The sequence below is a fragment of the Lathyrus oleraceus genome, chromosome 1, assembly GCF_024323335.1.
Source record: "Lathyrus oleraceus cultivar Zhongwan6 chromosome 1, CAAS_Psat_ZW6_1.0, whole genome shotgun sequence".
NCBI lineage: Eukaryota > Viridiplantae > Streptophyta > Magnoliopsida > Fabales > Fabaceae > Lathyrus > Lathyrus oleraceus.
This window is the reverse complement of record NC_066579.1, coordinates 316,137,470-316,209,558: the sequence shown is the minus strand read 5'-3', so window position 1 is coordinate 316,209,558 and position 72,089 is coordinate 316,137,470. Positions and strand designations below refer to the sequence as shown.

Below are 72,089 nucleotides of genomic sequence, written 5' to 3'. Positions count from 1 at the left end.
ATTTGTCTTAAAACCCTTTGAACCTGGCCCATCAATTGAAACATGTCTTCCAAATTTCTTCATTTATCTTTTTCTCTAAGTTTTTTGTTGTTAATATTGATAAGACTTTAGTTTTATGTAATATGTAGTGTTAACATGAAAATAAGTTTATCCTAAATTCTCCATTCTTCTCTTTTCTATCAATTTTTGTTATTAATATATATACATTCTGGTTTCTATAGTTGTCTTTAAAAAGTTTAGAAGATTCATTTATTAAGAGTTTTAGACATGTTCTTAATAGTGGATTACATGATCCCATATAGGCTATAATATTTTTGGGGTTAGGATTTCATTATGGGCAATAAAAGTGATCCTGCCATATTCAATGAGTGAATTTAGACCTCAAGTTTTTGGATTAGATGAAACCTACAATTATGAGCAATTGAATAAACTTCACATGCATGCGTATGGATGGACAGATAAAATAGGCATAAAATTGAAAGGTTAAATTGTGGATGGTTGGTGCACAAGGTTGAAGATAAAGATAGAGAGAGATGAGAGAGAAAAATAGATCTAATTAACTTTGAAGGAGAGAGAAACTTTATTCACATTGCATTATAAAATTAGGTTACACATCTTGTTTATATACACAAACAAAATTGTCACGTAAACTAAATTACTAACCTACGCTAGTTGAGCAGTGCACATTCTAAAACTTAAAACCAACTATAACTCAGAAGCTAAACACCGCTTCTGAAACAGTAACCTCAGAAACTTCTGCTTCTGAATATGAATTACTTCTAACACCATCCCTTAATTCATATTCAGCTAACTGAACTCTACAACACCAATTCCATGCCTCCGATGGATAAAGTGTTCAGTCTTTACAACTTTAATCAGCACATCTGTAAGTTGCTTATGAGTACTATAGTGCATAACTTCAAGCACTCCATTTTGAATCTGGTTCCTTAGAGAATGAAATTTCGTGTCAATATGCTTGCTTCTTCCATGCAACACTGGATTCTTGGCAAGACTTATGGCTGATTTGTTGTCATTCATCAGCTTCACAAACTTGTTCACTTTGATCTTTAGATCCTGCAATGTACTTAGCTTCACAAACAGACAAAGCACCTGCAATATACTTAACTTCATAAATTGACAATGCAACAGTTGCTTTCTTCTTGGAGCACCAAGAGATATGACTTCTCAGATACTTGAAAAAATATTCAGAAGTACTTCTTTTGTCAACTATGTCTCCACACCAATCCGAATCTGAATAGCACATCAATTTTGAGTCACACTGTACAACCCCAATTTTAATCCTAAGATCCCTCGTGCTATCTCATCATATGCTTTGGCTTTGGGATCACACCTTAGCATCCTCCTTATCCCTCATTACTTGGGTTTGCATTAGGAGAGATCACCAAGCACATTTGATTGTATCATAATTTTTTTTCTTTGTTTACTAACCAAAATACAAAAACATGTCCATGTATAACTTTGTTTCTTTTGTAGGTAGTATGTGCATCCACCAATACCTCATCAAGCTCACAACTAGGGTTTGAGGCCCTTAGGGCAAGGAGATAAATCAAGAGATGATTCACATTGGTTCTAGATATCATGTATGTATCCTCATGTTCTTCATTTATCATTTGGATCAAGAAATCATCAAGAGTTTGAAGCTTGTTTTCCTTGGAAAACCTAGTTCATCTGGGTATCTTGTGTGACTTCATCAACAAGTTTCTTCAACAATTGGTCCAATGTATCAAGGGATACTTCATTTCATATCATCTTATACATATATGATCCTCCATGATCCCAAAAGATCAATAGAACTTCAAGTTTGCAAGTAGGTTCAAGGTGGTTAACCAGAGAAAGTCAACTGGTCAAAACTGGGGTTCCCTAGACCTTATCTCATACATATTTTGTCATATGAAAATGATTCCAAGATAAAAGTTACTTTTTATGACATTCCAAACAACTTTCATGTTTAGATCAAGATCTAGTTTTTCTTGGAAAGTCAATTTTTATGGTGAAAGATTATAGGTCATTTTGTCTGTACCCTAGTTAGGAGGTCAACTTCCAAGGACCATAACTTGCTAAATTTTTATGAGATGAAGTCCATCTAAGTTTCATGATCAATTTCAAGATGTCCTACCCAAATTTTATTCTTTGATAAATTTCAAATTCAACTTGCAAGGGCATGTGCCAAGAGGAAATATTATATGTCATTTTGGGTCATTACCATTGAACAAGCAATTTTCCTCAACTTTTAAAATGCATAACTCCTTCATGAAAAATCTAAATAAGGTTAAATTTGTGATCAAATTTAAGAGGATTGAAATATATACAACTTTGATGAAGAAACTGTTTCCATTTGAATCTCATAGCAAAAGTTATTCAAGGGGGAAGAAGTGGATATTTGGCTTGGTACTTAGAAAATTTTCAATTATGTTTGATTTCTCAAACTTCCACCCCCAAATTCATCATGATCCAAGCTTAAAATGGAAAAGTGTTCAACATTAGAGTTGTTCCCCTTAGTGTCACCTTTCCAAAAAGTCCAAAATCACTTCATTTGGACAAGGTTTATATGACTTGCACATGGTTACTCTTCATGGTTCCATTGGGATGAATCTCATGATCACGTCTCAATTATCAATGCATGGCCTCATGTTAGACTTTCAACATCATTCATGATCATTTTTGGACCTGATTACATCATCTCATGGGCCTATCTCACGCCCATGCAACCATGCACTTCACCTTTCTAATTTTGGCCAATTTTTGAAGTGTGTGAAAAGCAATGAGCATGACTATAAATACATGATCCTGGTGATCAGAATGAAGATCCTCTGGCCCAAGCTTCGACCCTCTTCTTCCCCAAACACCATTTAAAAGATAATCTTGAAGATTTCTTGAGAAATCTAGTTTCAATTCTCATTCTGTTTTGGAATTGAAACTGCAAGAGTCCAAGCTTTTTAATCATCAATATTATCTCTTACAAGCTTCTAGAGTCAAGCCAAGCCAAATTTGAAGCAAGATCAAGCTGATTTGAAGCTCTCCGAAGGTGAGATTTCAGAAGCTTCTCTTATTCTATTTTCCCTCATTTTTCATCCATTTTGATTGATTGTTGGTTTGCTGAAGTCCTACCAATGTAGGTAACAAGATTGAGTTGCTTTGAGGTCAAATCGAAGCAACTCAGTTCATGATCCTCAAAATTCAAATCCATGTATCTTTTAATATACTTTGAATTGGACAAAATTGAGGTCAGATTCGAGCTCCTACGTTATTTTTTTCTTTAAAACCATGTCCTTGTTTTTCATTTTGGTGAAGGTTTCTGGTGGACCAGTCCGATGAGGTCCACCGGAGAAGATGACCGGAGCCCTAGCTCCGGTGGTGCATTGGCACTCTCTCAACCTTTTGATCCATTTGAAATGATCTAATCTTGGCCCTTGCTTTTGATTACCATGTGTGTGGCGCAGTTGACTGAGGTGTTTGTGGAACACGCACGCTTGGCCATCAGATATGCCACCTCAATTAATGAGGGAGATCTGATGGCCCCTGATTTTCCATATTTTCTGATTTTTCATTTAATTGAGTTATTTTGTTTAATTCATAATAAATCCACTTTTAATCCAAAAAATATGGGACTTTCACCAAAAAAATATAAATATTTTTCTCTTCCATATTCTGAATTAAAATTATTTTTTGGATTGATTTTGGTATTTTTCATGAATTAAATGTTTTTGTGCATATTTTTAATTGTTTAAAAATGCTTATGACCTTTTAAAAATCATGATTTTTTTTGTCTAAGGTCCTTTGACCTTGTTTGACCTAGGATAAATCCCTTGGCCATTTATTTGGTGTTTTGAAGGGATTTAAGATTTTGACTAAATTAAAATGTGTTTTAATTCATTTTTAAATTGATTAAATGTTTGAAAATTATGTTGAACCATTTTTATGGCCTTGTGATGTTTGACTTTCTGTTTGGGCCTTGGTCATGGTTGATTTGACTTTTGTTGGATCAAAACCATTGGATTTAGGGGATTGATGAAATGTACATTTCATCTCCCAAAATGAATGGATGATTTTGATCAAATGAAATTCCTCTCATGATCAATTTGTGTTTCTATTTCCTCTTCCCTCTTCATCTTTATCCCTATTCTTCCCCATTTCCTCATTTGACCAATAAAATCTCTAATGTCTAAAGGCTAATTGATTCATCAATGACCTTGTGTCAGATGAATCAATACAAGTATGACTGAGATACGTCCTTTTCCCCCATTTTTTAGTGCATGGTATGTTTTAGGAGTTTGGTTCTTTGTACCAAATCTCTAACATGCATTAACACATGTATTTTTATTGCCCGACCTTAGATAGTTGTGACTTCTACATAAGTCCAATTACGATTGCTTAACATAGAGCTAAATTTGACCCTTAAAGCATAACATTCTAGTTAGTGAGATTGTAAGTCTCCCATTCTTCATGGCATTGTGTGGAGACTTGACCTTTTTTCCTTTCATGAGAGCTAGTGGCATACTTGTTGAATTATCCAAGTTTGAGCCCTTCTCATGGATGATGTCTTAGTTCAAGGATCCATACTTGTGAATGAATGGTTAAGTGTGTAAGTTGTAAATGCGCCTAAGAGGGGGGGTGAATTAGGTGGTAAAAAAATTCTTCGATCTAGTTTCCTGTTTTTGGTTATTTTTGTTTAAGTGCGGAAAATTAAAATGCGGAAAGAAAACGACACCGGAAATTATAGTGGTTCCCTTCACAATCCGAAGGTACATCCACTCCCCTTTCACACGAAAGAGAATTCACTATAGTTAGAATATGGTACAGCCTATTCACACAAACGGTGATGCCTACTATCTAACCTATAGACAAACAAGTGTATGAAGAACAATCCTCTTCAACACCAACCCTTGTGTCCAACAATCCTGGATCAAAAGTCAAACAGAAATAATTCTATGAATGATTTTAACAAAGATGTAGTGTTATCAATCTTCTCTTGATTGATCTTCTCCTTAGACAAATAAGTCACTCAAAAGATAATATGCAAGTGTTCAACAAAAGAATAAGATGAAATTTTTTATTATGAACACTTTCAAAAAATTATTAAAGGAAAAATATGAGAGAGTGATTTATTTGAAGTTTGTATGAAAATTCTTGGAGGTGAAAATTCATTTGAAAATTTAAGAATTTATATTGCCAAAATACCTTTTCAAAGAGGTATCATTTCTCTCATGAACTTTGATGAAAAGATATAATTTTTCAAAAACATTTTTGCTGTAACGAACAGTGTTAACCGGTTAACCAAATAGGTTAACGGGTTAACGCAGTGTTAACAGGTTAACCAAATAGGTTAACGGGTTAACGCATATTAACGTTAACACAGGATTTTGAAAAACTGGGCCGTTAACCGGTTAACCCATATGGTTAACCGGTTAACACTGTTGAAATGCAGAAAAATACTTTAAGAAAATTGTGTTTTGCATTTCAATGTGTTAACAAATGGTTATGTTGAAAGATGCAAATGCATATCATGATTGTTGAACACTTGTATACTAGTCTAAGAGTGAGTTAGATATACCTAAGAAGTGAATCAACAATCTTGCAAACGGTTGACTTGAAAAATGAAGCTTGATCAAATGGTTCCTCATGCGTATGTGGCTTGATCACTTTGATGCTTGAAATATCTTTGAAGCTCTTCTCTTTGATCAATCCAAGATAAATCTTCAAGACTTTAAATAATATGAAATCTTGTTCTCGCTTCAATGTCTTGATCCATTTCCTTTTTGAGCATGCATAACATCTTGAATGAATAATGTTGTCTTCATCAAAACCATTTAGAGGCTTGCCTTCACATTCTCCCCCTTTTTGATGATGACAACCCAATATTGAAAGTTTGCTCTACTTTTGTTTCTCTAACACACAAGGCTCCCCCTTGATCAACGCTCCCCCTAAATTCATGATTTTTGGAGAGTCTTTTCTAGCTGCATTTTGTTAGAGAAAAACAAACACACAAACACATATTTCTTCTCCCCCTTTGTCATTAGCAAAAAAGGAAGAAACTTAAAAAAGAAAAGCAGACAAGCATACACACATTATGTGATCATTAGATAAGCATTCAAGCACATGCACTAACCATAAACACATATACCAAAAATATTAAAAATTCTGGATTTTTAAAGCTAATGCAGAAGTGCTGTTTTGGAGGCGTTAACCTGTTAACCGATTCCGTTAACCTGTTAACGGGCTAAAATTTTCAAAAAAGAAAAATTAAAAAACAGCAGCTCTGTTTGAAACAATGGGAAAAGATTTTTACAAAAAAATTTCACAGAGTATTAGCACTTATCAATACGCAACTTTCGATCAAAAAAATATTTTAAAACGGATAATTTTTGGATATGCGAAAGTAAGAAAAACTAAAAACGGCGAAACAGAAGTGCTAGCATTGCATAACATAAAAATTGAAAATCAACATATTTTAAGATACTATACCACATAACACGCAATTTGAAGAAATGTTAGATGTCACCTTCATTGAAAATACCAAGTTCTCGCCGAATCTTGAAGAATTGCTCTTTAGCCAATGGTTTAGTGAATATTAGTGCTTCAACTTTGCCAATGCCAAGAATTTTTCCTTTAAGGTATTCCCCATATGTGAAATAACCCTTGGACTTTGGAACTAGATTTGAAAGTTAGTTTATTTCCTCTCATCAAAAACTTAGAACAACCACTTTATCAAAGGCAGAGATTTTGAAGTGGTCTCCAAGTAAACCTACAAAACAATTAAGTTTTATTTGGTACCCAAAATGCTTTGGGTCCTTGGTAGTTAGTACCCTTTTTAACCCACACATAATGCCCTTTTGGAACGCTAAAGTTTCTCACATAACAAGCATTAGGTGTGTGGCCTTTGATTCCACAGTAAAAACAGGTAGGTTGAAAATCACTTCTATATCTAGAAATATAATTCTTCTTCTTAACAATCATTTTCTTTTTATGACTTTGATGCACACTTTTAGAATTGTTTCCTTTTTCTTTATCAACTTGTTCACTTGCTTTAACAAAAATGGTCTTATTTGTGCTTGGTTTCGAAAACTTAGAATATCCTAATCCACTTTTATCATTAGAATATCTTTGATGCTTAAGAATTTCCTCCAAGCCAATTTGACCTTTTTCATATCTTTCTAAAACTCTTTTAAGTTGAACAATTTGAAAAGATAAAGATTCACAATTCTTACATACAAGACTTTGTTTTTCATCCATCAATTTTTGTTTTCCACTTTCAATATATTTTTCCAAAGCAATATTTTTTTCTTCTAAGGATGAAATTTGTTTCCTTTGGGATGAAATACTTTTATACAAGGTCTTGCATTCTTTTAAGAGTTCATCTATAACATCTTGTGTGTCATTGTCATAAACTGAAAAATTGCTACTAACCTCATCGATTTCTTTATCGGAGTGATGTGAAGCCATAAGAGCCATGTTCGCACAATCATCGCTTTCCGATTCCGAGGATGAACTGATCTCATTATCGTCCCAAGCGACGTAAGCCTTTTTGTTTTTGAATTCCTTGTTTCCTTTGAGTCCTCCTTTCTTTGCAAGTTTTGGGCAATCCGGCTTTATGTGACCTTGCTGCCCACATTCATAACACGTGACGTCTTGCATTGATGTGGATGCTTCCTTTTTCCTGAAATGTTTATTCTTTTTAGGATAAGAGGAATTTTTATTTTTATTAAAAAACTTACCAAGCTTCTTCACAAGAAGCCTAAAGTTCTCATCTTCGGACGTCTCATCGTCTTTGTCATTTCTTGAATCAACTTTCAAGGCAATGCTCTTGAATTTCTTTTCTAGACCTTCGTGCTTCTCGAGCCTTCCAAGTTCCAATTCGTGTTCTTGAAGTTTGCCAAATAGAGACGCGGATGTCATCGTTGAAAGACTTTTCTTTTCCGAAATAGCGGTCACTTTCGGTTGTCATTCTCTTGTCAAAGATCTTAGGACTTTTAGGTTGAGATCATCATTGGTGAAAGTTTTACCGAGAACAATCAAGTGATTTGTTAGATGGACAAATCTCTTTTGTAAGGCAACTATAGATTCACCGGGCTGCATGCGGAACATCTCATATTCTTGACTTAGGGTGTTTAGCCTCGATCTCTTCACTTCGGTGGTTCCTTCATGTGTTTCAACCAAGGTGTCCCAAATCTCCTTTGCCGATTTACATTGAGATATACGGAAGAACTCGTCCATACTGAGAGCGCTTTGGAGTATGTTGATTGCCTTTTTCTCATTCAGAATCTTTTTCCTATCATCTTCGTCATAAGTGTTTTTCAACTTTGCGGTACCAACTCCATTCACCACATTCACCGGTTTGTGTGGACCTTCTTCAACTGCTTCCTATATACCTTCCCCTTGGGCTTCAAGATGTGCCTTCATTCTGATTTTCCAGAAATCGAAATATTCTCCGGAGAAGAGTGGGGGCTTGTTGCTACTTCCACCGTCTTTGAAAATCGGATTTATGCTTGCGGAAGCCATGCTGGATCTCTAGGAACAAGTTACCTATAACTTGCTCTGATGCCAATTGTAAGTTGTAAATGCGCCTAAGAGGGGGGGTGAATTAGGTGGTAAAAAAATTCTTCGATCTAGTTTCCTGTTTTTGGTTATTTTTGTTTAAGTGCGGAAAATTAAAATGCGGAAAGAAAACGACACCGGAAATTATAGTGGTTCCCTTCACAATCCGAAGGTACATCCACTCCCCTTTCACACGAAAGAGAATTCACTATAGTTAGAATATGGTACAGCCTATTCACACAAACGGTGATGCCTACTATCTAACCTATAGACAAACAAGTGTATGAAGAACAATCCTTTTCAACACCAACCCTTGTGTCCAACAATCCTGGATCACAAGTCAAACAGAAATAATTCTATGAATGATTTTAACAAAGATGTAGTGTTATCAATCTTCTCTTGATTGATCTTCTCCTTAGACAAATAAGTCACTCAAAAGATAATATGCAAGTGTTCAACAAAAGAATAAGATGAAATTTTTTATTATGAACACTTTCAAAAAATTATTAAAGGAAAAATATGAGAGAGTGATTTATTTGAAGTTTGTATGAAAATTCTTGGAGGTGAAAATTCATTTGAAAATTTAAGAATTTATATTGCCAAAATACCTTTTCAAAGAGGTATCATTTCTCTCATGAACTTTGATGAAAAGATATAATTTTTCAAAAACATTTTTGCTGTAACGAACAGTGTTAACCGGTTAACCAAATAGGTTAACGGGTTAACGCAGTGTTAACAGGTTAACCAAATAGGTTAACGGGTTAACGCATATTAACGTTAACACAGGATTTTGAAAAACTGGGCCGTTAACCGGTTAACCCATATGGTTAACCGGTTAACACTGTTGAAATGCAGAAAAATACTTTAAGAAAATTGTGTTTTGCATTTCAATGTGTTAACAAATGGTTATGTTGAAAGATGCAAATGCATATCATGATTGTTGAACACTTGTATACTAGTCTAAGAGTGAGTTAGATATACCTAAGAAGTGAATCAACAATCTTGCAAACGGTTGACTTGAAAAATGAAGCTTGATCAAATGGTTCCTCATGCGTATGTGGCTTGATCACTTTGATGCTTGAAATATCTTTGAAGCTCTTCTCTTTGATCAATCCAAGATAAATCTTCAAGACTTTAAATAATATGAAATCTTGTTCTCGCTTCAATGTCTTGATCCATTTCCTTTTTGAGCATGCATAACATCTTGAATGAATAATGTTGTCTTCATCAAAACCATTTGGAGGCTTGCCTTCACAAAGTGTTCTCCAAAGAATGACTTAATCAATTTAAACTCAACACCAACCTTTGACTAACCATTGACTAATCTTTATTCATTATGCTCTTACTTTCAATTCATTTACTTTATGCAATTATAATTTCTAGTCATTTATCATTCATTGCCATTTGCATTTCATGTAGCTTGTTTATGTTCAAGTCCTTTTTTTTCACTTTGCTCACTTGAGCCATATCTTGTGATTGTATATATTTGTTTGTGTGTTTTGATATTGTTTATGGTCTTAGGACCTTAAAACACCTAATAACAACAAAAATCCTAAAAAACATTTGGTGGACTGTTGGAATTTGATCTGATATGTGGACTTAGAATTAGGCAGATTTCCCTATGCTAAAGGATTTGGCCAATGCCAACATCTGAGACTGAGCTATTCTTGACAAGTAACTTTCATCTGATGCAAGACTTCGAATCTCTCTGGTTCATCTGCTATCCTGTCTCTATGCTTAATTTTTACTTTGTTATGGTCTTTGCCTGATGTTTTATTCTGAGTTGATCAAGGGATATTTCATCTAATACATGGGAAGACAATGAAGACCACTAGCTATTTGAATGCTTGCTTGGATGTGACCATATTTATTTGATGCCTTGATCTTTATGATATCTGGATATTACTCATTGCTTATTGCTTATTGCTTGATCAAAGTCCAAAGGAAAATGGGTTTCTATATGACATTCTTGTCTGTTGGATTGCATCTCATTGGTAAGATATTTTCAACCCTTAACTTTTAAATTTTTGCTTAGGGTAGTCTCTTCCTCTCCTCCCACTTCTTAAATTTCAAAATCTCTCCCTCCTTTCAAAAAAACATTCTTTGCTTCTAACTTTAAACTTAGACCAGTTTTAATAATTAGAAACTTTGGCCTTATGCCAATGAATTTTAAAAATCTTTTCTTAATCAAACTTGTGAATAAACTTAACCATATTGACTTAAAATTTAAAAAGACAAAAAGAACTAATAACTCCATTAAAAACTTTGGCCTTTGTGTGCCTTTTTTTTACTTAAAGTTTTGTTAAAATCAACTAGGCAACTTCTTTGAAATTTTTACCATGAACTACGAGGTTTTGATCCCTCATTTTTATGTTGGTACGTAGGCACAAGACCGAAGGTCTTGTTAAACACTAAAATATAATCAATGAATTATTTTCTCATCCCCACACTCTATATTTTATCAAACATCATTTATACCCAAAAACATATGCACACAAAAAGGGCTCCCTAAGAGTACCTAGGACACTTTGGGTGCTAAGTGTAGCGGTAAATTCATGACCTTTAAGCTACGGATAAACTTAACGTCAACAAAACCATAGTCGCCACCGCGCTTTTATTGTTTCCAAAGGAAAAAGGAAAAAGTACGAACAAAACCCAAAGATAAGAACTTTTCAAATCAAAACTAATAAAATGCCAGAGATTACAGGTAAGGGGGTTGGTTACACATAGGGAAGGTGTTATCACCCAAAGTGTCCTAGGTACTCCTAGGGAGCCCTTTCTTATGTGTGTATGTGTTTTGGTATAAAAGATGTTTGCAATAAATAAAGTGTGGGGATGAGAAGAGAATTCATTAATTATATTTTTGTGTTTGTCAAGTATGGTTAAATTCATTTACAAGTTTGATTTAAGAAAAGAGTGTAAAATGCAATGGCATAAGGCCAAAGTTTCTAATTTTCAATGAAGTTTAAGTTTAAAAAAATCACAAGCAAAAAAGAGGGATAGATTTGAAATTTAAGAAGTGGGAGGAGATGAAGAGACTAATCCTGAGTAAAAATTTAAAAGTTAAGAGTTGAAAAGATCTGACCAATGGGATGTAATCCAATAGACAAGAATGTCATATAAAAACCCACTTTTCCTTTGGACTTTAAAATCAAGCAATATCAATAAGCAAGCAAGATGAAAAGCAAGACATCAAATAATGATAGCCACATCCAAGCTAGCAAATTCATAGTCTTCTTCATAATCTTCCCATGTATCAGATGTCATACTTCTTGAATGGCTCAGAATAAGGCATTAGACACAGGTTCAAAGTAACACTTGCATCAAGACCATGTAGCATATGAACTCAAGTGGATCCCAACACTTGCATCAGATGAAAGCTCACATCACAATGACTTGGTTTAAAAAATGTTGGCATTGGCCAAGTCCTTTTGCATAGGGAATGTTGCCTAATTCTAAGTCCAAAGCTCAGATCAAATCCAACAGTCCAAACAAAATTTTTTAAGGTTTTTTTTTGTTGTTTATTAGGTATTTTAAGGTCCTAAGACCACAAACACAAACAAGATACACAAACAAGTATATACAATCATAATATATGGCTCAAATGAGCAAAGTGAAAATGACATAAACATAAACAAGTCAAATGAGATGTATAATGACAAATGATAAATGACTTGAATTTAAAGTGCATAAAGTAAATGACTTGAAATTAGAAAGTTAGTCAAATGTTAGTTGATTAGAAGTTAGTGGAGTTTTGCTTTTCAATTGTTTAAGTCATTCTTTGGAGAACACTTAACCCTCTATTCACAAGCATGAATCCTTGAACCAAGACATCTCCCAAAGGAAGGATAAAAAGGCCAAGTTTCCACATAATACCATGAAAGGGGGGAGACTTACAATCTCACTTACTAGAATGTTATGCCTTTAGTGTCAAAATGTAGTGCTATGTTAAGCAATCGAAATTGTACTTACGTAGAAGTCATAACTATCTGAGGTCGGGCAATAATTTTTTTGGTGTTAATGCATGTTAGAGATATGGTATAATGAACCATACTCCTAAAACACACACACAAAAAGAAAATGATCAAAGGATGGACCTAATCTCATCCATACTTATATTGGTTCATGAATCAATTAGCCTTAGGATATTGAGATGTCATTGGCCAATGAGAGGAATGAGATAGAAAGGGATTGAAGATGAAGAGGGAGGGGAGACGAGACAAACACAAATTGGTCATGGGAGGAGTTTTATCAAATTAAAATCATTCATTCATTTTGGGAGATGAAACGTACATTTCATTAATCCCCTAAATCCAATGATTTTAATCCAACAAAAGTCAAATCAACCTTGACCAAGGCCCAAACACATAGTCAAACTTCATAAGGCAATAAAAATGGCTCAACATAATTTATTTTCAATTAAAAAAATTAAAAATCAATTAAAAATACATTAAATTAAATTATGTTTGATCAAAAAACCTAAAACCTCTTCAAAACACCAAATGAATGGCCAAGAGATTTATCATAAGTCAAACAAGGTCAAAGGACCTTGGAGAATTTTTTTCACTATTTTGAAAAGGCAGAAGTATTTTTAAACAATTAAAAATATGCACTAAAAACAATTAAATCATGAAAAGTATCAATATTGATCCAAAAAATAATTTTAATTCAGAAAATGAAAGAGGAAAATATTTGAATTTTTTTGGTGAAAGTCCCATATTTTTTTGATCAATAATGAAATTAATATGAATTAATAAAAATAAAGCAATTAAAATGAAAATTCAGAAATTCAAAAATACGTGGACCATCTGATCTCCCTCATTAATTAAGGTGGCAAATCAGATGGTCCAAAGTGCGCGTTCTATGTGTTCCTTAGTCAAATGAGATGCACGCGTGGTAATCACTTTGGATGGTTGAGATTAGAACGTAGGACTCAAATCAAAGGACTCTGGACAAGCCAGCACACCACCGGAGCCCTAGCTTCGGTCATCTTCTCTGGTAAGGACCACCAGACTGGTCCGAGTTCAACTCAAAGAAAAATGGAAAAAAAGTACACTAGTTTGAAGGAAAAATGCTCAGGAGCTCGAATCTGACCTCAATTTTGTCTAATTCCAAGTATATGAAAAGATACAGGGAATTGAATTTTGAGGATCATGAATTGGGTTGCTTCGATTTGACCTCAAAGAAACTCAATCTTCTTGCCTACATTGGTAGGACTTCAGACGACCAAAAATTGACAAGAATAGTGGAGAATTGAGTGAGAACCGAAGAGATGAAAAATCTGAAAATTCACCTTAAATGGAGCTTCAGATTGGCACGATCTTGCTTCCAATTATGCTTGGTCTTGCTTCAGATGCTTGATGGAAGAGAAATAGACCAGAGAAAGGGATGGACTCTTGGAGTTTCAATCTCAAAACAGATGGAGAATTGAAACTCGATTTTTGTTGAAAAGTATATTTTCGGCAAATATTTTTATATCGTATCCACAGAGATTGGTTGTTATTACCGCCGTTCTATAATCCAAATTGTTATAAGTTTAAAAATTAACCAAGTTGTTTTGTTTGAAAAGTTATCTTTTGAGTAAAATGTCACTAAAACAATAAAATGGTTTTAATCAAATGTAAAAGGCTTAGCAAGATTGGAGTTCACTATTCCAATTGCTTATGATTCCTTATGACAACTATATAAATTTAAGATTATTGATGATGTTCAAGTATCCTCTCAATATCATTTATGTATAAATGATATTGTGATAATCACTATATTAATCCTTAGACGATCTCTCCACCTAACTATCAATATAGCAATCTTTAATGGTTGATACTGTAACACCCCGATAATAATATGGTCATTATTTAAATTAAGTTAATAATAGATTTATTAATTTAATTAGATAATTGGATTATTATTATTATTATTATTATTATTGGAATTATTGGAATAATTATTTATTGGAATAATATATAAGTGGAATTTAGAAAAATCCCATTTTTGGGTAAAAAGGTTATTTTCACGTGAAAAGGGAAAAGAGGCAGAAAGGGCAAAAAGCCAGAGAACGAAGGTTGAAGGAAGGAGAAGCTTGGAGCTCGGAAGCTGCCGGATTAACTCAGGTAAGGGGGGCTTATCATCGGTTAAAGGGTATTATATGATAATATGTACTGGGTAGTGATAACCATTGGTTGTACCTCTGATTAGATTGATGCATGATGAATCTGTGAAATATTGGATGAATGAAATTGAATGATAATTGAAAAGAATTCGTAGGAATAAGTAGGGATAATGTTAGGAACGGTGAAGACGAATAGGATATGATTCGTGTAGATGAGATGGACGATGATTGTGTGTAATTTGGACTGTGGAAGGTTGGATCGGATAGGTTTCGTAACAGAGAAAGCCATAGCAGATCTGAGAGTTCTGGTTTCTGGTCATACGCGTATGGCACTAGGCAATACGCGTATGAGCTGGTTGGTACGCGTATGGAGGAGGCCTTACGCGTATGGGTGCAAAAGATGATATTTTGAACGTGAAAACGTCTCTGTTGGTACGCGTATGAGAATGTGGTACGCGTAGCATACGCGTATGAGACAGGTGATACGCGTATGAGTTGAGCGAGGAAATGCGCAATACGCGTATGAGAGTGGGCAGTACGCGTATGGACTTGGTCAGGTTTGGGCAATACGCGTATGGGCATAGGCAGTACGCGTATGGGCAGACGTGTAGTTTCTCTGAACTGTTGTTGTGCAGTTTTTGGTGGTTTAGGCTGAGTGATGTACTTAGCTGAGATATGATGTTGTAGGGATCATTTCCCGTTGTTTTGAGTAGTATAGGTATTGGTAGAGTGTACTAATACTATGATTGATTATGTGGCATGACATGAGATGTTTTTGTTGATGATATGTGATGGTATACATGATGTTGTGAATGTATGCATTTGTGAATAGACTGTATTATGGCTTAGAGTGTGAGCATGTGTCTATTCTTGATTATTGTTGATGTTGCATTGCTAGGTGATTAGCATGCATATTGTGGCCTTCGGGTGGTAGCTAATTCCCATGGTGAGGAATTAGTGAGTAAATCATTTTGATTGTTGTTGTTAATGTTTGCATGCTAGGTGATTAGCGTGCATTTCATGGCCCATTTGGGGTGGTAGCTAATTCCCATGGTGAGGAATTAGTGAGTGAGTCACTATGTCTCAAGTGAGTGGGACTAGTGAGCTTCGTAGCCGTGCCTGGATTTGGACGGTGAGGTTGAACTATATGTTCACAAATAGTCGGTACCGCATGCATAGAGTCTCATTGCATAATGAATGTATGGCATATAATATGAATGGATGTATTCCAGTATTATATGTGTGTTGTGTGTTGTGTTGTTGATGTTGATTATGGTTGAGAATCTACTGTTGAGTATGATGTTTGAACGGATATTGCTGTTGCTGAATGCGTAGTAGGATTAGGGTGAATTAATGTGTTAATTACTTGGCATTACATGTTGTTCTATAATGCTTATTATATTGATTGAGGAACTCACCCTTACACCTATTTTTCAGGTAACGAGAAATGAGTTGAATAGAAGCTAATGCTTGGAGTCTAGAGTAGTTCTTATGGGTCATGCTCTGATAGATGTAACATCGGGAGGGAATGTTTTAATTAATTTGATATTGGTGGTTGAATGATTTACATGTATTGTGTTACATGTTTTACATTGATGTTGGATTTTATTCCGCTGCGAATTATGCAAAAGAACCTTATTTTGATTAAATAAATGAGCATGACAGGACATTCTGATAATTTTGTGAAATAATTGTGTGACACCCTTCGGGGCATAATTACTCTGATGAATATATTGTTATTTTAATTATAATAATTTGGGGTATTTAGAAGGGTGTTACAGATACAAAAGAAGAGTAGTGAAGAAATCTATCTCTATAACTTATTCACTACTTGAAAACATATTTTCTGTCAAGACTTAAATAATCTCTTTCAACAACTACTTAAATCTAATATTCAACTTAGGGCAAAAATATCATTCAATACATCAACAATCTTTTATCATATATAAGAGTAAAATGAAATACATAAACAAATAGGAATAGCTACTACCTCCAATGTTGACAAAATGGGGTGTAGCTCCTCATCATCATTTTTGGAAAGCACAAGGCAATGAAGAAATAAACTCCGTTTTCTCTTCTACAAAAATATCAAACTATTAATCAATTAATGAACAATTTCCATTCTGATTTCTAAAAGGGTCGACCTTTCCTAAAATGCTCATTTTCATCTAAAGCTGAAAAGCCTCCTAAAACAGATACAAAAATGGCAAAACACAGCTGGCCTTGAAAACAACACACTTGGCCAAAACAGCTTGCTGGATTCGCAACGTTCGCGGCGCGAAGGGAGTTCGCGGCGCGTACTGAAGCTACTTCAGCTTCCTTGCCTTGCAAGCTTCATCCAAATAGTCTTCCAAGTGGTATTCTTCAAAATTAGGCCTCCAAATTGCATTCAATACTTCTTCCAAATTATGATTATGCATTCCAAAGCTCTCTTGTCCAAAAATTCTACAAAACTAACAAATATGTGAAATAACTACTCAAAACAACATAAATAAAACCTAATTGCATTTATACAAAATAGTGAGAATAAAAGTGTGTAATTACATCAAAACTTGGTAAAAGGGACCAATAAAATTATATAAAAAGTAGTACTAATTGGTACCTAACAATTTTCAAAGAAAACCCTCAAGTTTATCCTTCAATGGTGAGGTTTGGGGTCTGTGAATCAAAGTTTGGGCATGAGGTCCTCAAATTTGAGCATCAGAGGTTCTATTTATAGCCATAGAGAATGATATTTGCACACTTCCAATTTTGGATTTTTTTTGAAATTCCTCTTTGCATGGTTGCATGGGCGTGCATGAGGCCCATAAAATGATAGCATCTGATCCATAAACCAGTGTCCAATGTATTGAAATCATCTTGGAAGCTTATGCAAGTGTGTATGGAAATTGGACCTTGAAAATATCCAAATGGTACTTCAACTTTCACCCATGCGCACGTGCCTCATACTTTGTCGAAATGAGATGCTTTTGGACTTTTTAGAAAGGTGAGATCAATGGGAACAACTTTCATGTTGAACACTTTTTCATTTGAAGCTTGGATCATGACGAATTTTGAGGTGGAAGTTTGGGAAATCAGACATATTTGAAAATTTTCTAAGTCCCAAGTCAAATGTTCACTTCTTCCACCTTGAATAACTTTTTCGATGGACTTAAAATGAGAAAAGTTCCTTCATAAAAGTTGTATATCTTTAAAACCTATTAAATTTTGTAACCAATTTGACCTCATTTGGATTTTGCATGAAGGAGTTATGAAATTTAGAAGTTGAGGAAAATCACTTGTTCAATGGTATTGGTCCAAAATGACCTATAATGTTTCCTCTTGGCACATGCATTTGAAAGTTGAATTTGCACTTCCTCCAAACATTAAAGTTGAAGTAGACATCTTGAATTTTATCATGAAATTTGAATGACTTTCATCTCATAAAATTTGAGCAATTTATTATCTTGGGAAGTTGACCTCCAAACTAGGGTTCACACAAAATGACCTATATTCTTTCACCATAAAAAATGACTTTCCAAGCAAAATTATATCTTGACCTCAACATGAAAGTTGTTTGGAATGTCATTTAGAGTAACTTTTATCTTGGAATCATTTTCTTATGACACAAATTGTAGAAGATAGGGTCTAGGAAACCCCATATTTGACTAGTTGGCTTTCTCTGGTCAACCATCATGAACCAACTTGCTAGCTTCACATCCTCTTGACTTTTGGGACTCATGGATGATCATATATGCATAAGATGATGTAATGTGAAGTATCCCTTGAAATATTTGACCAATTGTTGAAGAAACTTGTTGAATAAGTCACACAAGATACCCATATGAATTAGGGTTTCCCAGGCAAACCAACTCCAAACGTTTGATGATTTCTTGATCAAAATAATATGTGAAGATCACGGGGATCCATATATGATACTAGAGCCAAAGTAAACCAATTATTGATTGAGCTCCTTGCAATGAGGGTCTTAAACCCTAGATATGAGCTTGCTAGAGCATAAGTGAGCATACATATTACCTACAAAAGAAACAAACTATACATTGCCATATTTTTGGTATTTTGGTTAGTAAATAAAGAAAAATGAAGTATAATACAATCAAATGTGCTTGGTGATCTCTCCCAATGTAAACCCAATGAATGAGGGGTAAGGAGAATGCCAAGGTATGATCCCAATGTTAATGCATCTGATGAGAATATCATGAGGGATCTTAGGGTCAAAATTGGAGTCTTACAGCTGCCCCTATTTAAGGACGTTCTAGCTGAGGAGATGAAGGTTAAAATCTTCGTATCGACTCAGTAAAATGGCTTAAATAACAACAATAGAAACAAATTTTGGTCTCTAAGAGACCTCATGATGCATATGATATGAAATGTTAAAAGTAATCTCTGTGGGGAAAAGGTCGCCACAAAGGAAAAGAAACTAGAGAGACTGAAAGTCCGCAGCAGAATAATGCGTTCCATAAGAAAAACTCACTAGGGAGACAAAGACTCTGGGGGATAAAAGATATACGTAGGCCAGGATACGACTTAAAACTGCTAGGGACATAAGCGATTCCACGAAAATAAATCAGTGGAAAGACTCAGCCGGGGAATAAAAGAAACATCTACAGGGGAGATAGGTAGATCAGAACAAAGCTGAAATACTCAAACCATGCAGGAAAAGGAGATTTCACTGAGGAAATATGCACTCAAATTCAACTGGGGAAAAGATAATCTTCAACATAGGAGTAACAAAAACGTATTATCCACTAACGGTTATTGGGTATGGGAATAACAAGTTCTGGAAGAGAGGACATCCGTTATCGGTTAGGGTAAACATATCAAGGATGAATCACTGAGGGCAACATGAGGTGTATTCATTACCAGTTACTAGATAAGAATAAACTGCTGGTAAACGCCAAAATAGGGTTTACAACTACCAGTTATTGGGAAGAAGACCAAAGAAAGTGAATATCCGTCACTGGTTAAAGTGAACATATCAAGGATAGACTCAAAAGGAAGAATATCCGTCAAAAGTCAAATCAACCTTGACCAAGGCCCAAACACATAGTCAAACTTCATAAGGCAATAAAAATGGCTCAACACAATTTATTTTCAATTAAACAAATTAAAAATCGATTAAAAATACATTAAATTAAATTATGTTTGATCAAAAAACCTAAAACCTCTTCAAAACACCAAATAAATGGCCAAGAGATTTATCATAAGTCAAACAAGGTCAAAGGACCTTGGAGAATTTTTTTCACTATTTTGAAAAGTCAGAAGTATTTTTAAACAAATAAAAATATGCACAAAAAACAATTAAATCATGAAAAGTATCAATATTGATCCAAAAAATAATTTTAATTCAGAAAATGAAAGAGGAAAATATTTGATTTTTTTTTGGTGAAAATTCCATATTTTTTGGATCAATAATGAAATTAATATGAATTAATGAAATAAAGCAATTAAAATGAAAATTCAAAAATTCAAAAATTCAAAAATACGTGGACCATCTGATCTCCCTCATTAATTAAGGTGGAAAATTAGATGGTCCAAAGTGCGCGTTCTATGTGTTCCTTAGTTAAATGAGATGCACGGGTGGTAATCACTTTGGATGGTTGAGATTAGAACGTAGGACTCAGATCAAAGGATTCTGGACAAGCCATCACACCACCGAAGCCCTAGCTCCGGTCATCTTCTCTGGTAAGGACCACCAGACTGGTCTAAGTTCAACTCAAAGAAAAATGGAAAAAGAGCACACTAGTTTGAAGGAAAAATGCTCAGGAGCACGAATCTGGCCTCAATTTTGTCTAATTCCAAGTATATGAAAAGATACAGGGAATTGAATTTTGAGGATCATGAATTGGGTTGCTTCGATTTGACCTCAAAGCAACTCAATCTTCTTACCTACATTGGTAGGACTTCAGACGACCAAAAATTGACAAGAATAGTGGAGAATTGAGTGAGAACCGAAGAGATGAATAATCTGAAAATTCACCTTCAATGGAGCTTCAGATTGACACGATCTTGCTTCCAATTATGCTTGGTCTTGCTTCAGATGCTTTATGGAAGAGAAATAGATCAGAGAAAGGGATGGACTCTTGGAGTTTCAATCTCAAAATAGATGGAGAATTGAAACTTGATTTTCAAAGAAAACCCTCAATTTTATCCTTCAATGGTGAGGTTTGGGGTTTGTGAATCAAATTTTAGGCATGAGGTCCTCAAATTTGAGCATCAGAGGTTCTATTTATAGCCATAGAGAATGATATTTGCACACTTCCAATTTTGGATTTTTTTTGAAAATCCTCTTTGCATGGTTGCATGGGCGTGCATGAGGCCTATGAAATGATAGCATCTGATATATAAACCAATGTGAAATGTACTGAAATCATCTTGGAAGCTTATGCAAGTGTGTATGGAAATTGGACCTTGAAAATATCCAAATGGTACTTCAACTTTCCCCATGCGTACGTGCCTCATACTTTGTTGAAATGAGATGATTTTGGACTTTTTAGAAAGGTAAGATCAATGGAAACAACTTTCACGTTGAACACTTTTTCATTTGAAGCTTGGATCATGATGAATTTCGAGGTGGAAGTTTGGGAAATCAGGCATATTTGAAAATTTTCTAAGTCCCAAGTCAAATGTTCACTTCTTCCACCTTGAATAACTTTTTCGATGGACTTAAAATGAGAAAAGTTCCTTCATAAAAGTTGTATATCTTTAAAACCTATTAAATTTGGTAACCAATTTGACCTCATTTGGATTTTGCATGAAGGAGTTATGCAATTTAGAAGTTGAGGAAAATCACTTGTTCAATGGTATTGGTCCAAAATGATGTATAATGTTTCCTCTTGGCACATGCATTTGAAAGTTGAATTTGCACTTCCTCCAAACATAAAAGTTGAATTAGACATCTTTAATTTTATCATGAAATTTGAACGACTTTCATCTCATAAAATTTGAGCAATTTATTATCTTGGGAAGTTGACCTCCAAACTAGGGTTCAGACAAAATGACCTATATTCTTTCATCATAAAAAATGACTTTCAAAGCAAAATTATCTCTTGACCTCAACATGAAAGTTGTTTGGAATGTCATTTAGAGTAATGTTTATCTTTGAATCACTTTCATATGACAAACATTGTAGGAGATAGGGTCTAGGGAACCCCAATAATGACTAGTGGGCTTTCTCTGGTCAACCATCATGAACCAAATTGCTAGCTTCACATCCTCTTGACTTTTGGGACTCATGGAGGATCATATATGCATAAGATGATGTAATATGAAGTATCCTCTGAAATATTTGATCAATTGTTGAAGAAACTTGTTGAATAAGTCACACAAGATACCCATATGAATTAGGGTTTCCCAGGTAAACCAACTCCAAACTTTTGATGATTTCTTGATCAAAATAATATGTGAAGATCATGGGGATCCATATATGATACTAGAGCCAAAGTAAACCAATTATTAATTGAGCTCCTTGCAATGAGGGTCTTATACCCTAGATATGAGCTTGCTAGAGCATAGGTGAGCATACATACTACCTACAAAAGAAACAAACTATACATTGCCATATTTTTGGTATTTTGGTTAGTAAATAAAGAAAAATGAAGTATGATACAATCAAATGTGCTTGGTGATCTCTCCCAATGTAAACCCAATGAATGAGGGGTAAGGAGAATGCCAAGATATGATCCCAATGTTAATGCATATGATGAGAATATCATGAGGGATCTTAGGGTCAAAATTGGAGTCTTACAGCTGTCCCTATTTAAGGACGTTCTAGCTGAGGAGATGAAGATTAAAATCTTCGTATTGACTCGATAGAATGGGCTTAAATAACAACAATAGAAACAAATTTTGGTCCCTAAGAGACCTCATGATGCATATGATATGAATTTTTAAAAGTAATCTCTGTGGGGAAAAGGTCGCCATAAAGGAAAAGAAACTAGAGAGACTGAAAGTCCGTAGGAGCATAATGCGTTCCATAAGAAAAACTCACTAGGGAGACAAAGACTCTGGGGGATAAAAGATATACGTAGGCCAGGCTACAACTTGAAACTTCTGGGGGACATAAGGGATTCCACGAAAATAAATCAGTGGAAAGACTCAGCCGGGGAATAAAAGGAACATCTACAGGGGAGATAGGTAGATCAGAACAAAGCTGAAATACTCAAACCAAGCAGGAAAAGGCAATTTCACTGAGGAAATACGCACTAAAATTCAACTGGGGAAAAAATAATCTTCAACATAGGAGTAACAGAAACGTATTATCCACTACCGGTTACTGGGTATGGGAATAACAAGTTCTGGAAGAGAGGACATCCGTTACTGGTTAGGGTAAACATATCAAGGATGACTCACTGAGGGAAACATGAGGTGTATTCATTACCAGTTACTAGATAAGAATAAACTGCTGGTAAAAGCCAAAATAGGGTTTACAACTACCGGTTATTGGGCAGAAGACCAAAGAAAGTGAATATCCGTCACTGGTTAAAGTGAACATATCAAGGATAGACTCAAAAGGAAGAATATCCATCATCAGTTAAGATGAACATATCAAGGATAGACTTCCGAGGAAAAGCAGGAATTACATCTATCAATTACTGGATAGAATACCGAAAAAAGGATATCCGTCACCGGTTAGGATGAACATATCAAGGATAGACTCTGAAGGGAGAAATAGGAATTACATCTATCAGTTATTGGATAGAAAACCAAAAGAAGGAACATCCGTCGTCGGTTAAAGCGAACATATCAAGGATAGACTCCTTAAGGGGAAGCAGGATTTATAACTACTGTTTACTTGGTAGAATACCGCAAAGAGGAGGAAATCCATCATCGGTTAGGATGAACATATCAAGGATTAAACCTCTGGGAATGAAATAGGAATTACAACTACCTTTTTACTGGGTAGAATACCATAAAGAGAAATATCCGTCATTAGTTAGGATGAACATATCAAGGACAAACTCAAAGCAGGGGAAGAAAATATTCGTCATCGGTTAGGATGAACATATCAAGGATAGACTTCCTGGGGAAACGTGAAAACGCATCCGCTGGGGAGAAATGTTACTCTTTCCGGGTATTGGGCAAAAGTAAAATACTAGCAAATCGAGAAGAACATTACCAGTTACTGGGTAATAGACTCTCAAGGGGACCAAAAGTATCTATCTATGCAAGATCTAGAAAAAACGGTCAATCAAAGACTCAACCCAATGAGGACATAACTCAGGGGGAGTGGCTCCATCCAGATAATCAACTGGGGAGGAATCTGAAATAATAATCATCCATGAGGAAATAGCTCAGTGGGGAATGAGAAAGTTTAAAAATCTTTCTGCTTAGGGGGCTAACACTCTATAATTGACAGAGGACAGACATACCAAATCTGCGTGGGGAAAAGGACACCACCATAACAGAGGATCAGAGAAATAATGAATCACAGAATGCAATAATGTATATGTATATGTACATGTATATGTGTTTATGATGATTATGCATACAAAACGATCACAAAGGATACAACAATCGCTGGTTTGAATCATCAATACAGCGCTCGGCCAATCTCAACAGGAGGGAACCAACTGGAGAAGGACAGCGCAAATTAACAGTCTCAAAGGCTCAACCCTGGTTGGGGAAGAGGGAAGATTTGTTGAGGAGCTGCACTACAAACTCTGCAGGGAATTTTAGGTCAACACCATATCAAATGGGAGGAAACCTTGTAGAGGATCCATCATACTGCTCTAGAATCAGCGCTGTATGAAATCCACCGGAGACCTGAAGGAAAACCAGAATCTGGTGCTGGATCTATGCAAACTGAGAAAACATGCCTACAACTCACGGGAGGCAAATGCAAACTTGGCTTGGGACACCAATAAAATTTGGCCGGAGATGTTGAAATTCTGCTGGGAGTGAAACAAAGATCACGCCAATTGCTTGGGGAAAACCAAACAATGCTTCGTATTTTTAGGGCTTACCAGTTTTTCAGACCGCTGTTGATATTCCTTAAATGAAATTGATTGCTCTTAAAGTATCAACTTTTATTATTTAAGTGTTACCACGAAAAATCTCTAAGGCATGCTGAAAGCATAATTAATGAAGGAGTCCTGTGAATTTGGGGGTTATACCCCATCAAAGGATGAAGAGGTGTTGGAGGCAAGCAAGAATAGGAAAAACACAAATCAAAGGATGAAGCCGACAGGGGAAGCTGGCCTGGTCGACAGGCCATTTCTATCGACCAACGTAAGGTTTGGGACTTAAAGAATTATAGCCAAATGTGCAGAAGACAACATCGCCCTAACGTCTAGGCGGGAGAAATTTAAAATTTAAAATAACCAGCAGTTATAAAAAGAATAAGAGCGCCAGGATGTGGGGCAGTTAGCAAGACATGGGTGCAACGGTAGTGCAGATCGTGTGACATAACATCTGCTAGTTTCTAGGAGTTTTAGCTTATGAGCAGTTCCTCTAGCGTAGTATAAATAGAATGTCCCACAAGGGGCTCAGGGTCTTCACTTTGTACTGCAAATCACTTGTAAGAAAACTTCTTATTCCCAGCGCGAGGAAGCAAGAGTTTTTGAGAGTGCTATGTACGTGAATCACCACATTTATTTCAATGCAACTTCCTTACTTTTCAATTGTTCCCGTTGAAAATTTTATCTTAATTTCATTTACTTTTGAGTTATCATTTTACGTTGTCGTTTACGCTGTCGACACTAATTCTATTACGATAATAGAGTTTACCAAAAACGTGTTAGTCATATACATATTTTAAATGTTATAGCGCTGTCGGTCACGAGTCACCTATAGGCTGTAACATTGTCTAAACCGTTCGTGTGGAAAAAACCTACGCTTGTTTGACACTTTGTTAGGAACCGTTCCTCACAAAGGTATTCTGTCGAGTTGGACAAGCTTCACTTGCACTAGCACATGTCCTGGGATCAACTGGTCGATCCTGCAACTAACCCTTCGTTTTAGAGCCCAGGGAGGACCAGCGGTTGTTTACCAATTTCCACAGTAAACAAAATGGCACGCCTAGTGGGACGGTGCTAGAGCAGTTGCGAAAATTGCATGAAACTTAGAAGTGGCAAACTGTATAGTAAGCCACGAAATAGTGTGAAAATGTCAAAAACTAGCACTGATGAAGTTCCACGAGGAACTTTATCCACTACGGAAACAATAGTCTCACAGGTTGCCACTTTGCCACCGATGACAAGTGCAGCCTTAACCATGTCGCCTACGGGGGCGGTTGGAACATCAATTCCTCAGCCTCCATCGGGGGGTTCAGGATCAACGATAACGACGTTCAGGCCATATGTGCCAGGATATCAGTCGACATCCAGTGCAACACTGTTTTCAGATACAAATCCTCCCTTTCAAGGATCAGCGCAAGGGGGCAACATGAGGAACACTACTCAGAACAGAACCATGCCGCTGTCGAACACTTCAGTAGTAGTGTTGAGACAACAAATGGACGATAGTAACCATGAATTGGTTAACATGTTGACCATCCAGATGGGCACAGTCTTTAATCCACTAATATAAGAATCTGCTGAAACAAATAGGTAGGTGGCGAACCAATTGACACGCTTGTGCAATTTTCTGGGGGCACCGGCTCGACAGATGACGCCAATGATTAGACCGACTGTTCCTGTGCAGATAGAGATATGGGCAGCGGGTGAGGAGACAGTCCACGAGGGACAAATCATTGGACCCCTTCAAAATCAAGACGTCGAATCAGGAGTCGCGGGACGTAACCAGATGATAATGGTTAACCGACACCAGGATGCTGATCAAATTGTCGATCAACATCGACAGGAAGACTTGGCAGTAGAAAACAATTTGACAACTATTGTTGAAAGGATTATGGCTAGAAATGACATGGGTGCTACGTTACAAAGGCCATTATACGCCTTCCCGCTAGCTGAGTTTATTCTCCAAGCCGAGGCCCCCAGGGGGATGGAAGTGCCTAAGTACACTAAATTTGGGGGAGAGTCTGGTGAATCGACAATAGAGCACGTTGCCAGATACTTAACAGAGTCAGGGGATCTAGTTCATAATGAATGTTTGAGAGTAAAAAATTTCCCCTCCTCTCTGACCAAGGCTGCCTTCACATGGTTTACTTCGTTGGCCCCAAGTTCAATCTATTCGTGGGCCAAATTAGAAAAGAAGTTCCATGAACAGTTTTACGAAGGACACTCCAAAATTAGTTTGGCAGAATTGTCTAGTATCAAGAGAAGGTTTGCTAAGAGCATTGATGATTATCTGAATCGTTTTAGGTCCTTAAAGGCTAGGTGTTTTACGCAAGTGCCAGAACATGAACTAGTTCAAATGGCTGCAGGAGGTTTAGATTATTCCATTAGGAAGAAGATAAATCCCACTTTTGTGAAAAGTATGTCACAACTGGCCGATAGAGTTCGACATTTAGAACGGCTAAGGCTAGAAAAAGTTAGGCACAATAAGTCTAAGAAAGAAAAGGTAGCGTTTGTCGAATACGACGCGACAGACCCAATACGTGAGGCTGATTATGCTTCGTCGGCCGAATTATAAATCGACGTGGCTGAACTAAAGCCAGGGTCCGCCTATGAGTGTCAATCATTGCTGCCCGCGCAAGGAAAAAATCCTGTCGAAAACAACCCAAAATTCCCTTCGAAAACTTATACTTTCGATGTGTCAAAATGTGAGGAAATTTTTGACTTATTGGTCAAAGATGGGTAAATGATGGTACCTCCTGGTACTAAAATACCACCGTTAGAACAAAGACAGAAAAAAGGGTTTTGTAAATATCATAACTATCTTGGTCATAATACCTCTAATTGTTACCTTTTCAGGGATTTGGTTCAGAAAGCGATTCAAGAAGGCAGGCTGAAATTTGCTGGCCGCAGAATGAAGATCGACGCTGAAACTCTTCACCAGGAGGAAGCCCTATTCGTGGAGCCAGTCGAGATCAACATGGTCGAGATCACCGAATATGATGAGGCCAACATGCTAGAGCAAATTGGGGAAAGCCCAGATGTCGATATAACTGAAGTTTACCCAAGGGCTGATGAAGACTTGGTGGATTTTCTGTATTGCTGCAAGAACAAGGGTTCACAAGTGTGCCTGTGCCCGAGGCGTGGTGCTGTCACTAATAAAATAGCAACGGAGAATTTCCAGAAGCTGCAACTAGGTAAAAGAAAAAGGAATGTGCCAACCAGGGGTTACCAGAATGAAAGAGGCTCAAAAAAGGCAGTGGGAAATAACCAAGCAAGGCCTAAAAGCTTTGTCCCGTCGGCAAGTTCCCTTAGAGGTACTTGGATCAAGCCTCAGGAAAAACAAGACACCCCACAAGGTGCTGCTGCTGCTAGAGGAGGTCTAGCAATTAACTACAAGCGTGAGTTTAAGTATGAAAAAAGGAATCATGTCTCTGAAAACTATTTGGGAAAGAATCCCATGTCAACGACTCAATGGAGACATTTTCAGAGGCGTAAATAGGCCGAAAGAGAGGCTGCAAGAGGCATGACCAGCGAGGCAAACGATGGGAAGAAAATTGTTGTGAAAGTCGACACAGCAACGAAGGAATGAATAAGAGAATACGTTCGTCGACCAACTGAAAGATGTTCCGAAGAAGTGACTGATGACTTCAATTCAGAATCTGAAGCAAGCCTGGACATCCTGGTCAACGTGGTGTCAATCCTACCACAAGAATACAAATGTGTGACTGAAGTCGAAGAGTCGGCAGACAATGCTGACGCTGAAGAAATGGTGTTGCACCAACCAAGATGCTATTTTATGCTGAACGATGGGTCTGCTGAAAGCCAAGAGGCAGTGTTCGAAAGACCAATGACGAGCATGAAAAATCATTTGAAACCATTGCTGATAAGGGCAAAAGTGGAAGGCGTAACTGTCAACAAAGTTCTGGTCGATTGTGGTGCCACAGTCAACATCATGCCACACCACATTCTGAAGAAGATCGACAAGTATGATACCGACATCAGGTCTAATAACGTGGTTTTGTCGGACTACGGAGGAAAGACGAAAAGCACCATGGGAGTGATTATGGTGAATATCACGGTAGGTTCAGTAACCAGACCGACACTGTTCATGGTAATAGACGCTAAGCCAAGTTACAACCTGCTATTTGGCAGAGAGTGGCTACATGGCGTCAGAGCTGTACCATCTTCAGCGCACCAAAGGCTGGTGATTTGGAGAGAAGATGGGGTCGCCGAAAATATCGAAGCCGACCAAGAGTACTTTATGGCCGACGTGAATAATGTCGGTAAGAAAGAATTTGAAAGGAAGTTGGCCAACATCTCTCCTTGCTTCCCAGCTGAGGATGTATATGCTAATCTGAGTGAAGCTTTCGTCTCTCTAACTCTGCACGAGACTCACAGTTTCATTTGGGATGTGGAACGCCTGGACGATCCATCCTATACAGGTATCCGGCCGATAGGCTGGGGGGACGTCACTGATGATGTCTGAGCTAGAAGCTCTAAGAAAGATTTCGGCGTAAGTCGCCGAGAACAAAATAAAGTCGGCTCTAGAGGCTGAAGAAAACATGGCTGCTGAAGCCTGTGCGTTGAATAAAGAAGGGCATATGGCTATTGGGCCAGAACCCCCAGACAAGCCAACTTTGGCCAAAAGGAACATCGACATGCAACATCTGGACTTCATTTATGACAATGAACCTTTAGGGTTTGAAAAAGACCCAAAGGCGCCAGAGAAGATCCGACCAAAAGACCCCTTGGAAGAAATCGACCTTGGCGACAAAGGCGAGAAAAGGCCAACGTACATAAGCGCCAACATCGACAAAGAACTAAAGTCTGAGGTAATATCCATACTTAAATAATTTAGGGACTGTTTTGCTTGGGATTATAACGAAATGCCTGGTTTAAGTAGAGATTTGGTCGAGTTAAAGCTGCCAATAAAAGTTGGAAGAAAGCCAGTGAAGCAGACGCCCAGGCGTTTCGCCCCAGAGATCATGGCCAAGATAAAAACAGAAGTAGAAAGACTCCTGAAAAGCAAGTTTATTCAAACTTCAAGGTATGTCGAATGGTTGGCCAATATTGTGCCAGTCATAAAGAAAAATGGGTCTTTAAGAGTATGTATTGATTTTAGAGATCTAAATGTTGCCACCCCAAAAGATGAATATGCCATGTCCGTGGCTGAAATGTTGGTCGATTCGGCCGCTGGTTTTGAGTATTTAAGCATGTTAGATGGTTATGCTGGATATAACCAAATTTTTATTACAGAAGAAGACGTGCCGAAGACGGTGTTTCGATCTCCAGGAGCCTTGGGGACATATGAGTGGGTTGTCATGCCAGTCGGTTTGAAAAATGCTGGAGCAACATACCAGAGGGTGATGAACTCAATGTTCCATGATTTTATTGAAGATTTCATGCAAGTGTACATTGATGATATTGTGATAAAATCAAATGGTCAACAGGGTCACGTCGAACATCTTCGAAAAGCCTTTATGAGGATGAGGAAATATGGATTAAAAATGAATCCATTAAAGTGCGCTTTTGTGTGCAAGCAGGCGACTTCCTTGGTTTTGTGGTGCATAAAAAGGGTATTGAAGTAAACCAAAGCAAAACAAAAGCCATTACGGACGTCAAGCCTACGTCGACCAAAAAGGAGTTGCAATCTTTTATGGGAAAAATAAATTTTCTTAGAAGATTTATATCGAATCTAAGTGGCAAAACAAAAGCATTCTCCCCACTACTTCGACTGAAGAACGAGGATTTCAAATGGCAGGATGAACACCAAGAGGCTTTCGACAAAATCAAAGAGTATTTGACTAGGCCTCCAGTACTGGCCCCTCATGTTAGGCATAGGCCAATGAGATTGTATATTGCAGCCTCAGAATCGACTATAGGAAGTATGTTAGTCCAAGAGGATGAAAAATGTGTCGAAAGACCAGTGTATTACCTTAGTCGAATGCTTAATGATCCTGAAACTAGGTATAGTGATATAGAAAAACTATGTTTATGCCTGTATTTCTCTTGTATGAAACTAAAGCAACATGTCAAGCTTGTTGATGTGTACGTATCTTCCCACTTTGATATTATTAAACACATGTTATCTAAACCAATTTTGCATAGTCGAATTGGGAAATAGGCTTTAACATTAACAGAATACTCCTTGACATATGTACCCTTGAAAGCGATGAAAGGGCAGGTAGTAGCGGATTTTCTTGTCGACCATTCAATGGTCGAAATGGCGCAGAATTACGTAGATTTAGCACCATGGAGGCTATACTTCGAAGGGTCAAAACATAAGCACGGATCTGGGATATGAGGAGTCATAATTTCTCCAGATGGAATTCCAGCAGAGTTCAAATACAGAATCGAAGGGGTATGCACCAATAATGAAGCAGAATATGAGTCACTGATCACCGAACTTGAACTACTGCTAGAATTGGGGGCAAGGAATGTCGAAATTATGGGAGACTCGGTGTTAGTGATTAAACAAGCATCAAAAGAGTACATGTGTGTTAAAGAAAATTTAATCATGTACTTTGTAGTAACCATTAGATTACTCAAAAGGTTTGAGCAAGTCAATCTCCAACACATTCCACGACAAGAAAACCAAAGAGCAAATGATTTGGCGCAGGAGGCCTCAGGGTACAAAGCGTCGAAAGACCAGGATGAAGAGGTCCAGATAAGAGAGAAAATACGAGCGACAACGTTGTCACCATCAGATTTGGCGATCGTGAAGTTGGGAGCCATAGATAAAAATCATTTTGAAATTTTGGTTGTCGACGACGAGGGGGAAAGTGACTGGCGTAAACCGCTAGTCGATTACTTATGCAATCCCGTGGGGTCGACAAATCGAAAGATAAAATATAGGGCCCTTAGCTACGTCTTGGTAAATGATGAATTATTCAAAAAGACGGTCGAAGGAGTGTTATTAAAATGCCTGGGAGAAAGTGAGGCATACGTGGCGGTGTCAAGCATACATAGCGGGGCGTGTGGGGCACATCAAGCAGGTTTGAAGATGAAATGGCTCTTGATGCGCTCAGGAGTTTATTGGCCTTTAATGCTGAAAGATTGCATTGAGTTTGCTAAAGGCTGTCAAGAATGCCAATTACATGGGGGCATACAACATGTGCCTGCAAGCGAGCTACATACAATTGTGAAACCCTGGCCATTTCGAGGATGGGCTCTGGATGTTATAGGAGAAATAAAGCCAGCCTCGTCGAAACAACAAAGGTATGTGTTAGTCGGTATCGACTATTTCACAAAATGGGTCGAAGCCGTAGCATTAACAAATGTGGACCAAAAAGCTGTGATAGACTTTGTCCAGAGTTACATCATCTGTAGATTTGGCATCCCAGAAACTATCACAACCGACCAGGGGTCAGTTTTCACTGGTCGAAAAGTGCAAGACTTTGCAAAAGAGATGGGAATCAAATTACTGACCTCTACCCCCTATTACGCACAGGAAAATGGCCAAGTCGAAGCTGCTAATAAGGTGATCATCAGCCTAATAAAGAAACACATAAGAAAGAAACCAAGAAATTGGCATAAGACGTTGGACCAAGCTTTGTGGGCATGTCGAACGTCACCAAAAGAAGCAACTGGAACAACCCCATTTCGACTGGCTTATGGGCATGACGCAGTATTGCCAATAGAGATTCAGGTCCAGGCGGTCAGAACCCAAAGGCAGTATGAAATACCTTCTGAAGATTACTGGAGTATGATGATAGACGAATTGGTCGATGTAGATGAAGAAAGAATGTTAGCACTGGACTCCCTACAAAGACAAAAAGAGAAAGTCGCCCGAGCCTACAATAAAAGGGTGAGAGGGAAAGTGTTTGCTGTCGACGATCTGGTTTGGAGGGTGATCCTGCCTATGGACATAAATGATAGAGTTTTGGGTAAGCGGTCCCCTAATTGGGAGGGACCGTTTAAGGTTTTGCAGGCCTTTTCTAACAACGCCTACGAGGTCAAAGAGTTGGCACCAGACAAGCGGATTTTAAGAGTGAACGGAAAGTACTTGAAAAAATATAGGCCTCTCCTTCAAGAGGTCAAAATTTTGGCAGACTAAATAACTGTCGAAAGAATAAGGTTGGAGATAACTATGTTAGAAACCAGCTGTAAAGGCACAGAAAATAAATATACAATGCTAAAAGTAAGAAAGATAACATTAATGTGGCAAGAAGCCATTGTTTAAATATTACAAAAAACTTGTACAATCAATAGAAATGGTCAAAGCTGGCCGAACTTAGATTGGAAAGACTTAAGCTCAAAATTATAATGCAAGGACGCAGGCTCCAAGGTGTCGGCATGGGCTTTGAGCTCTTCAAGCTTTCCTTTGACGGCCATGAGCTCTTCACCGAACGCTAAGGCATCACTGGTGGTTTGCTCCATAGTGGCCTGAGCAAGTTTTAGCACTTCGTCGAAAAAATGTGAATCCTCCTTAACAATTGATTCAAACTCACTGTCCAGAGTGGCCATTTGACGCCGAAGGGTATCAATTTGTTGACGTATTTCAGTGGCTCGTGTTTGTTTGGAAGTCTATTCTTTCTACCACTCCTCCATAGACCCCAACATGTTGGTGACCTCCGCGTCGACATGCGTCACCAACCCCCATTTCTCCTTCACGGAGGCATCAATAACAGCAATCTGGCGTTCAATGTCCCGAACATTATCATGTGGCGCAACATAGGCACCAGAATTTGTTCGAGAGCCGCCATTGCATGCTTGGCATAATCAGAGAGTTGAAGACCCTTTAGTTGGGCAAGCACGCTCAGGATCTCTAGACCGACAACAGGTTCATGCATGAGCACGAAAGGAAGATCAGGATTCAAGGCGTGAACGCGGATTTTGTCCATGAGAGCCTTACCCTTTGTCGCCTCAGGGCCCATTTTGCCAGAATGGAGCTGCTCAGAGTCTGAAGAGGCGTCACGCGATTTCACCAGATTGCGGAGCCTGGCAATTGCTTCTAAAGCAGAAGTCTTGATCGTCAGCCCCGAGAATGTCGACGGAGAAGTAGCTGACGAAGGAGTAGTATGAGAGGGAGAAACAATCGACGGAGGAGTAAGCTGAGAGGGTTGTTGTTTGTTGGCGTCGACACCTACTGGCCCCCGTGGATCCTGCAAAGGCAAGGAAGATGAAGAAAGACTAGAGTCAGAACTAGTCGAACTGGAGTCCAGATACGTTGCAGGACTAGTGACTGAGTCAGAGGCACTATCACTAATATGGATAGGGAATTCAATGAACTCACCAGCGGTGTCGACAGACTGAAATGGGTGAGATGGAGAAGAGACCGGCGACGCAGGAGTATAGTCGGCAACAGGTTGAGTCGGTTCAGTAGATGCATCAGCCTGCAGACAGAAAAATTATGTATGAGAAGTACAAAAAATCCAAAGGAGTAAACAGGAAAATGGGTAAATACCTGTGTCGACGCAGAAGAGACTGCATCCTGATTTGCTTTCCCCAATGCAGCAGCAGGAGAAAGGCCAGCCGATGGTGAAGCTCCCACGGCTGAATCAGGGACCGCATCGAGGATGGAAGTGTCGACCACAAGGGTGTCGACGTCTTCAACAGGAGCCTTCTGAAGGAGGCACTGTATGGTGCCTTTTCCTCTTGGTTTCGCCACTCTTGGAGGGAGAGTCATGTTTTTTCCTCTTGTGGCCATGGTGACTTTTGGATTTATGCGGGGAAGTGTGCTGGAAACACGAAGAGAGGTTATAAGAAAATATGCTAGCCAGAAGAGTAGACAAACCGACAAGAAATACCTCAGAGCCTGTGGGGGCAGAGCGTTTGTGTTTCTTGGATTTTTTAGAGTGAGAGGAGACAGTAGGTTCTGTCGGACGTGGTTGACCCTGCACATAAGTGAGACATTAGGGAACACGTAATATTTCTCTTAAGAAGGCACAAGAGTAAATGGGAATGCTTCAGAGAGGGGTATACAGAAGAACTGGGTTTCCTCAAGACTTGAGCAATATGGCGCCCATCATCGTCAGAGGATTTCTTAGGAGCAACCTGCAAGAAGAGAGAGGATGGCTAAGAGTAAAAACAAAAGACCAAAGGAAACAGTAATTCAGCAAGGGTCGAACCTGAGCCTCCTGTGTCGAAGGAGTAGGTTGGTTAGCAGATGCAGAACCTGCAGGATTTAGAGGGATCGCTGCGAATAAACAAAAGAAACGCAAGTGAGCAACGAAATCCAGCTAGAAGGGAGTGTTAAAATTTCCAGAGAAGTGTTACCAAGTTGTGTGGTTTCGAACATGCTAACATATTGAGGATCAATATGAAGCGGCCCTGAATAGTCAGGCAGATAATACTTCGTCGGGACCACTCTGTCGGCCTTTTTCTTAGAGGCGTTTTGTACGTATGAGATGGGACAATAAAACCACACCGGAACCGAATGACCAAAGACCAAAGCCAAAGGGATAGATGGCAGAGGAGGGAACTTGAGGTTTCCAAAGTGAAGAGCATAAAGATACTTGTCTTTCACGTAACCAGGGATTTTGAGTTTTGAAAGCCAGTCGGTTACTTTCGCCTTCAGTTCGACCACAACCTCCCAGATGGTCCCACGAAGATTATCTGGTCGATACACAACTTGGAAATAATTCTGGAAAGCACGAATTTGTTTGACATGAAGAGCCTTACACTTGGTCGATTTCGCTTGCAAACAAACAAAAGCCTCCGTTAATTCAAATAGTTTGGCATCAGAAGTGCCAACATAAAGGGTAAAATACGATTGCCACCAATCATTGAATTCTTTGGTATAGTAGTAGGCTGGTCGAAAAGGAAGAGAAGGGAGACGAGGTAGGTTTTTCCAAATGGTTTCGAGTTCTTCTTCGATCTCGCTCCAAGGTTGACCGCAGAGGATATTGGCAAGCAATTCTTGGGAGGAGAATAGAGGCTTGGGAATAAATTGACAAAGGCCAAATTGCCTGGCCACAAGGTTAGGCTGATAAGCCACTAAGCCAGGATTGCTGTTGGAGGTCTCAGCCGACAGGAAGCGAGGGACCAGAAAACGCCTCCAAATGAGGAAGGCTTCATCTCTATATTCCCCATCAGCCGGAGGGAAAGGTCTGGTGAGCCACTCAGGACCCTCAGTTTGACGACTAAAAGGATCCATAGAAGGTGGGAAATCGACACGAGTCAACATGATGTTGAACAAAAGTCGAAACACTTGAAGGTCCGGGAAGTTTTTGTCGATAGGCGTCAGGGGGATCAACCGTTTCCAGATAAGATGTTGTTCCTCCGGGGGACACACAACCCTCCTCATTCCGTAGGGGGCTATATCTTTGGAGAAAGTGGCATTGAGCCACAAATGCAAAAACCAAAAAGGGCAATGGACCAACACGTTTTTCTTTCTGGAGTTCTCGGGGTCGAAGAGCCTAATTTGGCAGACAACCTCAGATAGAGACTCATAGAGAGAAGCCAAAATCAGTTGGCCCAAGGCAATATCACGCTCTTGGTGCAGTTGGGTTGCCAGGAGAGCAAAGTGTTTGGCTACCTGCATAGACCTAGAACAGAAGACAAAGCGGGACAGCCAAAGGGTCAAAAAAGCCACATGTTCTTCGTCGGTCACAGGGCCTGCAGAAGTGGCATGATGATCAATAAAATTGTTGTATGTTGGCTTGCGAGAGTCACCAACGTCGAACCTCAAGGGAACTGGCGCTACAGCTTCGCAGTCGAAGATTTCGCCAGTCGGTTTCAAGCCAGTGATGGCAGCAATGTCCAGAAGTGTCGGCGTGATCATGCCACACTTAGTATGGAAGGAGTTGGTCGAACTCTCCCAGAATTGAAGGGCAACTAATAACATGCCACAGGACTGGGGAGGGCCACAACGGGCAATCTGTAAAAGGGTATAGATGCCTTTCCTTTTCTAGTGGTTGATTTTTTTTAATTCCAATCGGTCTATCCAAGCGCAAAACTTAGGATAATTTCTGGGAGCAGCAGTCCTGAAGTTCCTGTCGACATGTCCAAGGGAGAAGGATTTTTGAGCGGAAATCACAAGTTCAGAAATGTGACTGGCGGGGAAAAGGGAAGAGTCGTTTCTAGTAATCTCTGGGTGTCGGTTTTCTAGGAGAGGACCTAAGAACGCTAAGGGTTCATTAGCCAAAGAAAGAGGAATCAATATCCGAGAACGCCAGATTTTCTATTTTTCTTATGCAAACGGAGGCTCAAGAACATACTCCCTACCATCAATGTTAATGGGACGTATGAGTTTAGCAGCAAAAGGTTTGTTGGAGCTTGCCATGGAGAGAATAGAAGATTTTTTTGTTGTGGAGAAGAAGAGTTTCACAAAGAGCAGAAGACAAGTAAATGCTGAAGCAAGAGGGCGAAAAAAGAGAAGAAGAAGAAAGAATGAGGGTTTCATAGAGCTTAAACCCTGAGCAGAGAAGAGTGAGCGGTTGGACTTCCATTTTTGACACGTATACCCATGTTCCAACGCTTACAGACACGTGGTGGAGAGAGGGCAAGCGAAAAGACAAACACCTTTCAGCCATAAAGACGCGAAGTGACGTAGACGTGATTTTGTGCGTCTCGAGGGAAAAAGGAAACGTCCGCCATGATTATATGACGTCATCAACATGGGGTAAACAGAGGTCCCACTAAGAGGAAGTGGAAATAGTAAGGGGTAAATCGACGTTTCAGAGATGCCATCATCTCACCAACTTCGACAGTCGAAAATGGCATCTCTGGGGAGCATTTTGTTACCACGAAAAATCTCTAAGGCATGCTGAAAGCATAATTAATGAAGGAGTCCTGTGAATTTGGGGGTTATACCCCATCAAAGGATGAAGAGGTGTTGGAGGCAAGCAAGAATAGGAAAAACACAAATCAAAGGATGAAGCCGACAAGGGAAGCTGGCCTGGTCGACAGGCCATTTCTGTCGACCAACGTAAGGTTTGGGACTTAAAGAATTATAGCCAAATGTGCAGAAGACAACATCGCCCTAACGTCTAGGCGGGAGAAATTTGAAATTTAAAATAACCAGCAGTTATAAAAAGAATAAGAGCGCCAGGATGTGGGGCAGTTAGCAAGACATGGGTGCAGCGGTTGTGCAGATCGTGTGACATAACATCTGCTAGTTTCTAGGAGTTTTAGCTTATGAGCAGTTCCTCTAGCGTAGTATAAATAGAATGGCCGACAAGGGGCTCAGGGTGTTCACTTTGTATTGCAAATCACTTGTAAGAAAACTTCCCATTTCCAGCGCGAGGAAGCAAGAGTTTTTGAGAGTGCTATGTACGTGAATCACCACATTTATTTTATTGCAACTTCCTTACTTTTCAATTGTTCCTGTTGAACATTTTATCTTAATTTCATTTACTTTTGAGTTATCATTTTACGTTGTCGTTTACGCTGTCGACACTAATTCTATTACGATAATAGAGTTTACCAAAAGCGTGTTAGTCATATACATCTTTTGAATGTTATAGCGCTGTCGGTCACGAGTCACCTATAGGCTCTAACATTGTCTAAACCGTGTGTGGAAAAAACCTACGCTTGTTTGACACTTTGTTAGGAACCGTTCCTCACAAAGGTATTTTGTCGAGTTGGACAAGCTTCACTTGCACTAGCACATGTCCTGGGATCAACTGGTCGATCCTGCAAGTAACCCTTCGTTTTAGAGCCCAGGGAGGACCAGCGGTTGTTTACCAATTTCCACAGTAAACATTAAGAAATTATGATTTTGATTTAAAAATTGATTTCAAAATGATCATCATAAAAATTTAAATCTATTTAGCTGAAATAAACAAGAGTAGAAACAATTGGATAAAAAGCTTAACCTTTCATTAATAGAATGATAGTCTGTAAATGACAAGACTCCATAGATCTTTACAAAAGTTGAAAAATGGTAATTTACATGGAAAAGGGCTACATTGAATACAATGATCACTAATCCTTCTACCGCCTTCAATATTTGTCGTGCTCTTGGCTTTGGTTGAAGATGAATCATAACCAAATGTTGTGCTCAAGAAATTTTTTGAGACTGAAGATCAGCAGGATGCAGTTACTTGCCATGATCCCTAATTTTTTGCATAAATTTCCCCAAGGTGGGATACTCAATTTATCGGGATAATTTGTTTTTATGTCTCTAACTTTTGTCTGGATCGCCCTTTCAGGTTTTCAATCCACCGAGACGCTCATTTTTGCCTAAGCAGCCTTTTCGGGTTTTCAACTTAGCGAGCTATTATTTTCTTTTTTTTAGGCGAAGTATGTCTTGACTGCATCGGCATTCACAGGACGAGTGAACTCTTCACCATCCATAGTTGTAAGAATCAAAGCACCGCCCAAAAAGGCTCTCTTAACAACATATGTGCCTTCATAATTAGGAGTCCATTTTCCCCTAGAATCTGGTTTGAAAGATAGAATCTTATTGAGCATAAGGTCACCTTCTTTGAACACACGAGGTCTGACCTTCTTATCAAACACTTTCTTCATTCTTTGCTAATATAACTGACCATGACACATGGAACTCAACCTCTTCTCTTCGATCAAATTCAGCTGGTCATACCTGGTCTGACATCATTCAGCTTCAGTCAACTTGGCTTCCATCAAGACATGTAATGATGGGATCTCAACCTCTACTGGGAGCACAACTTCCATGCCATAAACAAGTGAGAAAGGGGTTGCCCCTATTGAAGTGTGTATGGATGTACGATACGCGTGCAAAGAAAATGGGAGCATCTCATGCCAATCCTTGTACGTCACAACCATCTTTTGGATGATCTTCTTAATGTTCTTGTTCGCAGCTTCAACAACCCCATTCATCTTAGGTCTGTAGGGAAAATATTTATGATGTGAAATCTTGAAGTCTTTGCAGAGAGCTTTTACCATATTATTATTCAAGTTAGATCCATTATCAGTGATGATCTTACTTGGCACACCATACCGGCATATAATCTGATTTTTGATAAACCTCACAACAACTTGCTTGGTTACCTTCGCATATGATGCCACTTCAACCCACTTTGTGAAGTAGTCAATAGCCACCAAAATGAAACGATGCCCGTTTGAAGCTTTGGGCTCAATCATGCCAATCATATCAATTCCCCACATGGAGAAGGGCCATGGGGAGGAAATAACATTCAATAGTGTCAGAGGAACATGAATCTTATCTGCATATATTTGACACTTGTGGCATTTCTTCACAAACTTGCAACAATCAGATTCCATTGTTAGCCAATAGTAACCTGCTCTCAACATCTTTTTAGCTATAGCATGTCCATTGGAATGAGTACCAAAGGAACCTTGATGGACTTCAGTCATCAAAAGGTCTGCTTCGTGTCTATCCACGCATCTGAGCAGAACCATATCGAAGTTTCTCTTGTAAAGCACATCACCATTCAGGTAGAAATTGCCAGTTATACTCCTCAAAGTTTTCTTATCTTTCAAAGATGCCTCAGGCGGGTAAATCTGACTTTGGATGAAACATTTGATATCAAAATACCAGGACTTCTCATCTTTGATCTCTTCAATAGGAAAATCATACTGCACGAACTGATAATCTTCTATCGGTTGGTGAGCCAAATGGTCAACTAAGACATTACCTTTTATCGCTTTCTAAGATCGGTATTCAATATCATACTCAGATAATAACATTTGCCAACAGGTAATCCTCCCAGTTAAAGCAGGAATCTCAAAAATGTACTTGATTAGATCCATTTTGGATATCAACCAAGTAGTATGATTAAACATATATTAGCGCAGACACTTAGCATCCCAAGCCAATGCGCAACAAGTCTTTTCAAGCATAGAATACCGAGTCTCACAATCGGTGAACTTCTTGCTGAGGTAGTAAATAGCATATTCTTTCTTTCCAGTTTCATCTTGCTGACCAAGAACACAACCCATACTTTCATCAAGCACAATCAAATACATGATCAACGGTCTTCCTTCAATAGGTAGAGACAGAATTGGAGGCGTAAGCAGATACTCTTTTATACTTTCAAAAGCTTTCTGGCAATCCTCGATCCAATCATAAGATTGATCTTTCTGAAGAAGCTTGAATATAGGTGCACACGTGGAAGTCATGTGTGAAATAAATTTGAGATATAATTCAAGCAGTCGAGAAAACCTCTGACTTGCTTCTCAGTTTTGGGCACATGCATCTCTTGTATAGCTTTGACCTTGGAAGGATCAATTTCAATACCCTTCTCACTGACAATAAAGCCCAACAACTTACCAGAACGAACACAAAATGTACACTTATTGGGATTCAAGCGGAGTTTATACTTCCTCAAACGCTAGAATAACTTCAACAAATGCTCAACATGCTCTTCTCCATCACTGGATTTAGCAATCATATCATCAACATAGACTTCGATCTCTTTGTGCATCATATCATGAACAAGAGTGGTCATTGCTCTATGGTATGTTGCACCAACATTCTTTAAACCAAAAGGAATCACTTTATAACAAAATATTCCTCAAGGTGTAATGAATGTGGTCTTCTCCATATCTTCGGGTGCCATTTTGATCTGATTATATATGGAAAATCCATCCATAAATGAAAAAACTTTGAACTTAGTTGTATTGTCTACCAACATGTCAATGTGTGGCAGTGGAAAATCATCTTTCGGACTAGCTTTGTTCAAATCTCTATAACCAACACACATACAGACTTTTCCATCCTTCTTAGGAATAGACACAATATTGGCCACCCACTACGGATACTCAGTAGTAACAAGGAAATCGGCATCAATCTGCTTCTGCACTTCTTCTTTGATCTTCACTGCCATATCAGAATGAGTCCTACTCAACTACTACTTGACTGGCGAGCATTCTAGCTTCAATGATAATCTATGCTCCACAATCTCAGAATCCAAACCAGGAATGTCTTGATAAGACTAGGCAAATACATCTGAATACTCTCGGAGAAGATCAATCAACCCCTTCTTAACCTCTGGACACAGTCGAGACCCAATCTTGACTTCCTTCACATCATCTTCGGAACCCAAGTTGACTAGCTCAATCTGCTCTTTGAATGGCTGAATGGATTTTTCCTCGTGCTCAAGTAGACGAGACAATTCATCCGACAATTCTTCATCACTTTCTTCCTCAGCCTCAAACACAAGGAATTCAAAGTTTGAAGAAGGAGTAGGATTATTGTATTCAATGGGTTTAGAAACCAACCTGCATACTGATTTGATATTTTGATTTTAGAGAAGTGAATTATGACCAAATATTATGCAGATGAACAATTATTATTTATTTAATCATGTTTTATGTGATTACCATTTTCAGAAAAGCAAAAAGTAAAAATAAAACATCATATATGTGGATGAATAGAATTGCATTTTATTGATGATTAATTTGAAATATGCCCAACAATGTTTGCTTCCCCCTTAGGCATAGGAGAAGGATTTTCAAAAATAATTAAAACAATTACTTAGAGCGATGAATAATAACAAGAACATCAACAACGATCCAATTATTGCAAGCCTTTCCATGCGTCACAAAATTGGTGCAGTCTTCATCTTCATCCCCCTCGATCACTGCAACTGAGTGTTGTTCATTACCATGGATGAACCCTCCGCTACGGAAACTAGATTGCATACCTTCATCCTTGACAGTAGACATCCCTTGCTGGAAACCTAAACCGGCTCGGTTATTGTTCTCGGCGACCTCTACCATACGGCCCCACTGGTCAGAACTACCATCTTCGATAATCTTCTAAGCGTCTTTAAAAGAGGACATAGGTGCTCCAACTTTCTTCTCTTTAGAAATAGATAGGGCTTGGAACGGAGTTCCAATCTCATCCTCAACTTCCACATATGCGAAAGACAACATGTGACTCACCAACAGTGCTTTCTCTCCATCCACAATGGCGAGCTTGCCATTCTTCACAAACTTCAACTTCTGATGCAGAGTGGATGTTATAGCCCCAACTTCATGTATCCACGACCTTCCTAATAAGCAACTATAAGCCGGGTGGATGTCCATTACTTGGAAAGTAATATGGAAATCACTCAGACCTATCTTCACTGGAAGGCCGACCTCACCAATAACAGTCTTGCAAGAACCATCAAAAGCTTTGACGATCATGCCACTGTATCTCATAGGAGCACTTTGATATGTTAATTTGGACAAAGTTGATTTGGGGAGTACATTCAACGAATAACCGGTATCAACCAACATGTTTGACAATGCATCCTCCTTACAATTCATCGATATATGCAGTGCTAGGTTGTGATTTCTGCCTTCCTCGGGAAGTTCTTCATCATAAATGCTTAAGTTGTTGCAGGAAGTGATGTTAGCCATAATGTGGTCAAAATGAGCCACTGTTACATCATGTTCAACATAAGCTTTCTCCAATACTCTTTGCAATGCTTCTCTACGCGCTTCAGAGTTCATAAGCAAAGACAACACTGAAATTTTGGAAGGAGTTTGGTGCAGCTTCTCCCCCACGTTGAATTCACTCTTCTTGATTAATCATAGTATCTTATCATCATCACTAGGCTTCAAATTGCTGGATTCACCAGACTGACACTTTGGAGCACTAACTGGATTTGCTGTAGGTACCTCAACCTTCTTACCAACATCTTCTACATCTTTTGGGAAAACGGGACCAAAAACACGATCTCTACGGGTCACCTTTGTTATATCGACAATGCTCACAACAGAATTAGTCACAGGCAACAGAACCTCTTGACCGTTCTCCACCATGGTAGCATTATACTAGTACGGAACAACTTTATCAAATGCATATGGGACTGGGCCCGCTAACCGTATTACAAACGGTGATACCGATCTATTGATGTTGTTGCTGCTATTATCAAATTGAATCACTACCCACTCAGGGGTCTTAAACACTGGTACTATCACATTGACATCATCTATATCCCTCGACTGTTGAATCTGGATTATATTCTCATCCATCAACTTCTGGATATATCTCTTGACAATTGAACATCCACGAGGATTTACACTGTAAATCGTACAACCATCATGGTCATGTTCACAATCACTAATAGTACACTGGGTCTTATGCATCTCCACCAAGGACCTACGGATACGTCGCACATTAAACACTCGGAAACTTCCTGGACAACCATCTACCATATTATTAGAGGAATTACCATGAGCAGGCAATGGGTTAGCTTTCACATTCGACGCACGATCCTCAAAGGACACCATGCCATTTTTTACTAGCTTTTGGACCTCATACTTCAAAGGGTAGAAGTTCTCAATATCGTGGCTGGGAGCTCCTTGATGAAAGGCACAACGGAGTTCGGGTTTATACCACCATAAAAGTGGTTCTGGAATTTGTGGTGGATTTCTTGGTTCGAGTAGGTTCTTGAGAACCAAAGACGGGTATAATTCGGTGTATGACATAGGAATAGGGTCAAAAGAGACCTTCTTCCTCTTGAAATTCCGTTGTTGTTGTTGTTGATTATTGGTGCTGTTGTTGTAGTTGTTTGTTCTTTGTTATGGCTGTTGTTGAAGTTGTTGTTGAACTAGAATTGATTGATTGTTAGAAAATACCGAAATAATGGATGAAACTTTATGATGATGTTGACGTGGTTGCAGACTTCTTTTGACATGAGGCCTCCTCTACCTCCCTACTGATACTGCGTTAGTTTCGCTTTCCTTATTTCTAGCGAAACCACTACCATACTTCTTGCTTGATGATACCTCTTCCTTAGACAAACGTCCTTCTCGGACACCCTCTTCTAACCTCATCCCCATGTTTACCATTTCGGTAAAGTCACTGGGGGCACTAGCAATCATGCGTTCATAATAAAACGAACTCGGAGTCTTAAGGAAAGTCCTGGTCATCTCTTTCTCTTCCAACAAAGGGTTTATCTGAGAGGCAAGCTCTCTCCACCTCTAGGCGTAGTCTTTGAATGTCTCTTTGTGTTTCTGAGACATCGACCTCATCTAGTCTCTATCGGGCACCATGTCCACGTTGTACTTGTACTGCTTCACAAAGGCTTCACCTAAATCATTGAATGTGCAAACACTTGCACTATCCAACCTCATATACCACCTCAGAGCGGCACCAGTCAGACTGTCTTGGAAATAGTGAATCAATAACTGATCATTATCAGTTTGCGTTGACATTTTCCTGGCATACATGACAAGATGGCTAAGTGGACAGGTATTTCCCTTATACTTTTCAAAGTCAGGGACTTTGAACTTCATCGGAATTTTGACATTCGGCACTAAGAAAAGTTCAGCAGCACTTTTACCGAACAAATATTTTCCCCTAAATGTCTTTAATTCCTTTCACAGCTCAAGTAACCGGTCTTTCATCTCATCCATCTTCTCATAAACATTCGGACCCTCAGACGGCTCAGAATGGTAGATAGTGTCCTCAACACGAGGCAGAGTGTAAACCACTAGAGGCGGAGCAAACATGACCAGGCAAGATGCTGACATGGAAGCAAAAGTAGGCGCAAACCCTTCAGGCACAAAGTTCAGTGGAATTCCCCACGGGAATCCAACAAGCATAGTTGGAGCGAACTGAGTGGCAGGAACAATTGAAGTAGCAACTTCTGAGATGATAGTCCTTTGAGGAGGAGGATTTATGGGCGTTGGAGGAGACTGACTCTGAGCAGCTAAAACAGACTCCATCATGGCAGTCAAGCGGGAAATTTCGTTCTTCAACTCTCGGTTCTCTTGCTCCAAATGTTCCATGATTCTCGGTTGATTAGCGCGAGTGTTGTATCGGTGAGTCAGCTTGGCTGAAGCACAAAAGAATAACCAATAAGACATCTAACAGAAGAAACCTGTTATGCAAATGATGCATGAAATGCAATGTTTGGATTGTTTTTATTTTCAAGGAACATACTATTTTATTTGATAATATATAATAACAATAACAATTTGATTGACCATAAAAATCTCTTTTATTCATATAAATTTGGAAGGACTACATTGAGTACAATTTCAGAAACCAAAATACAAATACAAGAGAAAAGTAAACTAATCATCCTAAGGATCCTCTAACAACAGTGTCAGATGATCTGGCTGCAGGTGCGTACTTCCTTCGGATGCGTCGAATCTCGAACTCAAAAGATGTCTTCATCTGAGCCTTCTCGAGGACAAGCAGATCAACAATCTTCTTCCAAGCACCAGAAGGATGAGGCATACTAGAGGAAGATGGACCCTCTGGCTCTCTTTGTCTCTTCACTACTCGGTCTTCAAGAAGTTCAATGAGTTCATCCTTGTCTTTAGACTCAAGCTGCAACTCCTCATGCTTTCGGCTCAAAGCATGGAACCGCTCTTCCCACATATCTTTCTCTTGCTTCATCTTGGCGAGTGCGTCTTCCAACTCCTCTACATCTTGGTTAGGGAGAGTTAATGGCTCAACCACGACCATAGACATAGGTCTTTCACAAGCATACAACATCTTCAACTCCAAAGCTCTCTTCTTCACCCAAGAAGTGTAAGCTTCCAAAGCTACACAATTGCATGGACCAAGCTCAAATCTTCCTTTCCTATGCACATTATGCCAAGCACGAACCATCTTATGCTTCAAATGTTGGGGATCTTTACCCTCTTTATAGAAAAGACCTTCTAACTAAATGTTATTAGGTTTGTATCTCAAGGGGAACCCAAGTTGACGACGAGCCAAAGCAGGGTTGTAGTTGATTCCTCCTTGTGTACGAATGAGAGGCACATTAGAGAATTCACCATAACTATCAATAATATCCAAGCCACTCAAGGCAGAGTCATACCAAACTATATCATTATTAGTGAGAGACATAAGTCTTTGAGACCACCGTAGATATTGTTTGTTCTCCATAAAAGCAGGCGTCTGAGGCAAGTGCAAAATAAACCACTTGTACAGAAGAGGAACACAACACACAATAGTTCCACCACCTTTAGAATTCCTTAGATGAAAAGAGAAGTACACATCACCCAACAGAGTGGGCACAGGATTCCCAACCAAGAATATTCAAATGGCGTTAACATCAACAAAACCGTCAATCTTAGGGAACAAAGCTAAACCATAGATGAGCAACACAAAGATAGCTTCGAAAGCATCCACACTACAGGCTTGAGCAAAGGCTGTAGCTTTCCTAATAAGGAACTCAGAAGTCAACCCAAATATTCCTCCTTTCTTCAACCAATGAGCCTCAATCTCAGACTTCTTCAAATGAAGAGCTTCAACTATAAGATGAGATCTGGGAATCTCCTCCAATCCATTGAAGGGCACTTTGTTAGACACAGGTATTCCCAAGAGATGGGCATACTCCTCTAACGTAGGCACAAGCTGATAATCGGGAAAAGTGAAGCAACGGTAGAGAAGGTCATAAAACTGAACCAAAACATTCAAGAGTCCCTCAACTACATCAACAGACAATACAGATAGAAGCTTCCCATGACGTTGCTTGAAGTCCAAGGGATCTAATACAAAAGAGGATAACTTCCTTAATTCTTTCAAGTTGGGACATCTGAAACTATACTTCTTAGTGTTCCTTCATCCACAATCCATGGTCTAAAAATATTTGCAAATAAAACCTCAGTTGCTTGAAGTTATTTTTCGTGTGATGAATGTTATGATGCGCATGAATGCATGAATGCAACAATCACAAATAAGAGATCACGCACAAGGCAAACAAACAAAGGTCAAGGGATGAATTAAGTCATTGTCAAGATCAATCATCCATTTTGGTGGATTATGGTTTTCACCTTATTAACACCCAAGTTCCATTGATATTGACAAGACTTGATTAGATCAACCAATAATCAAGAGGGTTTGTTGTGAGTCACGAGCATGAAGTCAAGTTAAGAACCATATGAAAGGAGTGTACTAAGGATAAAACCTGTAGATCATGTTCTAAAAAGTTCCCAGAGTCTTAATTCCATCTATCGGATATTACAAGTTAGGATGACTGACTCATCAACCCATAATATGCTCAAGAGAAACTCGTCTGAGTGTAGTATCATGTAACAATTGTTATCAAGTCTACACATGAACAATCTCCGCATTACGTCTTAAATAGGCCAAGTTGGGTTAAATGTTCTACGGTCCTCAGCTTCTCGGACCCCAAAATCAGAGAAAGTAATGCCTAACCACAAATGACTTGTGTGACATCAATAGCTCCAAAAGTGTCTCCACTGAGTAGATGGGTCTCAAGCCAACTTGATAAGGACTACTCCATACAAGTCGAACATGACTATACCATCCTCCTATCTTAATTGCACTCAAGTTCGGGTTAGAACTTATCTCACCACTCAGAGATCACCAAGCACAACAAGAAGATTGTATCACACAAACAAATATACAATTCTATACACATGAAAAACTAGGCTAAACCCACTGAGGACTACTCCCCATCAGAGTCGCCACTAAATTTCTGTAGCGGTAAATTCATGACCATTAAGCTATGGATAAACTTAGCGTCAACAAAACAACATTCGCCACCGCGCTTTTATTGTTTCCAAAGGAAAAGGGAAAAAGTACGAACAAAACCCAAAGATAAGAAGTTTTCAAATCAAAACTAATAAAATGCCAGAGATTATAGGGAAGGGGGTTGGTTACACAGAGGGAAGGTGTTAGCACACAAAGTGTCCTAGATACTCCTAGGGAGTCCTTTCTTATGTGTGTATGTGTTTTGGTATAAAAGATGTTTGTAATAAATAGAGTGTGGGGATGAGAAGAGAATTCATTAATTATATTTTTATGTTTGACAAGACCTTCGGACTTGTGCCTACGTACCAACAAAAAAACGAGGGATCAAAACCTCGTAGTTCGTGGTAACTATTTCAAAATGAGTAGATTGCTTTTAATAAAAGTTTAAATTTAAAAGAGGCACAAAAGGGCCTAAAAGAGTTTGAATGTGTGTTAGTTCTTTTTGTCTTCTAAATTTTTAAGTCAAGTATGGTTAAATTCATTTACAAGTTTGATTTAAGAAAAGAGTGTAAAATGCAGTGGCATAAGGCCAAAGTTTCTAATTTGCAATGAAGTCTAAGTTAAGAAAAATCACAAGCAAAGAAGATTTTAAAAAGAGGGAGAGATTTGAAATTTAAGAAGTGGGAGGAGATGAAGAGACTAATCCTAACCAAAATTTTAAAAGTTAAGAGTTGAAAAGATCTGACCAATGGGATGTAATCCAATAGACAAGAATGTCAGATAGAAACCCACTTTTCCTTTGGACTTTAAAATCAAGCAATATCAATAAGCAAGCAAGATGAAGAGCAAGGCATCAAATAAAGATAGCCACATCCAAGCTAGCAACTTCATAGTCTTCCCATGTATCAGATGTCATACTCTTTGAATTGCTTAGAATAAGGAATTAGAACAAGTTCAAAGTAACACTTGCATCAAGACCATGTAGCAGATGAACTCTGTAAGAACAAAGTTGGTTCTACAATGTATCTCTAAGATTTTGATGATAACAAAGGATGAAACAAAAATGGTAGTCTAACGAAATTTTTCTTAAGTGTGTAGGACTCTGATCAAACAATCAGATAGTTCAACACATCAGTTACATAATTCAACTATTAGATGCTACTCAGAGAAAACGCGTCCAGAAGGTTTTGACTCTGATCAACGTAGTTACCAGTGCAACAGAAAGAAGTCAGAAACTCTGGTAAAGAAGACTGAATCCAGACTCTGAATCTTAAGAAGTCAAGAGCATTAAGAAACTCTGATGTGGTCAGATATTATCAACCTCTAACGTTAAACTGATTTACCAAGACTCTGATACAAATTCACCAGTTCAGAACACGTAACCGAAAAGAAATCTGGTTTTGGAAAGAAATTATTTCTAGAAGGAAATAATGAGGCGCACAAAACTGTTTTAGAAAGAAACAAGGAGATTGATGACAATAAACATTCTTCAATGAATAAGAACCTGTCATCACTCTAACGGTCCTTCACAACGCCTATATAAAGAACTGAATACTTCACAAGAATACACACATGAGACACACAAGAATACGAAAACTCTTAATCATTCTTTCTTATCTTTCACGAGTTGCTGCTCTTACGTGAAAAGCTATTGTTCTTATAATTCTGTAATTCTTGCTTGTTTGTTAAAAGCACATTACATTAAAAATCATACTTTTGCTTAAAATACTTCCTCAAGTGACTATGTGTAGTCTGAATACTTGAGAGGGCTAAGGGATTATTCTCTTAGACGATTGGTTGTGTAATCTTTCAAGATTAGTGGATTAAGTCCGTTTTGAAGGCGAAATCACCTTGGCCGGGTGGACTGGAGTAGCTTTGAATTTCAAGCGAACCGGTATAAAATTCTGTGTCATTTCCCTTTTTATTCTGTGTGTGTCTGATTTCTTAAAAAGTTTTTATATCCAAAACAATTCAAACCCCCATTTATTGTTTTTCTCTACCTTCAATTGGTATCAGAGCCTCAGATATGCTATTGATTTTCTAATCAAACACTTAATAGTGTAGAGAGATCCAGCGTGAGAAAAACTATGGCCAACACCAATTAAAGAGATAGTTACAATGCTAAACCTCCAATCTTTGATGGAGAAAAATTTGATTATTGGAAAGACAGAATTGAAAGTTTCTTTCTGGGCTACGACGCTGAACTATGGGATATTGTCACAATTGGATACTGTAGCACCTCAAATTTTCACCTCCCATTTGTATATGCATTTCATTTTTAGGTCATTAACACCACATTAACATTGCATTGTCATTGCATAGTCCATTACATCTCATCAGGCAAGACTGCTCAGGAGATTCAACTGTGCAAGGAAACAAGAGCATTTTGCATGAGATCAAAGCCCTAGGGTGGTTCCAATGAACTTACATGACTTAAGGATCACTTTGAAGTAATTTGGCCAAGTGTTGAAGGCTCAGAACTCATCAGTGCATGTGCAAATCATCTGAGGCCCACAAGAGTCAACAGAAGTCAACTGCAAAGTCAACTGTGGATTTGGAGGTGGGAAGTGGTTAGAGATGCTTCATTCATGTTCAAACAAGTATCATTTGACATTTCAAGTATCAACATTGAAGAATTTGAAGTCAGATCAAGACTTTCCAAAAATAGCAAGTGACCTGTAATTTGAACTTTCCAAAAATGGCAAGGTTTTGGACCAACTTCAACTCAAGATTACATCATCAAGCAAGCTTCAAATGAAAGTTTGGCCAACATGAAAGTTGAAGATATTTCTCTCCCATTTCCAAAAATACCAAGATCATGAATTTCTCATGTGTGGTTGAGGAGATATGGTCCAATCATGGCAAAGTGTGTTTCAAAATTCAAATGAGCATAACTTTTCAACCAAAGATCCAAATTGAGTGGTTCTTTTTGCATTTTGATCCTTATAACATGTACTTTCCAAGCATAGCATTACATGGCATAAATTTCCTTTGCATGGGCATGTGCTTATTCATGAAGATTTTTGAAGAAAATTGCATAACATCATTTTGGATGATCATGGGCATACAAAATCATTTTCAAAGCTTGCATGGACATTGATTAAATGGATTTGGGCCAGAATTTGACACTGTTCACGTGCTTCTCATGCATGGGAGGTGAAAGACACATTTTGCACATACACCTCAAAATTGATTAATCTCATTTGCATTTGGCCTAAACAGTTCCTAAACATGATTAGCATGTGGTATATATAGTTAATCATAACTGTTTCCACCATTAGCATTCATTTCAGATTCAGATTCAAGAAATTATCCAAAATCTTCTCTCAAACGTTTTCTCAATTTCTTCACACAAGAACATTTTCTCTTGATTGATTCATGTTCATGAAGCGTTTTTGAGTAGAACTGGACGTGAATTCAAAGCAAACAGTGCCATATTTGTTCATGTGCAAAGCTTGAAGATTCCATGGCAATTGCAATTTGAGCTGGATTCGTGTGCAATTGAGCTTCAATATCACCAGTATTCATCTCTACAAGCATCCTAGAGAAGATTGGAAGCCTTACAAGCCTTGCATCACGTGATTCCAAGTTCTGCTCATCAAGAAGGTTAGTTTTCGATCTCTTTAATTTTGAAAATTATTGTGATGTTCTTGTAGATCCTTGAATGGTGATGATTCTGATACAAATTTTGAGTGATTTGGTGCACTATACACAAAGTTATGCTCAATTCAAGTTTGGATGAAATTTTTTCTTCGCTTCGATTTGAGTTGTATATGATGATCCATGGTTAATTGATGTTTGATCTTGAATGTATGTGGAATGATGAACCGATTGGTGTAAAAATTCGTGAATTCTGGAACATTTTTTGAAATCTGGAAAATTCGTATGAAGATCTTCATGATCTTCATCTTCCACACATGAACACCATGCTGTTTCCAGAATTGCTAGGGTTTCGCTACCATTTTGCTACGAACATCATGATTAGCTACGAAAATTTGAAAACGCGCCAGGCTTAGGGTTTTGGTGTTGATACGCTGCCGTTTTGGTTGTGGCGCGCTTGGGAATTCAAAAGTGGACTCGGTTCGATACTGAGCGAAGGCTTTTTCAAAATGCTTTGCTATTTTTCTCACTTTCCCTCCTATTTCCATGTTTGGATCCATTTTAATTTCCAAATCTTTCATCCACTTCCAAAAATCATATAAAATAGGAAAATGCACCAATTTGATCCCAATTTTTTGCTATATGATCCTTATCCTGTCTACTTTTTTATGATCATTAAATTGCAAGTTGTGCTTGGCTGAAAAAATCATTTGTCCTAGGGTGTTTGAATGCATATGCATGTTTGACCTTGCCTTGTTCATTTGATCATAAAATGCTTGTTTCTTATCCAATGATTCTGAAATTTTGTGTATGGATTCTAAACATGTTGAGTGACATTTTGGCTTTGGTTTGAGATTTTTCCCATGATTCATTTCTGTTTTATGATTATGCTAACTTGGTGTGACAATTTGTGTCACACATTTGGTTGTCTGTTTTATGCAATGTGATTGCCATGCCTAATGATGTCCAATGCTCCTAATTTTTTGTGTGATGTATGTTATGGATGTATAGATTGCTCATGATTTTTTCCAGATTTGTTGGAATCATTTCTGTTTTGATTGAGATTTTTCATTCATGTTGACCATTTGGATGCTTTGAAAATGCCTTTGACTTCACTTGATCATGAAATGCATTTGGTTAATGATTTTGATATGAGCCTTTTTAGGATATGTCAATATATGTTTGAAGTTGCTTTGTGTCAAGTTTGAGGTTCTGTTTTGACTTTTTTCTCCATCTTTGACCCTAGGCTTTGACCTAGTGGTTTGTGGCTTACATGTGGGCTTTGATTTCAGGTTTAAACATCCAAGTCCATAGTTGATGATGCTTCCTCATTTGAGCATTGATGTTTGCTCTTGATTAATAAAACTTGTGTGTTTTGTAGGTTGATGCTAACTCATTTGAGTTTGCCTTGTGGCTTGCACATTGTGAACATTGTCTGTCTGTTTGTTATTGCCTGTTGATTATTTGTCTGTACAGTTGAACTGATTAGTTTAGATTTTTATCACAGGTACCTAAGTTGCTTTAAGTTCTTTTGAACTTGCTTTGCTAGCTTGTGGTTTGCTTACCACTGAGGTATAACTTCTCTGACTTCATGTAGTCTGGAAGACCTGTCCTGTTATGTAGGCAGGCACCTGTCTGAAGCCCTCCTTAAGAGGCAATGCTTGTGAATGTTTAATTTTTTGCCAAGCAGGTAAAGACCTCTTAGGAGGCAATTGGCAGATAAAAGGGATGTGCAATCCATCCCCTGCTATTCAGTTGTGTCATTCACTTTTGCTCACACACCATGTGTTGATGCATTGTGGATAAGAACCCAAGATCCTATTGAGTCAGTCACTTGTGGAGAAGAGTTCCTACATTCTGAACTCCCACACTTTCTATTTGAGTCAAGCTCTCCCAGGCCAGGGATAAGAGCTGTGAGGTCTTACCCTCACTTCCCATTTCATCTGCTTCACCCTAACTCTCAATGTTAGGGTTAAGAGCTAACCACACCCTTTTCTAGTGGCTTGTTTGTCGAGGTTGACATGACCCCTTGACTAAAGCCTAGCCTTGTGTGAGCCACTTGTTTGTATATAGTGTGTGTGCTTGCTTTTGTGCTTGTGTTATGACTGTGCTGTTTAGGATAGCTTGCTCCCTGTGCAAGTTAGATAGAAACCTTAACATAGGGATCGTATGCATGACAACTTCTAGGCTCGAGTCGTAGTCTCCCTAGTAGTTTGTGTCTCCCTTTGTTTCTGGTTAGGACATAAGTTCTTTCCCTGTTAAGGGGAACTACGTCGCCCTGATCCTCATACCAGATGAGGTACGTAGGCAGGAGATGAGCTGATCTCTTCGGGCGCCCTTTTTCTTTTGCAACCCCTTTGTGTGTGTTGGAGTCTGACGTAAGTTGTCGCATCGCGCGAAAAACCGGCGGGAAAAGAAAGAAACAACAGAGCCGCCACCGTGCGTTATTTATCCCAAAAGAGGGAAAGGAAACGCTCGAAGTAAACCTAGGAAAGAATATGGTCTCGCGACCAAAGAGGACGGATTCGGGAGTCGGTTATGCGAAGGGAAGGTGTTAGGCACCCTACGCATCCGTAGTACTCTACGGGATCCACGCACAAAAGGAAGGAATATGGTTGCTATAACACTGCTCAAACTCACACACACTGGCTGAAAGAGACAAAAGAAACTGACTGAAACTGACTCGGCAGGACATCGTATCCTGGGCCTACTTAGTCTATCAGGCATAGACATCAGAGTCGAAGTAGTTCGGAATGGGGAAACGACACATGCTCGCTAGGATGTCGCATCCTATGCATACGTATCTTCTCGGACGAGAGAAGAATCAGAGCATTCGTAGCTCGGCTGACACGCACACAAACAAAACAAGACAAAGGCAAACGTGGAGCCTGAATGCCAATCACTGGACTTAAGTCAGCATCCGAACCTAAACGCACACAAAGAGGCAAACGTGGAGCCTGAATGCCAATCACTGGACTTACATCAGCATCCGAACCTAAACGCACGCACACTGGAACCCAAATGCCACTCGATGGACTTACATCGGCTTCCAAGCACACGACAACACAACAAGTTGATAGGGAGTCGGGGACTCGAGCCTATAACTGCCGAACACACACAAAAGAAAAGAAAAGGCGCCCGGAGAGATCAGCTCAATCTCCTGCCTACATACTTCATCTGGTGTGAAGATCAGGGCGATGTAGTTCCCCTACGCAGGGACAAGGATCTAGCCTAACCAGATAACAGAGGGAGACACAACTCTAGGGAGACTACGACTCGAGCCTAGATGTTGTCATGCAAAGTCAACCCTAAGTTAAGGTTTCTAGCTAAATGGCACAAGGGCCAACCTATCCTAGACAAGGCTTGCACAGGAAGCAAGGGTCTCGATTGCAACTAGGGCAAGAGAAAGGGGAGATCTCAATCACAACAGGGGTGAGAGAAGAGAATATCTCAATCACACAGGGGTGAGAGAAAGGAGTTAGTGTTAGCGGTTAGTCAAACTCGGCAAGACACCGCGTCTCGTGCCTACGTATCTCATCTGAACATGAGAATCAGAGTTGCCGTAGTTCGGCCAAACAACTCTAAGCATGGCTCACACAGGAGGTAAGCCACACAGACCTGACTTGCACAGGAAGCAAGTCAAGCACAACCTACCTTGCACAAGGGCAAGTCCAAGCTAAACCTAAAGAGGCAAAGCAAACAGGCAATCACAATCACAAGAAGCACACTCTATATGCATACAAGAGGCTCAAGCAAAAGGTTAGGCACTAGGGCCAACTGGAATAGGGTAAGTGTGCTCTTAACCTTGCCATTGAGAGGCTAAGGTGAAGCAGATGAAAGGATGACGTGAGGATGAGACCTCACAGCTCTTATCCCTGGCCAGGGAGAGCTAATAGACAAATGAGCATGGGTCCAGAAAGTGGGAACCCTTCTATACTCGAAGACTCTGACACTGTACACTTTGTACAAGATCTTGGGTTTGTATCCCAATGCATCAACACATAGCAGTGTGAGCAGAGGGATGACACAACAAGAGTAGTGGGGGATAGATTGCATATCCCTACCTTCCACCAATTGCCTTTTTGAAGGACTTTCAATATGTACAGGGACAAGATTTAAACATACACAAACATGGCCTCTTAAGGAGGACTTCAGACAGTTTGCCCGGTCAAATAACAGACCGGGTCTCTAGACTACATGAAGTAAAAGAGATTATACCTCAAGCAAGTTGCTAAAAGCAAAGCAAAGCAAGTTCAAAGAACTTAAGCAACTAAAGTACCTGAAAAAGTCAAACCAATTAGTAAACAGTTCCAAAGTTTAAATCAAAAGAAATTGGCAAACAGTCAACCACAGAAGGACCAAAGTGCATGGCACAAGACTCAAACACATGAGTCAAACCTACAAAACAAAGGTTAGTTCATATGTAAACAAGCAAGCTCAAACAAATGAAAGTGATCTCAATGGCCACTTGATGTTCAACCTGAAACAGGAACTCAATTGTAAGCTCAAAAGACCACTAGGACTAGCCTAGGGTCAAGGATGAAAGAAAAAGTCAAAACAGCAAAGAAAAGTCAACCAAAGTCAAGGTCAAACATTTAAGAAGCTATCACAATTGGGCCCACATTCAAATCATGCATTATTATCATTTCATGAACATTTGAAGTCAAAGTAAGGCAAATGAAAGCACAAAAAAGTCAACAGAATGACTTGCATCAAAAGTCAACCCAAACAATCTCAAAAATCATCAAATAAATCACATTCAATCCTAACATCTAGCATGGCAAGCATGTCAAATTTCATGGCATTTGGATGTGAAGAAGGCAGTCAATTAAAATCATGAAGTCAACACAATTTCAAGTAAGCACAATGAAAGTCAACAAACATGGGTCAACTTCAAAAAATCATATCAAATTGAAAACAGATGAGAAATGGATGAGATTAACACCAATGCAAAGCTCAAGATGTCTAGTTATCACATATGAAATTTCATGGTCATACAATATGGTATGAGAATTTCCCAAATGATTTGGCAACATGTAGCACAAAAAGTCAACCATGGACTAGGCAGGGAAGAAAATTCACAATAAAATGTAAAACAGCACAATTAATTCCAAGAAAATTCATACATCAAATAGACATATAAAGGATCATTCATGTAAAATTTGGGGTCATTGGGAGGCAAGGAAGCATGTTAACAAAAATTGGGAAAATGCATAACATTCATGTAACACCAAATGTAACACTTAACTTCAGAAAATCATATCTCTCAATCCACAAATGATAAGTGCACAAACTTTATATCAAAATGAAGGTGAGCATGTCTAGTTTTACCACAAAAAATTTCAAGACCAAAGGATGCAACATGAGTATTTCACAAAAGGAATGGCACAATGTATCAATTTGGCATACATGTTAGGAAACCAATTATCAATTAAAATCCAGCCAATGAAAAATTAATTAAAAATCACAATTAAATACTAGACACTCTTGTGAACATGATGGAAAAAATTTCATAATTTTTGGACTTAAATTGAATGAATTGTGAATTATGGAAGATTGGTGAATATTTGTAACAAGACATGATCACATAACATGGTGTAATAGTCAACATGGGAGTCAGCGTGGCATAACTGTAAATAGCAACTCACTTAATCAAAACGCTCAGCATCAGATGGACACGTGAAATGTTCTTACTGGCCACTATGGGGATGCACGGTAACAAGCCAATCATGCGTACGTGAACTGGGGATTTCCTGGGAATTTTCTAGGGTTTAAGGAAGCAGCACACATGTATTCATTTTCAAACAGCAACATCCATCGACATGAACAATAAACATTACCAGCATCCACAATTAAGCCTGACTATGAAACAAACATCATTATGCAACATCACCTAACAACAAACCAAACAAAACAAATGGAATTTCTAGGCAGAGTTAGGGTTCAAGACAACAGGGTAATCATCATCTTCCTAAAAATCAACATGAACAAGTGTGCCCAGAAGTTAACAATATGTATATCAATAGCTTCAACTAGCCAAACACAAACACAATCCACCATCTATATTCATTAATTCGAGCACATAACAGAGAAATCCACACAAACAAGTTTGAGCATAGAACTTCAAAACCATATTTCTCTTAACACAGTGGATCATTTTCGATGGTTTAAGGTTCATTGGCATCAGCAAGTCGAGGACTACTCATGGCATAGCATTATTTAAAGAAACAAAGCAATCGAAAAAAAACTCACTTATTTGAAGGAATTCGATGGAGCAGAGTTGTTTGAAGGATACAGGTGCAAACAGATGCTCACAAGGTTGTATAATGATGGATGCTTGATGAACCTTAGCTCAGAAATGCTTGCAAGTGCTCAAATCTACAAATGCCATTGCTGGTCCATGGAGAAAGCAGAGTATGAAAGGAGTTTTACAGTCGGTATTTGATGGCTGTAGAGAGCTCACAATGATGTCTAAGTCAAGAAATAACCAAGGGTTACTTGTGTGCTTTGATGGTTTTGAGTGGAAAATGGTGCTTGAGCAAAAAATGCAAGAAGGAAGAGATGAGGAATTTCTGTCGTGGCTACTATCATTCTAGGGTTGCAAATGGCAGAAAAAAGACTTTATATTATCTGTTTAGCTTTGGTTTAAGGCATGCTAATCTTGCTTAGCTCAAAAATGACCAATTGCAATTTTGCTAACTTTGTGCAAGTGAACATGGAGGGTGTATGTTTGCCACGATTTGGGCTTTGAGACCAGCTGCAAATGACTTAAACAAATGCTGTTTTACATTGGTTCATGAATTGCTACATTGCCTTGCTTATTTCAAACCATTTTGCCATATTTGCACTTTTGCACCTTGGTCCAAAATAGTGGCATGATGATGGAATGAACATGATTTTAAGCTCTAGACAAATCACAAATGATGTTTCCAAGCATTTCCAATTGGCCAAAGTGTAAAAAAAATCAAAGAATCAAAAAGTCAAAGTTTGGTCAAACTTGATTTTTAAATGGAAAAGGTCAGAAAATGCCATTTTGATTGGCAAGGTTTTGGAGGGTGAAATTTATATTTTTGGAAAGAGGAGGAAAAATGTGGTTTGTAGGAAAAAACCCCACCAAATTTGGCCTTATGGTTCAAGAGATATGGCCCTTTGAAGTTCACAAATTTCTGAAATTGAATTGATCATATCTTGGCAACCACACATGGGATTTTGATGTTCTTGGACTTTTTGAAAATGGGAGAACAAGATCTTCAACTTTCATGTTGGGCAAAAATTCATTTGGAGCTTGTATCATGATGCAAGTTGAGGATCAAGGAGTTTCCATTTTTGGCAGTTGAAATTACAGGTCCACCTTCTATTTTGGGAAATTTTCTGATTGGCTTCAAATTCTTCCATGATGTTGATTGCCATGCCACATGAGGCCTATTAGGACATGAATGAGCTCCTTCAAACCATTTCCATCCATCAAAACCATAAAATCAACCACAGTTGACCAACTTTGACTTTCTAGGGTTTCTGACTGTCTATGTACTGACTGATGAATTCCAAACCCTAATCCCTTGAGACCTTGACTCCAAATGATGTCCAAGTCATATGAACTCTTGATTATTTATCATGGTGCCCAAATTCCACAAGAATGGCCACCATCCACTGCCTTGAATGACTGTTGACTTTCTTTGACCTAATTGACTGATTGTGCACTGACTGATGACCTCTGAGCCTTCAACCCTTGACTTGAACACTTCAAAAGGACCTCCAAGACATGTGAACTTGTTGGACAAACCCTAGGGCTTTGATTCCTTGAGAAACACCCTTGCTTGATTGGTGGATTGTTCTCCTGATCAGTTTGACCTAATTCTTGATTGCTTGCACTTGAGGCAACTGGGGACAATGCAATGCTATGCAATGTATCATGATATGCTATGACCTAATATGAAATGGTATGCACAATGATGGGTGCAAATTTGAGGTGCTACAGCTGCCCCTATTCAATCAGCTGGGAACCCGAACGGATGATAGCAATGGCTGTCAGACTTTCAGGGTAAACAGGGATTGAATACAAAAGAACCGTAGAAATTTGCACCGACTGGGTATGATACAAGAAGAACCACGTCATTTACCGATGACAACTGCATGACAGCTTCAGAAAAGCAAAACCATTTGCCGATGGTTGAAGAGCTGGAACCTTGATATTTACCGATATCAACTTCAGCACGACCATTTACCGATGGTGGCTGGGGAAAACAAATTTTCTGAAAAACAAAACCATTTACCGATGGTTAAACCTTGATATTTACCGATATCAACTTCAGCACGATCATTTACCGATGGCGGCTGGGGAAAACAAATATTCTGAAAAACAAAACCATTTACCGATGGTTAAAACTGGGACCTTGATATTTACCGATATCAACTTCAGCACGACCATTTACCGATGGCTGCTGGGAAGCAAACTTCTGAAAAACAAAACCATTTACCGATGGTTAAAACTTGATATTTACCGATATCAACTTCAGCCGGACCATTTACCGATGGCTGCTGGGAAATAATGAGAAAAACCAGAACCATTTACCGATGGTTAAAAACTTGATATTTACCGATATCAACTTCAGCAAAACCATTTACCGATGGTTGCTGGGAAGCAAATGATGTTGAAAGGAAGCGAGACCATTTACCGATGGTGGCTTCAAAGCAAACTTGATATTTACCGATATCAAGGCCATTTACCGATGGCTGCTGCAACTGGGAATTCGATATTTACCGATATCGAAGAAAACTGGGCCATTTACCGATGGCATCTCCGCTTGGGGAGGAACAAAATCTTCGTGGTGATAACAGACAAGACGTTTACCGACGACCTCTGGGGATTTTGATTTTATTAGCAAGAGAACAAAGAATGACCAGACATTTACCGATGACTGGGATGAGACACGATGTTTACCGACATCGAAAGATGATGTTTACCGACATCAAAAGAATGACCAGACATTTACCGATGACTGGGGTGGGAAATTTATTGGTGAGAGACAAACAAATATTTGCAACTGAAAACCGGGTAGGACATTTACAGATGACTCTACTGGGGATTTCTAGCTGGGGATTATCAGACATTTACCGATGACTGAAAGAAAGACTCGATGTTTACCGACACCGAAGCAATGGCGTTTACCGACACCAAAAAAGACCAGACATTTACCGATGACTGGGTGGAACTCGATGTTTACCGACACCGAAACAATGGTGTTTACCGACACCAAAACTGACCAGACATTTACCGATGACTGGGTGAAACTCGATGTTTACCGACACCGAAAGATGATGTTTACCGACATCAAAAATGACCAGACATTTACCGATGACTGGGTGAAACTCGATGTTTACCGACATCGAAAGATGATGTTTACCGACATCAAAAAGAGAGACACACGCGGGTGCTGACATGACACTTACTGGTATCATATGAACAAAATCTGGGGCATGTTGAGACAAGGCTGAACACTTGCTGGGGGTCTCACTGGGGGAAACGAGCTTTCTGTCACCATCGGGTGAGGAAATAAACCTCTGTCACCATCGGGTGAGGAAATAAACCTCTGTGGGGATAACAATTCTGAATGCTGTCAAAGCAACTGTAGCTGACTTGCTGTGCTGACGTTGAACAAAATGATCCGCCTCTGCCGGGGATACGGTCTGATGTGGTTTCGACCACATGAATGCATATGTTTGAATTTTTCTATGGCGTAATGCTCCATATGGCATGGAAATGCTACGCAACTTTGAGGATGCAATGATTTACTATATGCAATGCAATATGATGCGAACTCTGCGGGGAGAGATGCACAGGACGACTGTGCTGAGGAATCTTCAAGATGAATCCACTGGGGGGAAACCAACAACTGCTGGGGAGCCAACAGTATAAATCCACTAGGGGAAGACAAGGCAACTCACTGGGGAGTAAAAGCAACTCTGCTAGGGGAGAACAAAGGTAAACTGCTGAGGATAGCCCAATCAAATCCACAAAAATTCCGCTTGGGGAAATAAATGCTCCGCTGGGGAAGATAATCCAGGCAACTCTCTGGGGATAAGGCTCGTACAAACCTCAGATACAATAAACTCTGCTTTGGGGGATAACTGTTACTCCGCCGGGGACGACCCACATAATTCACAAGTAGAAACAACTCAGCTGGGGATGCAGGTATCGACCTGCTACTGAAACCTGTCCAATCCACCGGTGGGATGAACTCTGCTGGAGAAATAATTCGTGAAACCCGCTCCACTCGGGGATCAAGGTCACGACAGCGAGCCAACAGGAAGGAACACCAGGGATACCGGGTTGTAGGTATGAAACGGGTGACCGACCAAAGCGTGAATTGGTTTGAATGCCATAAGTACATCGACCTGATCGTCGGAAACTTCTTCGGTCTGAATGCCGGCAAAACATAAGTGCATCGACCTGATCGTCGGAAACTTCTTCGGTCTGCATACCGGAAAAAACATAAGTGCATCGACCTGATCGTCGGAAACTTCTTCGGTCTGAATACCGGCAAAGTTGGCCTGAGTGCCAAAGCGTGAATTGGTTTGTGTTCCAAACACTCAACATCCTGAAGAGGGCTTAGAAAAGCAGTCTTGTTAGAGGATGGACATTCGATTCCACAAGGAAAATGAATCTTACTCGGCTGGGGAGGACGACTTCGACCCAAGAGCGCATGAGACATATTATCTATAGCCGTCAAAACGTAGATAATACACTCGCATGGAAGATTATCCATAACCGGGTTGTAGGTTGTTAAATGGATAAACGACCGAAAAGAAAGGCATCAGGGTACCAGACTAGGTATGCAAAAGATGACCAATCAAAAGAGGATAAAGTTGCTAACTCGGAGCAAATACCCAAAAAAGAAGGTGAAAACCCAATGGGGACAACACTGCTTGATCAAGGCAAGTATCCAAAGGGGAAAAGAGTATCAATACCACAAAGAGGGGATTACATCTACCGGTTTGTAGGCAGAAAACCACGGAAAAGTAACCAGTCATCATCGGGATGAGCACAAAGGGTTAACTCCAACAAGGGGAGGAATGTGGGATTTTACAACTACCAGCTAGTGGGTAGAAAACCACAAAGATAGGACTTACAGCTACCGGTCCGTAGGTAGAGGCCATCAAACAGTCTGCTGAGAGACAGAGTGAGAAAAAAGGATTTACAACTACCAGCTAGTGGGTAGAAGACCGTGAAGAAAGGACTTACAGCTACCGGTTCGTAGGTAGAAGCCAACAAATTCCGCTGAGGATAAGATGAATGAGTGCCGGTTGGTGAGCGACTATTCATTTATGCCCCAGGGAAGCACAGGAGACAATAGAAAGCCAATTTAGGACGGATCCGAAAAGGCAGACTGAAACAAGACTCGTCCTAATGAGGAAAGAACTCAATAGGGAAAACCCATCCCGTATAGGGAGGGAACGGAAACAACCGTCATCCACGAGGATGTATCTCAGTGGGGAAATGGCAGGAAAGGATAGACACTTTCTGCTTAAGGGTTGGCTCTACATGGAGAGATCAGACACACCCATATTTGCTTGAGGAAAATCTACTGGAGAGATTTATATTAACAAATAGCAGGAGGTAACAATCTACAGATACCCGGCAACAGCTGCAACATGAGTATCCAAATGCTATGATTATGCATGTATGCATTATGCATGATGAATGTATGATGAATGTTGACAAACAGACATGCTCAACACGCAGGTCCGGGAATCAATCGTCCGGAGAGAAAACCAAAGTCACCAGAGAGCAAAGAAAATCCACTGGGGACTGGGATATCAGGGAACACTTATCCTGCAGGGGAGGAAGAGCCATAAGAGGCTTCCGGAGGAATCGTCAGTCACAACCGGAGAACAGAGTTCAACATACAGGCGTACGCGCCACAACAACTCGTGATGAAAAATCAGAGATACCAAGAAGCAACCAGATCTCTGATGAGGATACATAGGCATTGATAAGGCCCATCATGCCAACAACTCCGCTGGGGGATCCATCTAAGGGCATGACATAGTACTGGGGATGTTGATCTACCAAATACTGAATCTTCAAAGAAAAACACCCAGGCTGGGGGGAGAGAGGAAGATTACTCTGTTGGAGAGAGGAAAGTTGAAGTCTTCAGTAAACACTCTGCTAGGGGAGCTGCCCCACAATAATGTCCGAAACAGCAAACTTGCTGGGGATGCCCCACGATAGGGCTCAAACAGCACTCTACTGGGGATGCCCCACAATAGAGCTAACAGGGATTTGGAGGAAGAATCTATACTGCCGGGAACGTGAAGATGAACAACTTCCAACAACACTGCATCGGGCAACTTCACTGAGGAGAGACCATACGAGGTTCTGCAGGACAAAGATACAGTCATGCTCGAGATACGAACAATTGTTTTACCTGTTGGTAATCATACCACCCTCGGGAGAGCACTGCGGGTCTCCTAAGTATCCTTCCATCATTGTGACGGTTCACTTTGTTTAAGAACAATTTTGTGAAAAATTTGTTTATTTTGAAAACAATGATACTTTATCAATTAAAACATGCAAAACGTTTATTGAGTTGAAACAAATAAGAATGCAAATAATTGGATAAAAGCTCAAGTTGATGTGATGGAATGGTAGTCTGCAAAGGGCGAGACTCCATAGATCTGTACAAGTTTGAAATCGGTGATATATATTGGAGAGGGCTACATTGAACATAATGACCTTTCCTCTACCATTCCGAATTTTCGATGTATTCGGAGCTTCAGTCGACGACGAATCGAGAATCCCTGACGGATGACAGATATAGAGCACAGTTTTGTCAAGATGCAGTTACTTGCCAAATCCCTAATTTTTGCCTAGATTGCCCCAGTGTGAGGTGTTCAATCTAGCGGGATGCAAATTCTTTTTTCAATGTCTCTAACTTTTGCCTGGATCGCCCTTTCGGGTTTTCAATCCACCGAGACGCTCCTTTTTGCCTAAGTCGCCCTTTGGGGTGTTCGACTTAGCGAGCTCTTGCTTTTTTTTTTTTTTTTTTTTTTTTTTTTTTCTTTGTTTTAGGCGAAGTATTTCTTGACTGCATCGGGAATTCACAGGACGAGTGAACTTCTCCATCCATTGTCGTAAGTGTCGAAACATTGCCTGAAGAGGCTCTCTTGAAAACGTATGGACGTTCTTAGCTTGGAGTTCACTTGCTCCTGGAATTGGGCACGAAAGACAAGACTTTCTTGAGCACAGGGTCACCTTCTCGGAACACACGAGACTTGACCTTCTTGTCGAATGCTTTTTCACTCTCTGCTGATATAACTTGACCATGACACATGGCAGTTGATCTTTTGTTTTTGATCGAATTCAGCATCAGCCAACTTGGGACTTTGAGGGTGCTATCTTCTTTTGTTTTCTTTTGATTTTTCTTTCTTTTTTCTTTCTTTTGATTTGCTTTTGGTTTCTTTTGATTTGGTTTTGCACCCTCCTCTTTCTTTTTCTTTTTTTCTCTTTCTTTTTTTTGATAATGCCCCAGTTGGCTGTTCTGCTGATTCTCGAGATGCAGCTGAGTGATCTTCTTTTCTTGCTCAAGAAGTCGGGAAATCTCGTCAGGAATCCCTTCAACATCATCTTCGTCCGCTTCGAATACAAGGAATTCAAAATTGGGAGATGACGTCCGATCATTATGTTCAATGGGTTTGAGAAACAACCTGCATAATGATTTTGACATGAAAAGCTTTTTTGAAAATCAAACAAGACAATCGTTATGCAGATGAAAAGATTGCTTTTATTCTTGCTTTTTAAAGGTTTTTTGTGATCACCAATTTCATGCAGAAAGCGAAAAGGGAAAACAATTGGAAAAACAAATATTTTAACATGAATTTATTTGAATGAAAATATCATTGCACAAAGTGTTGCCAACAATGTCATCACTTCTCCTTTTGGCATGGGAGAAGGGTTTTTAAACAAAGTGATTATTACAAAGACTTATGAACAGACTGTAGGAAAGCCCACAGTGACCCAATTGTGATAGATCCCATCGGGGACGACAACTATCAGTATTTCTTGCATCAGCAGCTTCTGCTTTCTGAACAACCCTTCTGAAGAAAAGTCGGCGCCAGCCCAGGACTTGTTATCTTCAAACTTGATTAGCATTGGGACCTAAGTCCTCCAAGATCAGAATACCTGACCTCACAAGGTCTTGAACCTTCATCTTCAGCTGGAAACAACTATCCACGTCATGACCAGGAGCACCCGAGTGATACACACAATGCTGTTCAGGCCTATACCACCACCGAGGGTTGACGGGTATGGGCGGCGGGTCTCTGGGAGTGATCAAGTTCCGCTCTAACAGAGAGGGATACAGTTCGGCGTAGGACATGGGGATTGGATCAAAAATGATCTTCTTCCTCTCATTACTTGTACCAGCTTGATTGTCAATGGGAGGCTGATAAGCCTGCTGCTGAGGATGACGTTGTAGAGTCTGATACTGCTGAGTTGGTCTTCTCTGTTGCTGTTGAGTTTGAGTTGCTGGGATAGTCACAGCAGCAGCCTGACGATACTGTCCTTTGTTTGCACTCCTCCGACGGTGTACAACATTTGTTTCAATCTCTCCCCTTTTGGGTGCCCCAGAGTATGTCTTCTTAGAACTGGAAGAACTTGAAGAGCCAGGATGGCGAACCGGAGCGCGGGTTGCTCTGACATTAACGGTCTCTGCAGCAAGAGGCTGTTCACTGATTCTGACCCTCCTCAATTCATCACCCACGGCATAATCATTGACGAGAATAGTGACAGCAGCATTCTCATGAACGGGTACATCCACTGGTGGAGTACGGCGGACTGATGGAATCACGGCTTCCAGTCTCTGGGCTAAGGCACGCAGCTCCTCTTGCCCCTGAACAACTCCTTGCATCATGTTCATGAACTGGGCCATATTCGCCCTCATCTTAGCTAGCTCAGTCTGAACTTGATCCATACTTCTTTTGATGATTGAGTCTGGTCGTGGTGCGGACGGTGATCAACAATCCTGTCTCAGTCAAGAACCGAAGTGAGAAGTCTTGTCCCCAAAACATGTCTGTAATGCAAGGATGATATGTACATGATATGCGTATGATGCGAATGCTATTTTATCATGAATGATCCTGAAAAGGATATGCGTATGCGAGTTAACTTTTTTTCATTTTCATGCATTACTATTTTTTGGAAAATAAACATGCTATGATGCAAATGATGGAGCCAAGACTGGCAGTCTGTGCATCTGAGGAACCATCTGAAACCCCAAAGTCATCTGAGGAGCTGGCATCTGACCCCAAGTCTGGAGAACTGAGTCACCATGTGAGCGAGTACCCTCAAATTCTGCCCAGGGATCCGAAATAAACGGAACCCTCTGATCAATACCAGGGTCAAACCTCCGGCGTCCAGAAATAACGGTCCATAAATCCGACTCAAGATCATCAACACGGCATTACTGGCAGAAACTGTATCTGTAGAGATCAAACCCTCCCCTCACTAGTAGGTTCTAAGAACAGAAGTTTGTCAGTTTCAGCCCTTCAGTCGAGAATAATACGTTTACCACTGAAGGTTTAGCATTATTACGGGATAAAAGACCTCTGCTGACTCCCCTCAACAGGATATCCTAAAGCAAGTTCCCAGTCTCGGGGTCCTCGGATTGAGCAGCGAGAATGCGCCCACCAGAGCTAACATAATCACGTCTCGGAGGAGAGGCCTCGACTGAGTTCTCGGGAAATGGTCACCAGAGTCGACGATTTCTAAAGGAATATCTGTCGTTACGGAACACCCATAGGACAAAATATATCCAACAGAAACCTCGTCTGGAATGTGGGTCTCATGAACGACTTAACGTAGCAACATGCCACGCAAGCCTCATGACTATCCACTCTAACACCTATGTGTACACTCAAGCCTGGGTAGTGGGCTTATTTCTCACAAAATATCCCATCCTAACAAACAGACAACCAGCAGATGAATATGAATGAATGCAAACATTAATGCAAACAATGAATGCAAACAGTAAATGCAAATATATACAAATGAATGCAATAAAAAAAAAACAGCCAATAGCAACCAAAACCCTAACCTAGAGAGCGCTAGGAGAGACTCGCTCAGGGAAGATGGACCAGCGTAGGTCAACTTCTCTGATAAATCCCCAGCAGAGTCGCCAGCTGTCGCATCGCGCGAAAAACCGGCGGGAAAAGAAAGAAACAACAGAGCCGCCACCGTGCGTTATTTATCCCAAAAGAGGGAAAGGAAACGCTCGAAGTAAACCTAGGAAAGAACATGGTCTCGCGACCAAAGAGGACGGATTCGGGAGTCGGTTATGCGAAGGGAAGGTGTTAGGCACCCTACGCATCCGTAGTACTCTACGGGATCCACGCACAAAAGGAAGGAATATGGTTGCTATAACACTGCTCAAACTCACACACACTGGCTGAAAGAGACAAAAGAAACTGACTGAAACTGACTCGGCAGGACATCGTATCCTGGGCCTACTTAGTCTATCAGGCATAGACATCAGAGTCGAAGTAGTTCGGAATGGGGAAACGACACATGCTCGCTAGGATGTCGCATCCTATGCATACGTATCTTCTCGGACGAGAGAAGAATCAGAGCATTCGTAGCTCGGCTGACACGCACACAAACAAAACAAGACAAAGGCAAACGTGGAGCCTGAATGCCAATCACTGGACTTAAGTCAGCATCCGAACCTAAACGCACACAAAGAGGCAAACGTGGAACCTGAATGCCAATCACTGGACTTACATCAGCATCCGAACCTAAACGCACGCACACTGGAACCCAAATGCCACTCGATGGACTTACATCGGCTTCCAACCACACGACAACACAACAAGTTGATAGGGAGTCGGGGACTCGAGCCTATAACTGCCGAACACACACAAAAGAAAAGAAAAGGCGCCCGGAGAGATCAGCTCAATCTCCTGCCTACATACTTCATCTGGTGTGAAGATCAGGGCGATGTAGTTCCCCTACGCAGGGACAAGGATCTAGCCTAACCAGATAACAGAGGGAGACACAACTCTAGGGAGACTACGACTCGAGCCTAGATGGTTTCATGCAAAGTCAACCCTAAGTTAAGGTTTCTAGCTAAATGGCACAAGGGCCAACCTATCCTAGACAAGGCTTGCACAGGAAGCAAGGGTCTCGATTGCAACTAGGGCAAGAGAAAGGGGAGATCTCAATCACAACAGGGGTGAGAGAAGAGAATATCTCAATCACACAGGGGTGAGAGAAAGGAGTTAGTGTTAGCGGTTAGTCAAACTCGGCAAGACACCGCGTCTCGTGCCTACGTATCTCATCTGAACATGAGAATCAGAGTTGCCGTAGTTCGGCCAAACAACTCTAAGCATGGCTCACACAGGAGGTAAGCCACACAGACCTGACTTGCACAGGAAGCAAGTCAAGCACAACCTACCTTGCACAAGGGCAAGTCCAAGCTAAACCTAAAGAGGCAAAGCAAACAGGCAATCACAATCACAAGAAGCACACTCTATATGCATACAAGAGGCTCAAGCAAAAGGTTAGGCACTAGGGCCAACTGGAATAGGGTAAGTGTGCTCTTAACCTTGCCATTGAGAGGCTAAGGTGAAGCAGATGAAAGGATGACGTGAGGATGAGACCTCACAGCTCTTATCCCTGGCCAGGGAGAGCTAATAGACAAATGAGCATGGGTCCAGAAAGTGGGAACCCTTCTATACTCGAAGACTCTGACACTGTACACTTTGTACAAGATCTTGGGTTTGTATCCCAATGCATCAACACACAGCAGTGTGAGCAGAGGGATGACACAACAAGAGTAGTGGGGGATAGATTGCATATCCCTACCTTCCACCAATTGCCTTTTTGAAGGACTTTCAATATGTACAGGGACAAGATTTAAACATACACAAACATGGCCTCTTAAGGAGGACTTCAGACAGTTTGCCCGGTCAAATAACAGACCGGGTCTCCAGACTACATGAAGTAAAAGAGATTATACCTCAAGCAAGTTGCTAAAAGCAAAGCAAAGCAAGTTCAAAGAACTTAAGCAACTAAAGTACCTGAAAAAGTCAAACCAATTAGTAAACAGTTCCAAAGTTTAAATCAAAAGAAATTGGCAAACAGTCAACCACAGAAGGACCAAAGTGCATGGCACAAGACTCAAACACATGAGTCAAACCTACAAAACAAAGGTTAGTTCATATGTAAACAAGCAAGCTCAAACAAATGAAAGTGATCTCAATGGCCACTTGATGTTCAACCTGAAACAGGAACTCAATTGTAAGCTCAAAAGACCACTAGGACTAGCCTAGGGTCAAGGATGAAAGAAAAAGTCAAAACAGCAAAGAAAAGTCAACCAAAGTCAAGGTCAAACATTTAAGAAGCTATCACAATTGGGCCCACATTCAAATCATGCATTATTATCATTTCATGAACATTTGAAGTCAAAGTAAGGCAAATGAAAGCACAAAAAAGTCAACAGAATGACTTGCATCAAAAGTCAACCCAAACAATCTCAAAAATCATCAAATAAATCACATTAAATCCTAACATCTAGCATGGCAAGCATGTCAAATTTCATGGCATTTGGATGAGAAGAAGGCAGTCAATTAAAATCATGAAGTCAACACAATTTCAAGTAAGCACAATGAAAGTCAACAAACATGGGTCAACTTCAAAAAATCATATCAAATTGAAAACAGATGCGAAATGGATGAGATTAACACCAATGCAAAGCTCAAGATGTCTAGTTATCACATATGAAATTTCATGGTCATACAATATGGTATGAGAATTTCCCAAATGATTTGGCAACATGTAGCACAAAAAGTCAACCATGGACTAGGCAGGGAAGAAAATTCACAATAAAATGTAAAACAGCACAATTAATTCCAAGAAAATTCATACATCAAATAGACATATAAAGGATCATTCATGCAAAATTTGGGGTCATTGGGAGGCAAGGAAGCATGTTAACAAAAATTGGGAAAATGCATAACATTCATGTAACACCAAATGTAACACTTAACTTCAGAAAATCATATCTCTCAATCCACAAATGATAAGTGCACAAACTTTATATCAAAATGAAGGTGAGCATGTCTAGTTTTACCACAAAAAATTTCAAGACCAAAGGATGCAACATGAGTATTTCACAAAAGGAATGGCACAATGTATCAATTTGGCATACATGTTAGGAAACCAATTATCAATTAAAATCCAGCCAATGAAAAATTAATTAAAAATCACAATTAAATACTAGACACTCTTGTGAACATGATGGAAAAAATTTCATAATTTTTGGACTTAAATTGAATGAATTGTGAATTATGGAAGATTGGTGAATATTTGTAACAAGACATGATCACATAACATGGTGTAATAGTCAACATGGGAGTCAGCGTGGCATAACTGTAAATAGCAACTCACTTAATCAAAACGCTCAGCATCAGATGGACACGTGAAATGTTCTTACTGGCCACTATGGGGATGCACGGTAACAAGCCAATCATGCGTACGTGAACTGGGGATTTCCTGGGAATTTTCTAGGGTTTAAGGAAGCAGCACACATGTATTCATTTTCAAACAGCAACATCCATCGACATGAACAATAAACATTACCAGCATCCACAATTAAGCCTGACTATGAAACAAACATCATTATGCAACATCACCTAACAACAAACCAAACAAAACAAATGGAATTTCTAGGCAGAGTTAGGGTTCAAGACAACAGGGTAATCATCATCTTCCTAAAAATCAACATGAACAAGTGTGCCCAGAAGTTAACAATATGTATATCAATAGCTTCAACTAGCCAAACACAAACACAATCCACCATCTATATTCATTAATTCGAGCACATAACAGAGAAATCCACACAAACAAGTTTGAGCATAGAACTTCAAAACCATATTTCTCTTAACACAGTGGATCATTTTCGATGGTTTAAGGTTCATTGGCATCAGCAAGTCGAGGACTACTCATGGCATAGCATTATTTAAAGAAACAAAGCAATCGAAAAAAAACTCACTTATTTGAAGGAATTCGATGGAGCAGAGTTGTTTGAAGGATACAGGTGCAAACAGATGCTCACAAGGTTGTATAATGATGGATGCTTGATGAACCTTAGCTCAGAAATGCTTGCAAGTGCTCAAATCTACAAATGCCATTGCTGGTCCATGGAGAAAGCAGAGTATGAAAGGAGTTTTACAGTCGGTATTTGATGGCTGTAGAGAGCTCACAATGATGTCTAAGTCAAGAAATAACCAAGGGTTACTTGTGTGCTTTGATGGTTTTGAGTGGAAAATGGTGCTTGAGCAAAAAATGCAAGAAGGAAGAGATGAGGAATTTCTGTCGTGGCTACTATCATTCTAGGGTTGCAAATGGCAGAAAAAAGACTTTATATTATCTGTTTAGCTTTGGTTTAAGGCATGCTAATCTTGCTTAGCTCAAAAATGACCAATTGCAATTTTGCTAACTTTGTGCAAGTGAACATGGAGGGTGTATGTTTGCCATGATTTGGGCTTTGAGACCAGCTGCAAATGACTTAAACAAATGTTGTTTTACATT

General features: G+C 39.4%; 1 protein-coding gene across 1 annotated transcript; it reads left to right on the top strand.

Moving 5' to 3' along the window:
- The first annotated feature begins 26,269 nt into the window (after positions 1-26,269).
- On the top strand, positions 26,270-27,196 carry LOC127104740 (uncharacterized). The gene is made up of 2 exons (XM_051041909.1): positions 26,270-26,763; positions 26,926-27,196. Exons 1-2 carry the CDS (start codon positions 26,270-26,272, stop codon positions 27,194-27,196), a joined length of 765 nt encoding a protein of 254 aa, XP_050897866.1.
- The last annotated feature ends 44,893 nt before the right edge of the window (positions 27,197-72,089 follow it).

Excerpts from the sequence above, each read along its gene's own strand:
- LOC127104740 (XM_051041909.1), top strand. The coding sequence starts at position 26,270 with ATGACGCCAATGATTAGACCGACTGTTCCTGTGCAGATAGAGATATGG. Across the intron at positions 26,764-26,925 it reads ACCAAGGCTGCCTTCACATG|GTCCTTAAAGGCTAGGTGTT; the intron begins GTTTACTTCGTT and ends GAATCGTTTTAG.